Below are 72,089 nucleotides of genomic sequence, written 5' to 3'. Positions count from 1 at the left end.
TGAAAGTTCTACGGACCAAGGAAGTACCTTTGGTAAAGGTACAATGGGAAAATCGGAGAGGATCCGAATGGACTTTGGAGTCGGAGGCAAAGATATGGGAGCATTATCTAGATTGGTTCACCGCAACAGATTTCGAGGACAAAGTCTAATTCAAGTGGGGGTTAATTGTAACACCCCGACTCCCAGGTATAAATTTTACAGCTTTATATTCAGTTTTATAGGCCTACTCGACGAGTTCGATGCCCCAACTTGTCGTGTAGAAACGGATATGGCCGCGTGACTTAAGGGATCTACTCGAAGAGTTGGCGGACCCAACTCGACGAGTTGGAGCTGGAATATGAAACCCTAATTTTTAGGGTGTGCACCCTATTTAAAGGATCCTAAGTCCTTTCCTCCAGCCCCTTACCACCTTTTGACGGCCAGAAGAAACCCTAATTAGTCTAAACCCTATTCCTGAGTGTGTAAGAGGCTAAAGTGTGTTTTTGGTGCATTTGTTGAAGAAGCTTGGAGTTTTAGAAGCTTGGAACGAGAAGAATTCGGTAGATCGAATATGTACATTGTCTTGGCTTGCATTTAAAGGTAAAAAGCCTTTACCTTGGCCTTCCATTTGTTAGATGTCTTCTTAAGTGAGAATATGGGAATTTTGGTGCAAATATGGAGTCACTTTCGGATTTGAGCTTGTCATAAGGGCATAGTTTCAGATCTGGACTCCTCTAGGCCCTTATGGACATAAAGCCTCAAGCTGTATGAAGCTTTGGCCCTCCTTCATTTCCAAAACCTTCTTCTAATGCTAGTTATGAGTGTTTTAGCTTCATGGAGCCTTGCATGCACATAAAGATAGCAACTTTACGTGATAACAACACCCTAGGAGCCTAGATCTATAGTTTGGAGCATTGGTTTCACGTAAAAGCATCTGAATGAGAAATGGACTGAAGGAACTCGACGAGTTGCATGGTAAACTCAACGAGTAGGATGAAGATTGGCCATTTTTGGTTTTTTGCATGGACTCGGCGAGTCAGTAGAATGACTCTATGAGTTAGTTAGGGTTTTTCCCGACATTTGGACACCACATGGACTCGGCGCGTTGTCTGGCAACTCGACGAGTCAACTAGGGTTTTCACGATTTCTCGAGTTCTGAAAGAACTCGACGAGTCAGTGGGCTACACTCGACGAGTTCGGTCAACATGAACTGTTGACCGTGACCATTGACTTTGACTTTGACCAAGGGTTGACCAGTTTGACTTTTGGGGGTATTTTAGTAGCTACTTGTGAGGTGAGTTGTCCTCACTATACTAACAGGGTTTGACGCACCAATGTTGGCCCTTCTTTTGGATTGTTATCCTAGTTATTGCATGATGATATACTTAGTTACATGTTAGGTCGGTATCCTGGTATATAGGATGATGCTATGTTAGTGACCGGTTAGGTCGGTATCCTGGTTATAGGATGATGTTATTTTAGTGATCTGTTAGATCTGTATGACTATTTGTACATGCTAGCTAGCATATGATATTTAGGTGCACATGATTGTTTGTTTGGGGGTGGGTTGAGGTGGACCTGCTTTGTGATGTAGGCCAACATACCCAGGGCGGTCCGGATAGCCTGCATGCCGGTAGGGCATATCAGTTAGGACGAAGGCCCTGAGAACGGTACAGAAAGGCTGAAGGCCCGGGTGGGCGGACCAGACATACTGAAGGTTCTGAGAGTGGGCCAGATAGACTGCAGGCCCGATGAGGGCAATCCAATCATTCTATAGACTCTATATGCATGTTGTTTATTTGCTATGATATGATTATGATTGTATGGAGTTGGTATTTTGGCGGAACTCACTAAGCTTCGGGCTTACAGTTTTTGATTTTGTCTCAGGTACTTTTCTGATTGCGGCAAGGCGAAGGCGTGATCGTGCACCTCCTTACGTTTTTATGAATTGATTCTGGGATACTCAGACATGAAACCATTTTGAAAACAAATTTTTAATAATTATTGGTTTTTGAATGATTTAAAAAGTTTTAAATTGGCATGATTTTATAGGTGTTACAGGATGAGAGAGTTATGCATTTTATACGGGCTTTAACAGTCTAAGTCTGTGTGAAAAACATAAATCAAAATTAGCCGACGGAGTCTAAATGAAAGTTGTAGATCTCGTTGAGGGCTTTCCGTGGATATAAAGTGATGGGTTTTAAGCATTCTAACACTCCTATGGTGTACATGCAACCCTAGAAACCTTGGATCTATGTTTTCTCTAAGATACATGCAAATAATAACTTTCCAAGGTTTACATCCTAACTAGCATGTTATGGGGTACATTAATCATAAAACACTAGTAGAATTACATACCTTTTAGTAGTGGTTGATTGCTTAGAGTTTGAGAGCCTAGCACCAATAATGTGGATGCCTCAAATGGAAGTCACAAATCACCACAAACTTTGGAAACCTTTAGAGAAAGTATGAACACTTGTAGAAATCGGCCACCTTTGCTCACACACACACTCACACTAGTGCCATTTCATGTGCCAAGGACCCCTTTATATTGTGTGGTGGATTAGGGTTACATCCATGAAAACCCTAATACCCATGACCTTTCATTTCCATGAGATCCATGGGTTAAAGCTCCATGGACTATCCATGGACTTTCCATGCAAGCCTAGCCCATTCTAAATAAGCAATAGCCCACACTATATATATACAAGAGTCCATATTTAATTAGTCACCTTTTTGATCACCAAAGTAATTCTAAATTAATTCTAGATCAATACTAATTAAATAATATGATATCATATTAATATATTAGAACTTATAATATATTAATAAATCATAACTTATACTATTCTCAAAAGATTATCCATAAATAGTTCGGGTGAAGTGCAACCCAAATGGACCATGCCGGGTCGGGTCAAGTACATCTCATATAGAGTTATGGACTTAGACACCTTATCCAACATAAAGAACATAAAAATGGAGCTCGTATGAAGAAGATACATAATTTTGAAAATCTGAAAAACGGTATGTGCGTGCGTCAGGAGCATGACACCCCCGACAACACCACGCAACCCTACCTACTTTTCTCCACGTGTCAGGCGAGCATTTCACCATGTCACTATGTTCTGACCAAGAGCGCGACACGCCTCGATATTTCCCGACACACCTACCCCTAATTCATCATATAAGTATCAATCAGTCGCTCCTACTATTTCCCCACCCTTATATCCGATTCTCAAGAGTTCTACCCTATTTTAGCCTCGTTTTCCCTCATTTCTACCCAGTGGCGAAGCCTTGCAGCACCCCTGAGTACTCAGCTCGTTGTAATCTTCAAGTAGGAGTTCCCGAGTCAAGAATCTGTCCACTTAGATCCTGATTCTTATCAAAAGCACTTAGTAAGTAAGCTTCACTTACTCTACTTCTGTGTAATTGATGATTATAGTGATAAGTCGTTACTAGGAACTCATTATTAAGATTTATCAATGATTCCAAGTCATTATACTTATTGATCTACTTACGGGAGAGGTGCCTAGATTGTCACGTAGGCTTGCTTGTTGCATTTCAGAAAGGCTATACACCGAAATGGTCCTGCCTCCTGACTATCCTGCCTGGCTGATCCTTACTTGATAGATCTAGAAGTAGACTTTGGGATTGTTGAGGAATCTAAACCTATAGGATAATAGTTCCATGAGACATGAAATTAGACTAAGACTTAGCGTTATATACATCTAGGTATTTTGGAAAAGGTGTAAGGCGAAGCTCTGCCCGTTTCACCAATGACCAATTGCCACACCGAGCTGAGATCTTATGTTACGACACCCTTACCTAATGGGGAGTCCTTGGTAATCTACGGAGATAAGACCAACAAAAGCCGTAGAATCATCTCTTTCATGAAGGCACAAAAATACCTTCACAAGAAATATTACGGTTTCTTGGCCCACATCATAGAAAAGAGGGGCAAGAAGAAGGAAATCAAGGACATACCCCAAGTATGTGATTTTCCCGATGTATTTCTAGAGGACTTCCCCGGACTACTGTCAATTTGTGAAGTTGAATTTCAGATTGACCTAGTCCTAGGGGCTGCTCCAATGGAAAAATCTCCTTACGAATTAGTCCTTTTGGAAATGCAAGATTTGTCCAGTCAACTTCAAGAGCTTTTGGATAAAGGCTTTATAAGACCAAGTTTCTCAACCTGGGGAGCCCCGATGCTATTTGTCAAGAAGAATGATGGAACCTTCAGAATGTGCCTCGATTATCGAGAACTGAATAAGTTGACACTCAAGAACAAATATCCATTCGTTAGGATTGACGATCTCTTCGATCAACTATATGGATCCAACTTCTACTCAAAGATTGATTTAAGGTCAAGGTACCATCAACTTCGAGTGCAAGAAGAGGGCATCCTAAAGACGCCATTTAGAACTCGATATGGCCACTACGAGTTCCTAGTTATGCCTTTTGGCCTAACTAATTCCCCAACAATCTTCATGGATCTAATGAAATGTGCTTGTAAACCCTACCTGGACAAATTCGTGATTGTATTTATCGATAATATGTTAAGATGCTCATGAACAGAGGAAGAACAAGGTCAACTGTTGGGTCTAAAATTATGGTTTTTACTTCGCTTTTCTAGGAAAATGTATTTTTATGTCTAGGACCGTAAACAACTTGGTGTTTACGGGCGTATATGAGTTTACGGCTGTGTTTACGGCCGTGAATAGGTTTACGGCCGTAAACCCATTCACGACCAATGTCTACTATATATAGGGTGAGGAGTGCAAGAGTGGGAGGGTGAGGCTAGAGAGAAGGAGAGCACATTGTAGAGAGAGAAACTAGAGAGAAGAATATTGTGTGTGAGAGAATCTTGTGTAAGGAGCATCATTCATATCCTCAATACATTCAAGATTCAAGTTATTCTTCTTCTCCTTCTCTTCTATTGATCTGGCAACATCCGTTTGATTGGGATTCCGCACCATCAAACGGATCTGATTGATACACAAGCAGTTTTGGGACTTACAATTGGTATCAGAGCTTGGATTGTATCAATTAATTTTGTCAGATATGGAGCTTATTTGATCTTATTTTTGAAGGATTTGTACGTTTTTGGATAGATCTTGGCAAAATAAGGGGGGTTTGTTCTTCGCATTTTTCATAAAAACGAGTTCAGGATCGAGTTTTGGAGCAAAAAGTGTGAAAACGTCATTTTTCTTCGCATCTGAAGCAGGGTTTACGGACGGACTTTACGGCCGGAGTATACGGTCGGAGTTTACGGTCACCGGAGTTTACGGCCGGAGTTTGGTGTCGGCGGTTTACGGCTCGGTGGACGGCTTGGTGGTATACGGCTCGGTAGACGGCTCGGTGGACGTCTAGGGAATTCGGCTCAGCAGCATCAAGCTCTTACCTGCACGCGCATCTGAAAAAAAGGAGGAAATGCATTGGGGGTGCCGGGGATCGAACTCGGGTCTCCTGCATCTTTAACTCAACGCCTTACCAATTGATCTACCTTTCCACACGCTACTTTCCTTTCGATTTTAATTCATAAAGCGTCCCTGTTGGTTCCAACTTTCACATTTTTAACACTTTTAACCCCAAAAACAATTTCTTTTAATTTTAAATTCCATTTTCAACCCAAAAATTTTAGCTTTTAACTTTTGACTTTTAATTTTGACTTTTTACTTAAAAATTTGACTTTGACATTTAAAGTTTGACCTTTGACTTTAAACTTTGACTTTCTCGTTTAACCTTCAAATTTTCAAATTTAGCTTTTCGGTTTGACTTTTAAGTTTGACTTTTTAAGTTTGATTTTTTAAATTTGACTTTTAAGGTTGACTTTTGAGTTTTTAGTCAAACGGCATATTTTTAAAACAATGAGTTCTTCAAACACCAAAGTCAATGAAATTTCTTGTTCTCAAACATGCATTGATAATGTCAAAATTTTACTTGAGCATATAGAATTATTGCGTAGAGAAAACGATGACCTAAAATATGAAGGGTATCAACTTAGGAAAGGACAGAAACCCCTGAAGGCTGAATTCGAAGCAAATACCAAAGACTTTAGAAAACTTCAGCAAGAGTATAGCAATAAGAGTGCGAATTATAGATATGCGACTGAACAACTTGCTGAGGTAACTGCTGAGCTTGACACATTGAAAAACAAATTTGAAAATGCAGATTTTACTTTTAGAAAAAATGATGTGTCAAGTGAAGTAGTTGCATCCATGATAGAACATAATTTGCAATTCAAAGAGAATCAGCAAAAGGGTTTAGGATATGACAAAGTGCATCCTCCTTATAATCATAATTATCAGTTTAAGCCTTTGACAAAAGAGGAAATGGACAAAGAGGCACATCTCAAATATGGCAAACCAGCTGGATTTGTGTCAGGAGGTAGTATTAATGTTGAAAATACTAATGTTTCTACTTCCCATGTAGATCAATCTTTAAGTTAATCAAAGCAAGAAGTTGAAGAGAGTGTGTCTGATAATAAAACTGTGTTAAAGTCTGATGACTTAAATGTTTTCGAGATATTTCATGATATCTTTGAGAATTCTGTCGTGGTTGTGCCAGAAAGTGTTGAGCTGAACGATTATAATGCTTCTACTTCTTGTGCAGATAAAGTAGTAGAGGATGAGGACAAGGAGAACAGAACTATATCTAGTTCTGCAAATTCTGATGATTATCAAACAAATGACTCCTTGAACTCTGAATCTGTTGCTTCTAACTTAGTTACTTCTGATCAACCTGTTGTTGAGAAATACAGGCCACCAATTCTAGTGAAACAGAGTGCCTGTTGCAAGTGTGCTTGTGGGAACAATAAGAAACGAGGCAAGGACAGGCCACCAGGGGCAGGAAGAAACAACTTCCCAGTGAAGAAAAAGACATGTTTTCACTGTGGAACACCTGGACACATTGCCAGAAATTGTCCTAATCGCGCATACGTTCCCTACTACGCACAAGGCTGGCAGAACGCGCCAAGATGGAGATCTTTCAAAAGAAACCCTTTGAGGCCACGTTCAGACAATGGTGACTGGAACGCGCAGAAGGCCAAGAATCAAAATCCCAAAGTCAAGAAGGGTATGCCGGCCAAGAATCCAAATCCAAGAGATGCTCAAATGAAGCCAAGACCGGTTAGGTAAAAGCCATCTAGGCAGCCAGTTTCAAGTTCAAAAGCAAGCGATAAGGCACCCATAGGATCGAAAAAGAAATGGGTTAAACCCAACTACAGATGGGTACCAAAGGTTTAAACTCCCAAATCATCTAATGCTTTTAATATTTCTACATCTTCTGTTTGTGATAAGCAGGACATGTCATGGGAGAGAGTACCGTGCAAAGATGACAAAGGTCGATCCAGTTTCAAAATGGACTGGGTTCCAAAGACCAACTAATCCCGATCTATGTCGGAGCAACTATGGAGGCATATCATCAGACTTCGGTTTGTTGGTAGTGGCTGTTCCAGGCACATGATAGGAGGCATCTCTCAACTGTACAACACTCAGAACATTGTTTGAGAGTATGTGTCCTTTGCGGCAAAGGAAGAAAGGAAGGGATCACTCATGGGGTCAATGCTTAATGACATGAAGAATTTACGGATCTGTTCGGAGATTATGTTGTTCTCAGACCTTCTGGATGCAAATTCAATCGGTGACTTACGGTTTGATTTTTCTTCTCGATACTCATGAGTTTATCTTACACTGCTTCATTTCAAAGACATTTAGCTTTAATTTCCTTATATGTCTTTCTTTAGTAGGTTGTTTTGGGAAGTGATATGAAGTATACTGCTAAAGGGCAGTTTATGACGCGTGTAATGCACTAAAGCCGAATTGTCTAGACTCTGTATTCAATGTGGTGGTAGGCAAAAAGGATTCAAAAGGACTAGACTCGGTTTGAAAAATTGAAAGGACTTGACTAATATGAACTTAGATAGTTTCATTTGGACTGACCATACGACGCTCGGGTAGATTGAGCAGTGAGATAAACACGGGAACCCACGAGATAAACTAAATTAATACGCATCTAGAACTGTGGCTTAACTCTTCCTTGATGTACGGACTTATGTCCTTACTTCTGGTTCTAATAGGGCGACCGAGGGGTTCTGATAAAGTAGGTCTGTAGGAAATTATTCTTGCTTTCTGTCTGTCAGTCATATATTGCTTCCTCTGCGTGATTGGAAGAGATCCGACCTGGAATGCAACATATGCAACTCTATTTCTACGCACCTCCTTATCTATGAAATTATTTCTATCTGTTAGTCATATGATATCTTGTGACAACCCGAAACTTTTTCCGTTATCCTTACCCAGTTTCCGTTAATAAAAACTTGGGTTTTTATTTAATTCCGTCAAATTTCTTAGTTTGGGAAGGACTTTACGTTTTAAATAAATCTATTCGGATTTATTTCCGTTCACGTTAGTATTATTTTTGGTCTAACGGAATATTCTAAGCTCAGTTCAATCGAGTTTTGGATTCGAAAACGAGGTTTTCAAAGTCAAAGCGTAGCATTCGAGCCAAACACCCCTTCGAGAGGAGTTTACGGCCGCAAACTCGAGTTTACGGCCGTAAACCCCCCACCCCACCCCTTGGTCGTAAACTCACCCCTATATAAGGGATGAGTGGCCTTCATTTCACACTTTACACATCTCATGAGCTTTCTCTCTCTACTCTCTCTCTCTCTCTACAATTTTCTAAATTGCTCAAGGAACCTCAAGAATGTAAGTGATTCTTCACTTTGATTGTGTTTCTATCTCACTTCTAGTGGTAAATCCATGTTCCTATCTCATGAATCTCATCTTTTTCTAGATTTTCTCTCTCACCAAGAATACCAAGAACTCACACTAGTTCTTGGTGGCTAAAAACCTCATTCCAAGCTTCCTAACAGTAAGTAACTACCATCTGTACTTGATATCTACTAGAAACCATCGATTTTCGCCTAAAAATCGACCTGAAACGCATGAACACAGACTGTTTACGGCCGTACACCCTTCAATGGCCGTAAACTCCATATTTTGGTCGATTATTGACCTTTAAACTCTTCCTTGAACTGGGCATCAGGCTTAGGACACTTCCTAGAGGCTAGAAAGGAACTTAAAACACTGAAAATCGCACCTTTCGCCAAGTGTTTACGGCCGTAAACTCATTGCCGAAAACCCATAGGCCGTAAACCCATGGGCCGTAAACCCATTGACCGCAAACACTTGGGCCGTAAAGCCATGGACCGTACACTCCTGATTACGGCCGCAAACTCCCCTCTTCAATCACATGTGATTCTAACACTTAGTTTTAAGTGTTTCCTAGTGCCTAAGGTGGTTCTTTCCATAACAACTAGTGTTATGCCCTCACCTAATGCATATATGTACTTTTACATGCTAAATAGGATCCGTTTGTGCCCGAGGCTTTATTTGACACTCAGCAATTCCTAGCAACTTACACTCGAATCCCACGTCAAACAGTGAGTTCATACCCCTATGCTTTTCCGTGTTTTTCATGTTTTCAGGGGGGGAATACAACCAAAAGTACAAGGAAACTTGTGCTCAAAGTATATTATTTTGTATAAAATAATTGTATGTTCAGTATGCTTTTAACATAAAAAACAGTTTTACCAAACGATTAAGAAATCAACACGTAGAAACAGTTTTCAAAACTAAAGCAATGAACTTGTGAATCTTATCATAAAATGTGATATTTTATAAAGGATTCATACACATCATAAACATAATTTTCGGTATTATTACATGCAAATTGTTAGTCTAAAGTTGGAGACACGTCCTTGGTAACACTCCCACCGAATTCGAGAGTGTACGACTAGCACTTGTAACCAGAATCTCTTGTAGGGAGAGCGTGACTGTTGTGTATAGATCTATACGGGACAGACTATCCCGCACCTCGCTGCTAGCTACAGTGGGACCGTCAGGTCTACGGGTGACAAAGTCATAAAACGATACTGGCCCCGTTACGTGCCATATCAAGTCTAAGTACGGTTATGACGCTCGCAACCTAGATAACATAATTTACTTTTGTAATAATGAAACAAGTGAGCTAACCTTAAAGTAATAACCGATTCGATTAGTAGAGGGTATTGTTAATACCCTTAGGATTTAGTTCACCACTTATTTATTAGTTTTATTTATGAATTAAGGCTAATACACCTCACAGAGAGCAAACAGGGTTTTTCAAGGAAACTACATCTAACGATACAAGTATGGTAGATACTTGTACACCTCAGACAAGAACAGATAACCAACTCTCAACTTTTAAGGAAAATATAGGATTTTCCTGGGATAACTCAACCTTACATAAACAGGCTGTTTAACAAATAACTAATGGATAATCAAACATATTTCATAAGAAAATATAGGATTTTCTTGGGAAACACTTTTCAAAGGATCAAAGAAACATTTCTTTCACCAGAACTAAATACTTATGAACTCACCAGCTTTATGCTGATATTTTAAAACTGCTTATATTCTCAGGGCAACCTTAGACAGGTACTCTTACCAACTTTTGGAGAAGACGGAGCATCTTGGAGTCTCGTCTTTATCTTTTACTTTTGTTATATGCTGTTATGTACAAACTATGTTTTCAAACAGATGCAAATAATCATATTATAATGTAATGGTTGTGTTTACTTTGATTGCTATGATACGATTGTTGTGATACTACGCATGACGTCACCCGCCCCCGGACGTTTCCGCCGTCCGTTCCGACGGTTCGGGGGTGTGACAGATTGGTATTAGAGCTATTGTTTATAGTGAACTAAGTATACCGAACCTTACATGGTATACAACTATAAAAACTAAGGGGCCGAAGTGCTCTGAACTAAAAGTATACTTTTAAAATACAAGTATTTTTGCAAAAAGTGTACAAGTATACCTACATACCAGAAGCAATATCATGAGTAGAACAAAACAAAAGTATTTGGATGTTGAACACTGCGGTCAAACCTAGGCAGTTATGTAATCATGTCTAGGGTCAATATAGCCTGATCAACTATATTTATTCGAGACATGACCAACATGTGCTTGGGAGAGACTGTGGTGTTGCAGCAGGCCTAAAACTTACCTAGTATCCATACAACAAGGTATTAAAAGAACAAAACATACAACTTAAAATATTGTAGGAGTATTTTAGCCAGAGCCGAATACATTGTAGAAATTCATTCCTAGTGTTGCTACCTATTCGTTTCTTAGCGATAACTTACTTGCATTAGTAACCTTTCTTTGCTTATCGCTTGGTAGAACACTTTATTATCAGGATGTGATATATTTTGTTTCATATATCTTGAGGACTTACCATCCTCTTCTTCCTGGTTGTTTCTAGAACAAGATGCCTCCCCGAAGAAGACCCATCAGAAGAAATGACGACACTCCACCACCACCACCCCTTCAGTTCGATCCCATTATGTTCCAGGCAGCTGTTACTACTGTTGTGGCTGACGCGATGTCATAGATTAATCCTGGCAGATCTGGCGGGCAGGGAGGTGGTACTCATCCCCAAAATCATGAAGGTGGTCAGGGACACCAGAAGGAGTGCTCTTATAAGGACTTCATGAACGCGAAACCCACATCTTTCGACGGCAAAGGAGGGGTTATTGCCCTAACCCAATGGTTCGAGAAGATCGAGTCCATTTTCGAAATCTGTTCCTGTTCTGAAGCCAACAAAGTAAAATCCGCCGCTTGCACTTTCGCCAACAGAGCACTGACCTGGTGGAATGGTCGAGTCAAATCCCTAACCCTGCCAGTGGCGAATGCTATCGGTTGGGAGAGCTTAAAAGAGCTCGTGCTTGCTGAATAGTGCCTACGGGGAGAGATGCAGAAACTGGAGCACGAGCTATGGAACTTGAAGATGAAAAGTTCCAACATTGCTGCCTAAACTTCTAGGTTTGAAGACCTAGCACTTCTTTGCCCGGGAATGGTCACCCCGGAAAGCAAAAAGATTGAGAGATACATATGGAGACTGACACAACCTACCAAAGGAAATGTCTTGGCTGCTAGGCCAAACACCTTTGACAGCGCTAAGTGTCTGGCGCAGACTCTCATAGATCATAGATTTGATCTTGATAATGTGACAGCCGCTCCTGAGCCAGCAAAGGTGAGTGGTGAGAAAAGAAAATTCTGGAAGCAGCGAAAGGGCCAGCCTTCGCAGGAGCCCTCAAAGAAACAGCAAACGGTGGCGGTCCACGCTGCTACTACTCCTGCCGCTACCCCTGCCATTTAAGCACCTACCAGTAGATATGCTGGTACCCTTCCTCGGGGCGAAAAGTGTAAATATCATCATAATCTCGGCCCATACCGAGAAATGTCATGCACCAGCTGTGGCAAAAAGGGGCACACAGCTCGAGTTTGCAAGGCACCAGTCCAACCAACCAATCAGGCATCTAGAGCAGGCGTCGGTCAAGCCTGTTATGGTTGTGGAGAAGTCGGGCACTACAAGAGAAACTTCCCCAAGGCAACAACAGCTGGTAGCACGGGGAGAGTGCTAGCGATGGGCCAAGAAGAGGCAGCTGCAGATCCCACCGTTGTTTCGGGTACGTTCCTCCTCGACAACTCTTATGCATGCATTCTTTTCGATACTGGTGCAGAGAGAAGTTTTATTAGCCATGCATTCAAACATCTCCTCAAACATAAACCTCAACCACTAACCGAAACATTTACCGTCGAGATGGCTAACGGTGAGAAAGAGAGCACTAATGATATATATGTAGGCTGTACCCTTACCTTAAACGATCATTCTTTTCCCATCGACCTTATGCCAGTTTCCATAAAAAGCTTCGATGTCATCATCGGCATGGATTGGTTAAGCCCCAATCATGCTGATATCCTTTGTTATGAAAAAGCTATCCGTCTCAATCTTTCCTCTGATGAAACTCTCATGATTTGCGGCGATAAACTCAGTTCAAACCTCCGTATCGTTTCGTGCATCAAAGCCCAGAAACTTCTGCGAAAGGAGTGTCATGCATTCCTAGCCCATGTCATTAACGAGAAGCAGGAAGTTAAAGACCTCGAGAGCATCCCCGAAGTCTGCAACTTTCCCGATGTTTTTCCCGAAGACCTCCCGGAAATCCCTCCCGAGCGCCAAGTCGAGTTTCGCATCGACTTAGTCCCCGGAGCTACCCCCGTAGCTAAATCCCCATACCGATTAGCACCGGCAGAAATGCAGGAGTTATCCAGTCATCTCAATGAACTGCTCAACAAAGGATTCATCAGACCAAGTTCCACACCCTGGGGAGCCCCGATCTTATTTGTGAAAAAGAAGGATGGATCCTTTCGGATGTGCATTGATTATCGAGAACTGAACAAGCTCACTGTCAAAAACTGATACCCTCTTCCTCGAATCGATGACCTCTTCGATCAACTTCAGGGAGCCAGTTACTTCTCCAAAATAGACCTAAGATCAGGGTACCATCATCTACGAGTCCATGAGACTGATGTTCCTAAGACAACATTTCGGACTCGGTATGGTCACTACGAATTTGTAGTGATGCCCTTCGGTCTAACCAACGCACCGGCGGTATTCATGGACCTGATGAATCAGGTGTGCCGTTCTTTGCTGGACAAGTTCGCAATCATGTTCATCGAAGATATACTTGTCTATTCCAGAAGTGAGGAAGATCATCGACAGCACTTGAGATCGGTGCTGGAAACCCTAAGGACGGAGAAGCTGTACGCGAAATTCTCCAAGTGCGAATTCTGGAGTTGAAAAGTAACCTTCCTGGGTCACGTAGTAAGCGAGGAAGGCATACATGTGGACCCCTCCAAAATCAAAGCGATAGAGAACTGGTCAGCACCGAAGACGCCCACAGAAATCCATCAATTATTGGGTCTCGCTGGCTATTATCGCAGATTTATTCAGAATTTTTCCAGAATTGCCAAACCCTTAACCACTCTGACTCAGAAAAACGTACCCTTTTTTTGGAGTGAAAATCAAGACACTGCGTTCCAAACGTTGAAGCAGGCCCTGTGCAGCGCGCCTATCTTGTCTCTGCCCGAAGGGACGGAGGACTTCGTTATCTACTGTGATGCATCCATTCAGGGCCTAGGCTGTGTGCTCATGCAACGGGGAAAAGTCATTGCTTATGCCTCAAGACAGTTGAAAGCACACGAAATCAACTACACAACGCACGACCTGGAATTGGGAGCAGTGGTCTTTGCATTTAAGATATGGAGACATTATCTTTACGGAACCAAGTGCACTATCTTCACTGACCATAAAAGTCTACAACATATTTTCGACCAAAAGGAGTTGAACATGAGACAACGGCGATGGGTTGAGCTACTCAGCGATTACGAGTGTGAAATCCGCTACCATCCCGGCAAGGCCAATGTGGTGGCAGATGCCCTCACCCGGAAGGAGTACTCAGGTCGTAGAGTGAAGGCACTGACCATGACTATCCATTCCCATTTATCCGCCCAAATCAAGGAGGCTCAGCTGGAAGCCTTAAAACCAGAGAACATGCTGGGTGAAGCCTTGATAGGAATGGAAAAGAACCTAGAGATCAAGGGAGACGGAGTCTATTATTTCATGGACCGGATCTGGACCCCAAAGTTCGGTGGTTACAGAGAGGTTGTAATGAACGAAGCTCACAAGACTAGATACTCCGTTCATCCAGGTTCGGACAAGATGTACCTCGATCTCAAGAAACTGTATTGGTGGCCGAACATGAAAGCAGAGATCGCTACCATCGTGGGCAAGTGCCTGACTTGCGCCAAGGTGAAGGTCGAATATCAGAAGCCCTCAGGTCTACTCCACCAGCCGGAGATACCTGAGTGGAAGTGGGAGAGAATTACTATGGATTTTATCACCAAATTACCCAAGTCTCCGAGTGGGCACGATGCCATTTGGGTAATTGTCGACCAACTGACTAAATCCGCCGACTTCCTGCCGATCAAGGAAAACTTCAAAATGGAGAGACTCACGCGAATCTACATCCGAGAGATAGTTCGACTACATGGTGTGCCTGTGTCCATTATCTCCGATCGAGATAGCAGGTTCACTTCGAGGTTCTGGCAGTCACTATAGAAGGCTCTTGGAACTAAGCTGGATATGAGCACAACGTACCATCCTCAGACAGATGGGCAAAGTGTGAGAACCATCCAAACCTTGGAAGACATGTTGAGAGCATGTTTCATTGACTTCGGTGAGTCATGGGACACCCATTTTCCCTTTGTCGAGTTTTCCTACAACAACAGTTACCACAGCAGCATCAAGGTTGTGCCTTTCGAAGCCCTCTATGGTCGCAAGTGCAGATCCCCTCTGTGTTGGGCTGAGGTGGGCGACACGTAGCTAGCCAAGGGGCAAGTCCCTGACAGCACTCTTACTGGCCCAAAAATCATCCGCGAAACCACCGAAAAGATCGTACAAATCCGGGAACGACTCAAAGCCTCACGAGATAGACAAAAGAGCTATGCCGATAAACGACGAAAACCCTTGGAGTTCCCGGTTGGAGACTGTGTCCTACTAAAAGTCTCACCCTGGAAAGGCATGATACGCTTTGGTAAGCGTGGAAAGCTAAATCCAAGATACATAGGACCCTTCGAGATCCTCGCTAGGATCGGTCCCGTAGCCTACAAACTTCATTTACCGCAAGAACTTAGCAACATTCATCCTGTATTCCACGTTTCGAATCTTAAGGAATGCGTATCCGACGAAACCCTTACGATTCCTCTCGACGAGATTGAGATAAACGAGAACCTGAACCTTGTGGAAGAACCAGTCGAAATCATGGATAGAGAGATCAAACGAACGAAACAAAGTCGCATCCATAGTGAAGGTTCGCTGGAATGCCAAGCGGGGACCTGGATTCACTTGGGAGCGTGAAGATCAGATGAAACAGAAGTATCCGCATCTCTTTTCTAATCCATGATTTGTATTCTATGTTCGAATTTCGGGACGAAATTCCATCTAACGGGGGGATGATGTGACAACCCGAAACTTTTTCCGTTATCCTTACCTAGTTTCCGTTAATAAAACTTGGGTTTTTATTTAATTCCGTCAAATTTCTTAGTTTGGGAAGGACTTTACGTTTTAAATAAATCAATTCGGATTTATTTCCGTTCACGTTAGTATTATTTTTGGTCTAACGGAATATTCTAAGCTCAGTTCAATCGAGTTTTGGATTCGAAAACGAGGTTTTCAAAGTCAAAGCGTAGCATTCGAGCCAAACACCCCTTCGAGAGGAGTTTACGGCAGCAAACTCGAGTTTACGGCCGTAAACCCTCACCCCATCCCTTGGCCGTAAACTCACCCCTATATAAGGGATGAGTGGCCTTCATTTCACACTTTAAACATCTCAGGAGCTTTCTCTCTCTACTCTCTCTCTCTCTCTCTACAATTTTCGAAATTGCTCAAGGACCCTCAAGAATGTAACTGATTCTTCACTTTGATTGTGTTTCTATCTCACTTCTAGTGGTAAATCCATGTTCCTATCTCATGAATCTCATCTTTTTCTAGATTTTCTCTCTCACCAAGAACACCAAGAACTCACACTAGTTCTTGGTGGCTAAAAACCTCATTCCAAGCTTCTTAACAGTAAGTAACTACCATCTGTACTTGATATCTACTAGAAACCATCGATTTTCGCCTAAAAATCGATCTGAAACGCATGAACACAGAGGGTTTACGGCCGTACACCCTTCAATGACCGTAAACTCCATATTTTGGTCGATTATTGACCTTTAAACTCTTCCTTGAACTGGGCACCAGGCTTAGGACACTTCCCAGAGGCTAGAAAGGACCTTGAAACACCGAAAATCGCACCTTTCGCCAAGTGTTTACGGCCGTAAACTCGTGGGCCGTAAACCCATGGACCGCAAACACTTGCGCCGTAAACCCATGGACCGTACACTCCTGATTACGGCCGCAAACTCCCCTCTTCAATCACATGTGATTCTAACACTTAGTTTTAAGTGTTTCCTAGTGCCTAAGGTGGTTCTTTCCATAACAACTAGTGTTATGCCCTCACCTAATGCATATATGTACTTTTACATGCTAAATAGGATCCGTTTGTGCCCGAGGCTTTATTTGACACTCAGCAATTCCTAGCAACTTACACTCGAATCCCACGTCAAACAGTGAGTTCATACCCCTATGCTTTTCCGTGTTTTTCATGTTTTCAGGGGGGGAATACAACCAAAAGTACAAGGAAACTTGTGCTCAAAGCATATTATTTTGTATAAAATAATTGTATGTTCAGTATGCTTTTAACATAAAAAACAGTTTTACCAAACGATTAAGAAATCAACACGTAGAAACAGTTTTCAAAACTAAAGCAATGAACTTGTGAATCTTATCATAAAATGTGATATTTTATAAAGGATTCATACACATCATAAACATAATTTTCGGTATTATTACATGCAAATTGTTAGTCTAAAGTTGGAGACACGTCCTTGGTAACACTCCCACCGAATTCGAGAGTGTAGGACTAGCACTTGTAACCAGAATCTCTTGTAGGGAGAGCGTGACTGTTGTGTATAGATCTATACAGGACTGACTATCCCGCACCTCGCTGCTAGCTACAGTGGGACCGTCAGGTCTACGGGTGACAAAGTCGTAAAAAGATATTGGCCCCGTTACATGTCATATCAAGTCTAAGTACGGTTATGACACTCGCAACCTAGATAACATAATTTACTTTTGTAATAATGAAACAAGTGAGCTAACCTCAAAGTAATAACCGATTCAATTAGTAGAGGGTATTGTTAATACCCTTAGGATTTAGTTCACCACTTATTTATTAGTTTTATTTATGAATTAAGGCTAATACACCTCACAGAGAGCAAACAGGGTTTTTCAAGGAAACTACATCTAATGATACAAGTATGGTAGATACTTGTACACCTTAGACAAGAACAGACAACCAACTGTCAACTTTTAAGGAAAATATAGGATTTTCCTGGGATAACTCAACCTTACATAAACAGGCTGTTTAACAAATAACTAATGGATAATCAAACATATTTCATAAGAAAATATAGGATTTTCTTGGGAAACACTTTTCAAAGGATCAAAGAAACATTTCTTTCACCAGAACTAAATACTTATGAACTCACCAGCTTTATGCTGATATTTTAAAACTGCTTGTATTCTCAGGGCAACCTTAGACAGGTACTTTTGCCAACTTTTGGAGAAGACGGAGCATCTTGGAGTCTCGTCTTTATCTTTTACTTTTGTTATATGCTGTTATGTACAAACTATGTTTTCAAACATATATAAGTAATCATATTATAATGTAATGGTTGTGTTTACTTTGATTGCTATTATACGATTGTTGTGATACTACGCATGACGTCACCCGCCCCCGGACGTTTCCGCCGTCCGTTCCGACGGTTCGGGGGTGTGACATGTCTCCTCTGCGTGATTGAAATGATCCGACCTGGAACACATCATATGCAATATTCTACCTCTCATTCCATCTATCCTAGTTAGCCATATGTTGTCCCTCTGCGTGATTGAAAGAGATCCGACCTGGGACACAACATATGCACCTATTTCTAAATCTGACTTCCTCCTTAATAATTGTTTACTCACCTAAAGTAAGGAGTTCTTTGGAAGTTCTTGATAACTAAGGTATATCGGGAAGTGGAGAACATGTTCTAGTGCAACTAAAATTGAACATTTTATAGGTTATTTGTAGATCTCGCTGCTTAATTTAAGTGGACAACAATATCCTTGGTCGTCGTCAGCTAAATGTCCATTTAGTAATATATATCACAATGACTTGTCACTTATAATCTGTCCCATTTGTGTTTAAGTGGATCACAATACCGGTGATTGACCAGATCTAGACATCCAGGCGTGTGCTGATAAACGATATTGGATTGCTTGGCAACTTTGATCCCAAATGTTTTTGTTTTTGTTATATTTGTTCATAGTTTTTCTCTATGCACAAATTTAGGGGGAGAATTAAAAAAATTAAAAAAATCAAATAAAAATCAGAAAATTAAAAAATAAAAAAAAGTGTTATTTTTGTTTTAATTTTTGTTCAGAAAATAAAAAATCCAAAAATATTTTTGTCTCTGTTTTATTTTTCAGAAAATATAAAAAAAAATCCAAAAATATTTTTGTTTCTGTTTTATTTTTTCAGAATATATAAAAAAAATCCAAAATATTGTGTGCTAAGTTTTCTTTTAGTTTTGTTTTGTCTTAAAATTGAATTCAGATGGAGATGAAACTCATGGAGTCTGTGTCGAAAATTTCTGAGTCATGGCTTCGTCCGTGATCATCGAAGAATTCTCATTCGAAGGAACAAGAAATGAAGATTATTCTTTCAACATTTAACCACCCCAGAAGCAAGGTGAAGCTGTTTTTGAAGATTATGTGACAGATTTCATTGAAGCCTCCTCAATCAATTTGCTGCTATCTGTGAACCTGCTGAAGTGATCCAGAATATTAGATTTTTCTGTTGTTCTCTCTGAAGATTCTCAAGCTGAAAGCGCTATCTTTCAAGAATCAGTACATCAAGCCTCCTCACCCGACGAGCGTTCAACGTCAAATTTTGAAGAAAAGCGCAACTGCTCGAGATGAAGTCATTTATTGAAGATTCATATGTTCATCTTGAAGTTGTGAATAAATTTGAAGATTAATGTTGAAGCCAAGCTCCCGATGAAGATTAACAAGAAAAGCCAGCTACTTTTTAGGGGGAGTTTGTTACGTCAATTAGAAAAGAAAGCTATAAACCAAGGGGGAGATTGTTGGGTCTAAAATTATGGTTTATACTTTGCTTTTTTAGGAAAATGTATTTTTATGTCTAGGACCGTAAATAGCTTGGTGTTTACGGCCGTATATGAGTTTACGGCTATGTTTACGGCCGTGAACAGGTTTACGGTCGTAAACCCATTCACCGCCCATGTCTACTATATATAGGGTGAGGAGTGCAAGTGTGGGAGGGTGAGGCTAGAGAGAAGGAGAGCATATTGTAGAGAGAGAAACTAGAGAGAAGAATATTGTGTGTGAGAGAATCTTGTGTAAGGAGCATCATTCATATCTTCAATACATTCAAGATTCAAGTTATTCTTCTTCTCCTTCTCTTCTATTGATCTGGCATCATCCATTTGATTGAGATTCTGCACCATCAAACGGATCTGATTGATACACAAGCAGTTTTGGGACTTACATCAACACCCCCGAGTCATTTTGGAGTTGTTAAGGAAGGAGAAATTGCACGCAAAATTCTCGAAGTGTGAATTTTGGATAAGGGAAGTACACTTTCTAGGACATGTGGTCAGTGACAATGGTATTCATGTAGATCATTCCAAGATCAAGACCATAAAGAATTGGGAAGCACCCACGAAACCAACAGAATTACGTCAATTTCTGGGATTGGCAAGCTATTATAGGAGATTTATAGAAAATTTCTCAAAGATAGAAAAAACCCTCACAACACTTACATAGAAAGATATGAATTTCGAATGGAACGAACAACAAGAATCGGCATTTCAAAAGTTGAAACACATGATATGTAGTGCGCCAATCCTTTCACTTCCAGAAAGAATCGAATACTTTTTTGTCTATTGCGAAGCATCACATCAAGGCATGGGATGCGTACTTATGCAAAGAGATAAAGTGATCGCTTATGCCTCGTGCCAAGTCAAGACTCACGAAAGCAATTACACCACCCATGATTTGGAATTGGGAGCTGTAATTTTCGCCTTAAAGATCTCGCGACACTACTTTTATGGCAAGGAGTGTGTCATATACGCGAACTACAAAAGTCTTCATCACATCTTCTACCAAAAATAACTCAACATCAGACAACAAAGATGGATTGAGCTGTTGAACAACTACGAGCGTGAGATTCCATACCACCTAGTCAAAGCTAACGTAGTAGCCTATGCCCTAAGTAAAAAGGAACAAGTCAAACCTCGCAGAGTGAAATCACTCACTCTAAGAATTCAACCAAACCTTATTGCCCAAATCCGAGAAGCTCAAGTAGAGGCACTTAAGGAAGAAAACAAGGTAGAAGAATGATTTAAGGTATGGAGAAACAATTCGAGTCCAACGTATGGAGAAAAAAGATGGAACGTTGTGTTTCATGGGCCGGATTTGGGTACCAAAGTTCGGTGACATCAGGGGCCTAGTACTGGAAAAAGCTCACATGATAAGATACACAATTCACTTAGGATCTGATAAGATGTATCTTGACTTAAAGAAAACGTATTTGTGACCAAAAATGAAGGCAAAAATTGCCACCTATGTGAGAAAATGCTTGACATATGCTAAGGTCAAGGCAGAATACCAAAAACCATCAGGTTTATTGCAACAACCTGAAATACCCGAGTAGAAATGGGAGCAAGTTGCCATAGACTTCATCACAAAACTACCCAAGATGCCTAGCGGTTACGACACGATTTGGGTAGTAATCAATCGTCTGATTAAGTTCGCCAATTTCCTACCCATTAAGGAAACGGACAAAATGGAGAAGTTAGCTAGGACTTATGTCAAGGAGATAGTATGGCTACACATCGTACTCACATCTATAATATCATACAAAGACAACCGATTTACATCCCGGTTTTGGCAAACAATGCAACGGGCATTAGGAACCCGACTCGATCTGAGTATCGCCTATCATCCGCAGATAGATGGCCAAAGCGAAAAGACCATACAAACCTTGGAAGATATGCTCACCTCATGTGTGACACCCTTTGGAGATACATAGGATACTCACCTACCGTTGGTTAAGTTCTATAACAATGGTTATCACACTAGTATAAATGCTGCACCATTTGAAGCACTTTATGGTAGAATGTGTCGTTCACCATTGTGCTGGGCAGAAGTCGGTGATACCTAACTAGCAAACAAAACGTAGGAAACACTTTGCTAACCGGACCAGAGATTATTCACGAAACAAATGACTCATGATCGTAAAAAGAAATACGCCAACTTTCGACGAAAACCACTTGAATTTCAAGTTGGGGATAGAGTCATGCTAAGAGTATCTCCTTGGAAAGGAGTTATAAAATTTGGAATGAGGGGAAAACTCATCCCGAGATACATAGGGCCTTTCGAGATCCTTGTCAAAATAGGCCCAATAGCCTATCGACTCGCTCTACCCCAAGAGCTCAACAATGTGCACAATTTCTTCCATGTTTCAAACCTTAAGAAATGTCTCTCTAAAGAAATGCTAGTTGTACCTTTCGACGAAATCCAGATCAACACAAAACTCAATTTCGTCGAGGAACCAGTCGGGATCATGGATCGCGAAGTCAAGAGGCATATGCAAAGCCGTATTCCCATAGTCAAGGTAGGATGGAACTCTATGTGAGGACAAAAATATACATAGGAACACGAAGATCAAATGATGAGCAAGTATCCCCATTTATTCGAAAATCGCCCCAACTACACGTTAAATTTAGGGACAAAATTTATTTTAACATGGGGGGGATGTGATAACCTAGAGAATATGTCACCAACCGCCGTTAATATTAACGATAGGAAGAAAAAATGTAATAAGGACAAGCTTGTGACCACAAGGTATATTTTTATATATTCGAATTTTATGTCCTTAGTTATGTCAACCATTAGACTCAAAAAATAAGTGCGCAAAAAGCCGCGTCACTTTGAGAGTGTGCAAAAAGTTGCGTCACTTTGAGAGTAGGTTAGCATATTTAGACTCGTTAAGCCACCGCGATTCCAGAAATATAAATTTTGTAAGAATCCGACACAGTATGGGTGAGATATGACATTTATAGTAAATAAATATATATCGTACTTAAACAGTTACAACGACGAAAAATACAAAGAGATTAAATGACTTTTGGAAAAAGTCACTAACTAGGCAATCGTAGTACTACTTAAAGTAGGAATTATGAGGCAAGGAATGCCTAAAACGGAAGTCATACGAGAAAGTTATGATTTTTATAAAATCATAACGGTAATAAAAACTCATCGAAAACGAATGTCAAAACTAGACAAACCGACCAAAAGGAAAGTTGTAGATAATGACGAGACCTACACGAATATATAAGAGTCATCGATAATGAAGTTCGTATGTGAGAGTTACGAAATTTCAAAGTTAAATTTTTACCGTCATGGGCGCTCGCGCGCGGTGCGTCGCGCGCACCGGACAATCGATATGTGTGGATACATAATGACATGGCACTCGAAGATGCCGACACGTGGCAGTAATCTATGGTTCACACACATTTACGTGGTGCACACTCCAAAACTTACTATAAATAGAAAGATTCGGCATATCATTTCCTCACCTCTCTCATATGTTCTCTATCTGCCACGATTCGCGTGCCACTGTCCTAAGCACCTCTCGAAGTGCTAACTTGTGGTTTCTACATTATAGCAACGTTTTCATAACTCATAGGTGAGTTCATGGCCCCATTTTCCAAACCTTTTCAGGGGGGGGGGGGGGGAATACATGTTTAAAATGCAACTTTACATAGTTATTACTAATTGTAATTAGATAATTATGCTCATAACATTAGGATGATATTATGTCTGATAGATACTCTGCCCAAACTAGCTAATATTATACCTACTTGTTATACTGAACCACAATGATAGATATGATCACACCTTGTTGTCATGTTGTCCAGTTTCCAGGAAACGCTGAAAGTCGTTATTATAATCATCCTTTAGATACGCTTAGTACTAGGGCTGAGCATGGGTCGGGTTGGGTTGGTTTTGACCTAAAAACGAACCCAAAACAGATAGCCTAAGTTTCAAAAACTTAAACCCCAACCCAAACCTATGGGTTCGGTTTTCGGTTTTTACTGGTTCGGTTTCGGGTTCATCGGTTTTAAACCCAAACCCAAAACATTTAAATTACAAACTAGACCATAACCCATCTAAAAAAAGTTAAACCTTGTCAAACATGGCTTTCTCAATGAACCAAACAGATTTGTGGTGTCGGCTTAGTAGGCTTGTGTGATCTTCTATTTATAAGAGGAAGGGATTCACATTTTTATTTCCAATGGGCGATGTGGGATCAACTCCCATACTCCACCAAATGAAAACATAAGAGCCGTTTTACATAGGGCTGAGATTGGCAAGAGTTTCATCTCACAGTGAATGTCGGATGAGAAGGATTATATATATATATATATATATATATATATATATATATATATATATAATGTATTGAAAAATATATATTTTTATGAATTTGGTTCGGTTTTGGTTTTTATTGGTTGCTATATTTCCTAAAACCGAAACCGAACCCATAATTTCAGTTTTTAAAAATTTCAAACCCAAACCGTCGGTTTTTGTCGGTTTTTCAATTTTTTGGTTTCGGTTTATTCGGTTTTTGGGTTTCGGGATCGGTTCTTCTCACCCCTACTTAGTACCTGGTGCTACGCTGCCCAAATACTCAGACAGAACACATGCACACATCCACACACTATATATATATATATATATATATATATATATATATATATATATATATATATATATATATATGAAATAAGTAAGCCCGTATAAATATAACGCGAATAACAACATGATCGAGCAGGGGAGGCCTCCACAACAAGAGTTAGATGAGACACCATTCATCAACACACTGATAAAATTTCAGTTAGCTCCCGGCCTATAGTCATTAAATCTTAAGTGAGCCGGAGAGATATGTATAGATTTATATGGGATTGACACTCCCACCTGTGGTTGCTAGCTACAACCTAAAGGCAAGTCGAAGCATTCATAACTTTCTAAACACATTTGCGACGTCCGATGAAACATCGTGGTTTTCAGGATCAACAATCATAGCTCGATTATAAGAATTCGTCGTAAATTTTGTTAAACTAAAAGTAACTATCTTAGACTACTACTAGGAACCAACTTAAGAAAGTAGTGATAATACACATAAACTTGAGGAAGCAACTTTAGGATGAACAAGATAAACTAAAATACCCATACAACACTAAAATCATAAGCTTGTGGACTCATCAACATTATGTTGACCTCTTAAACCACATGTATTCTCAGGAGAATGACCCGTCTGAAGGAGGAGATAACCCCGATGATGCAGCCCGGAGTCTATGTGCTTTACTTTTGTACTTTGCTTTCGTGACCTACTTGTACCTCGAACAATTGTGTAATATATTTTATTTAATGAATAAATAGCAGCATTGTTTAATATACCTGGTGTATTACTTAATGTATATCTTTGGCCTGAATCCCAATATTGTAACGTCGAACAGCCTGGCGCTTCCGCCGTCGGCCAGGAGTGTGACAATCTAGGCTCGGCTAATTGAAGTACCCGGTATCAAAGTTCTGCCAGCACAAATCCCAATTTTCGCTAGAAACTCTCTGTAAGTTAAGCGACACTTACTAGGCTTTTAAGTGTAACTTATATTTATATTCATAGTCGTTATAATGGAAGTGTAAATAAGATCAATCAGTAATTTTGTTCATAATGTTGATTGATCTACTTACGGGAGATGTGTCTAGAATGGTCACGTTGGATTGATTGATGGATTTCAGAAAAACTATATGTCGAGATGGTCTTGCCTCCCAATTGTCCTCCCTGGCTGATCCTTATTTGATAGAAGTACCAGTGTTCATTGGGATTAGTGATAGGTCTAGCCTATATTACCAGATTTCTTTAAGGACTAATAAACTATACTATTATAGTTTAATACTTGTTAGGCACATACTCGCCAATTGAATTGCCCGGATAGCTGTTAACCATCTGAGAAACTGTCAATGTGAGTTCTTCTCAATATACTGTATACTTCGGTATGTATATTTTGTATGTTAGGATATAGTTTCCATGTAGTATGCAATTAGGCAATTAGACTACGATATTTAGTTGCCTGTTGTGTGGACTGTTGCTATATGTACGATGTTATATATGTTGAGTTGAGGGTGGACCAGCGTTGTGTTGAAGGCCAATAGACTCGGGCAAACTAGCTTTTTGCTAATGGCCAAAGGAAAGGGACCAGCTACATGCTGAAGGCTATATAGGGCGGACTAGCTATATGTTGAACGCAAAGGTGCGGACTAGCTATAAGTTGAAGGCCAATATGTGTATGCATATTATATATGTTGTGGTATGTGATATCTTGAGGGAATTCATTAAGCCTCAACTTACAGTTGTTGAATAATTAATTTCCGGGTTATTCTTCAGATCGAAAAAAGGCTCCCGCATGAATTTACTTGCATCGAAGACAATAAATAATATTTTAAGACTTCTGCTTGACCTCTCTTTTCAAAAAAATGTATGACAATGATTTTTGTAATGGGTTATAAGACTTCTATTTTAATAAATAAAACAATTTTTTTCCTTGAAATTCGGGACGTTACAAACAACCAACAACTTACATCCAATCCTCCCATTTTAAATACTTACAACCTTTTCCTTTGCATCGAATTTAATGAAAAGACAAAGAATAGACTGCCTCTACAAGGATAAGGATGCTTTTGGCCATACCATTGATACAAAGCCTATTTCCGTAAGACAAAAGACTCTAAAGGAAGGCCCCTGATAACCACCTCAAATTTGCTAACTTCAAAACTAGACCATCTATGCATGGCTGAGCCTAGAATAAGATCTTCAATAGAGTTTATGTTGTAAAAGTTTGGGAGATTTGACCACCACATTACTAGCTTTTCCAACAATTCTCTAGCTAAAGAACACAAAACACACAAATATCCCTCCTTTTCCTCGGTGGTGTTGCACATCGAGCAACATAAATTATGGATTGTCACAACTATTCTTGCAAGGTTCACCTTAGGAGGCGGGCTACCTAATCTAAGCCTCCAAATGAACAAGTTAATTTTACTGAGGACAACCTTGCACCAAATCGTTGCTAGAGGGACAGAAGGTAAGAACATGTCGTCAAAAACCTTTTGCAAGGAACTAACCAAGAAAACACCCTCGTTATCCAACTTCCATATCCAATTACCTTGGTTTAGATTCCCAAAGGCGTCTTCATGCTGTAACAGGGAGTTTAAGTCCAAATCATGACTTAAAAGGTCAATACCACTATCACAAATCTCCCCCCCCCCCATGTAGTTGATTTACTCTGAGTAGACCTAGGAACGACGAGACTTGACCCGACCCGGCATGGTCCATTTGGGTTGCATGGCATCATGCATTTGGATAGACTATAATGAGAGAAATAACACTTAAGGTTGGTTAATATATTATAAGTTCTAATATATTAATAAGGTTATTTAATTAGGATTGATCAAGAATTAATTTGGAATTAATTAAGTGATCAAAAGGAGACTAATTAAATATATGGGTTGATTGTGTAAATAATTCATTCTTATATATGTGGGCTTGTGATCCAAGATTCCTTATGTTGGACTAAGTCCATGGGGTGACCCATGGATACTCCATGGAGGTTAAAATCCATGGAGCATAAGGAATGGGTAAAGTTATGAGTTACATGGTGTAACCCTAATAGCCACCATATAAAAGAATCCCATGGCTCGAGAAATCGTGCACTAATGTGTGAGTGTGAGGGCTAGACGATTTCAAGGAGTGTTCAAGTTTCTCTCAAGTTATTCCAAGTGTATTTGGTGTTGCGTGAACCATTTGAGGTGTCACACTTGGGGCACTAGGCACTCAAGCTTCATGAAGACATTCTACATCAAAGAGGTATGTATTCTATCTTGTTATATTTATTATTTTGTATGCTAGATTAGGATAATACCTTGGATGTTCATAATTGTATGTATAATAGAGAAAACATAGATCCAAGGTATTTAGGGTTGCATGTACACTTAGTAGTGTTAGAATGCTCATAACCCAACAGTGGTATCAGAGCCTAGGCTTGTTTTCTTGTTATACTTGCAAAAGTAGCTGAAAAAATCGAGTTGGATGCATATATTCGATTGTTTTGGCTGGAATTGGACTAGGAACATTACCCTAAGATGTTTTTGGACTTGTAAACTTGTTTTTGATGTGGTAATGTTCATGCTAATCCAATTTCTAAGATAATTGTCATAATTTCAAGATTTGTATTAGTTTGTATGTTCATGCTAATTTCTTGAAGATTGATGATTTGAATTATCTTGTTCTTATGAGGTTCTTAGATTAATAGAAAAGTTGTGTGAAATAGTTGTTTTCAATCCATTTTAATCTAAGAGTTGATTCCAAAGTGTGTTTTTGTAACTTGTCCTCAAGTTATATGAAAAGTCACATTTAAGAATCATAAAACTCATAAAAGTTGGCAAAGGTTACAAAATGAAGAGTCTAGTTCTAATTAAATGGTTTTATGACTCCATAACTTGTCCTCAAGTTATGGAGGTTCAAGAGTCTCTTCATTAAATTAAAAAAAAAGTGTAACCTTAATTAGTTCCATAAGTTACAATAAAAAAAGTTATTTTTTTATTAATTAGTTTAAAGTCTTCCATAACTTGTCCTCAAGTTATGGAACTTGAAGAGTTTTTTTTTTTTTTTTTTTTTTTTTTTTTTTAGTTAAAACTACTTTAAACTCATAAGTTATGGAATTAATTAGTTTTGAATAGTTTCAAAACTTGCCTCAAGTTTTGGAATTTGAAAAGTTTTCACTTATGAATACTTTAATTCCAAGTTAGCCCTTAGAATTTTAAAAGTTAAAATTCAACCCTTATACTTTATAATATTATAAGTTAATAATATTTATATATATGTATAAGAGTAAAGTCAGTCTTACCGTTAGTAGGCCTCATTCACGAAGCCGGTCTATAAGGGGGGTATAAGGTTACTGCCTATAAAATGGCAGTTTAATGGGTGTCCACTCTCACTCACCGCTTCCTTGACCGTTGGAGCGTCGTTAGCGGAACAGGTAGGACAAAGACTATAATTCTCCCTTCATTATAAGTATAATGATAAATACTAAGTAACTAAACACTTATAAATTCCCAATCTTAGTTACTTAGGAAAATGTGAATAAGGTGCTAATCCATGAAATTACACTTTGCACTTTGTTTAAGCTGTTAGTGGAGCGTGTGTGGTTAACCGGCACACTAACCTGGACTTAACAAGGTAGGCAAAGGGTAACTTAATGTTTATCATAGTATCGTTGGAGCGTGTGTGGTTAACCGGCACATCGATTGAGGGGTAAATATTAAGGGTACCAAGTATATTTGCATGGTTACTTCACACCTTGTTTTGTGATCCTCGGCATCTTAGTCACAAAACCTGAAGGGCACACTCGAGATTGAAACATGTCATTGAAAAGTTCAATGAATCTCAAAAGAATCTAGGAGTTTCAAAACCAATTAAAACCTAATAATACATTTCGTTTATCTTAGTGGAAATTGGTGAATCGTCATTCATCTACCTTCAAATATTTTATAGCTTGGATTACGACATCCCTCTTCCAAGTTATAAAACAGTTTGTTGGGTCCTAGGCTTAATATATCATATTGGGTGTTATATTAAGGACTTAAATCAACTTTACGTGAATTTCTCCCATTGTTGATGTCTGGTTTAGACAACAATGATCTTCCCAAACCAAGCTTTCCTAATGAATATGACTTCCCGAGTTTGGCTCATGGAAGTCATACTTCTCTTCCTCCACCTCCTCCAATTATTCTCCCTAACCCACAAGTTCAAGGTCACTTAAGCCCTATTGGCAAGGCAAGGTCTAGGTGTGATCACATCTTGGAGATGTAGTCACATATTGACAAGCCGGGAGAGTTGGGTGTCAAAGTCTTGAGAAAGTTGGTGGCTCAACTACTTTCTAAGTCACATAGTGAGTTCTTTTGGGAATCCTATGAAACAGACTAAGACAAGACCCTTAATGATCTTATCTATTTGCTAAGATCAACTTCCTAAAACGCTATGGACATTGACAATGATGACATTGGATATCCAGTAAAGCTCTCTCTTCCCAATGGAAAGGGATCGGCCATAGTCAACTCCGTTGGCCCAATGGTAAAGAGAGAGGCGAAGTCTGAGATAGTCCCATTATCAAGGGTCCATAGGTAACTATTGCCAAAGGAAGGGGCATTGGTTACGAAGCTGCCAAATTTACCTAAGGATGTTAAAGTCAATAAGTTTGGCTCTACTTCAGGTAAAGTCCATTGTCTAACTCTATTAAGTACATGCTGATTCTGATCGCGAAGATGGATTTCAATCGCATGGTTCGGTGACCAGAATTTTGGGCTATTACTTAAGAGTTATGATATTTATATTGCTTAGGAATAGATAACAACAAGGTTTTCATATGGATTGTAAGGATAAGTTTTTCCGCAAAGTTTTAAAATAAAAGAAAAAGGTTTTGATTTTATTTATTTTAAGTATCCTTACAATGGCATTTGTGAAAAGTTGTTGCTTATAAGATTCCATTGACAGCAATATTGGAAAATGGATTTGATTCTTTCATTTGTGGTAGTGTCTAAATTTACCAAATCAGGAAAGTTCCTCATCACCCAAGTTTCAATTGGACCGAAACTTGGAATCATGCAAGTTGAATAGTATGATGAATGAGAACTTTCAAGCATTGGAAAATCAAGACTAATTACTTGTTCACATGGATGTGTGAGTCAAGTGAAGGACTAAAGGGATCGAGTACACATTCTTGTGCACTGGTCATGTCCACCACAAAGCTCGTTAAGACTATTTGATTTACTAAAGTTTAGTAAATATGGTTATACTTACAAGTTTAAGTATAATTCTGAAACATTGGAAAAGTCTCAATGTATGGCAGAACGAATGGGAAGAATCAAATTAGCCAGAACGATAAAAGTTTCTCAAATCTGAAAAGATGGGAGAGTACTTTAGTATCATGTTTGTGATCATCTTAATGATTTAGAAATCATATCACAATTAGTCCTCTAAAGGTCATCTTAGTGCATTCTTATGACTAAGAAGAGGAGTCATGAATTGTTGAAATGGTTAGATCAGGAAGATGAGTCATACTTCGTTCCAAAACAATTCTTAGAGTCATACTCCAAGATTGTAACTTGAGTGACATATCTTAAAGAAAGGTTTAAAACACTTGTCAAATGTAAGAGTAAAAGTGTCCTACTCTTGTACATTTGAAATTGGTAAGTTGTGATGTTTTGGATAAAACAAAGACCAACTAAGGCCAATTGTGTGAAGTGTTTGTCTTGATAAAGAATCCGCACTATCTCTTGAATATTTGGCAAGATAGTCTTATATGTCAAGAGGATAGTGGGAGTCTTAAAGATCCTAAAAATAATTTCAAGAACTAATCAAGAATAAAACCTGAGGTTCTTCACTAGCACACGACTTGAGGTTTATAACCTATCGTGTTGACATATTCTGAGACCTTAATCATCTTTAGTCAAGAATATATATATGAATTTCATGTTGGATTGGTTCAACTTAAGGAAATTCTATATATTGCGTTCTCAAAATTCGATTATGATTACGGCATCCCTCTTCATAGTCAAATTTTGAAAACATGGCAAATAAAAATATTGTAGCAAAAGACTGGTCTAGAATCATGTCTTTATGTGAGACATCATGAATCGTGTACCATTTGCTTTGGGTACAGGATCGATTGCATGTGCTATAATATTTGTCATTTCTAAATTTTTCCAAATGGCCAGAGGCATTAAGAAGGGAAAAGGTCTAGAATTGGATATGACTAAAATGATTAAGCAATTGTCGAGAACAATCTGAGGTTTACCAAAGATTGGTTGCTCAGGGACAGTTGGAAGTATAGTGCTAATTTTGGAAGGACCATATTGACATATTATGAAAAGAGGCATCTCTTGTTCAGAAGTGATAGTCAAAATGAGAATATGGAGTTGTCTCCATAGGTGGAAGTTATCTGTGTAAGATTAGAAAACTTAATGCAAGAAGCATGTCCAAAGCAATGTACTTTGAATATGAGACTTAGTTTCCATGGAGTTGATCTCCATTGGAATACCTTATAATGACTGTTGACAAGTCTTTGTGACTTTGTACATATTCATTACAGGAGGGTCAGTGCATATAAGTTTAAAATCTAAACAGATTTCGATAAATGATAGGAATTTGAAATTCTCACATTTTTCGATAAGGATTTGGGAGTGTGAAATTAGAATCATTGAAATTATGTTCAATTGGTTTATTTCACAAAGTAAGGATCATAGACAAACATAGAGTGCATACTTGGTGTATGGCAAAGCTATTGTTTAGAAAAACATAGTGTACATGCTTGGAGCATGGGACAACTAGTGTTTTTAATTCAGGTATAAAGTTGATAAAACTGAAACAATGAAATAATGAGTAATCAGTATGGTGATAAATAAAAGTGGTCTATTTATATTCATAGGGTTTGATACCATATTTGATTCATTTATTCTTGTGTTTCACTTTGCATGTTTTGACTTCTAGAATAACTAAGTCGCTCTTCCTGAATGATTAAGTTATTCAAACCATCCACAGTCGGTCATATGTTGGAAGTAGATATGAATCAAGACTGTCATGGGTTGGTTTGTAGAGGTCCAAGTTGGTGGACAAAGTGGTGCTACAACACTCATGAGTGCTCATAAGTTCTGAGTATTGGATTCAACCTGCGCTCATTTGAATCACTTCATGGATTTTATCACGAGTGATCATGAGACAATAATATCTTATATTCTTCAAACCTAGAGATATGAGTTGTTACTATGAGTTGGTTATACATTTATTGCACGAAAACGCATTAACTCGATGTTATAAAACGTACCTTTGTGTATGATTCAACAAGTAGTAGAACAAGCCATATGAGTCGAAGTTTATCCATTCCTTTTACCTTCGGGATAAAAGCGATATTTGTGGGCCCCTCGATGATTTAAAGATGATACATGTGAGTGCTTGGCCAAGCCAGGACTGATTTGATTTGTTCAATCAGTCAGTCATCATGAATCGGAAATCGGGAAACAACAAATGGACAGAGAGAATAATTGATAATCCATGTCTCAGTCCATATGATATCTAGAATGAAGGAATATATGATCCCTTATCTAATGGACAAGTCATTGATAAAGGTCAGAGTTCATCGACAAGGTCAGAGTTCGACAGAAGCTTTTGAGAGCTACGATTGCTGATCGGTTCCTGAAGTCATACGCAATAATAGTTTTAGACTTATCCAAGTGGGAGACTGTTGGATTAATGTCTAAGTCCATAACTATAACTGGTAAGACTTGACCCGACCCGGCATGGTCCATTTGGGTTGCATGGCATCATGCATTTGGATAGACTATAATGAGAGAAATAACACTTAAGGTTGGTTAATATATTATAAGTTCTAATATATTAATAAAGTTATTTAATTAGTATTGATCAAGAATTAATTTGGAATTAATTAAGTGATCAAAAGGAGACTAATTAAATATATGGGTTGATTGTGTAAATCATTCATTCTTATATATGTGGGCTTGTGATCCAAGACTCCTTATGTTGGACTAAGTCCATGGGGTGACCCATGGATACTCCATGGAGGTTAAAATCCATGGAGCATAAGGAATGGGTAAAGTTATGAGTTACATGGTGTAACCCTAATAGCCACCATATAAAAGAATCCCATGGCTCGAGAAATCGTGCACTAATGTGTGAGTGTGAGGGCTAGACGATTTCAATGAGTGTTCAAGTTTCTCTCAAGTTATTCCAAGTATATTTGGTGTTGTGTGAACCATTTGAGGTGTCACACTTGGGGCACTAGGCACTCAAGCTTCATGAAGACATTCTACATCAAAGAGGTATGTATTCTATCTTGTTATATTTATTATTTTGTATGCTAGATTAGGATAATACCTTGGATGTTCATAATTATATGTATAATAGAGAAAACATAGATCCAAGGTATTTATGGTTGCATGTACACTTAGGAGTGTTAGAATGCTCATAACCCAACACTTTCAACCCCCAACCGACATCCCAAGGTATTTAAGGGGAAGAGACCCACCTTCACAAACATCGACTCGGCCATATTCTCTAACTCTTGGAGAGTTGACCCCAACTCCATTTCAACAATCCTTACTAAGTTTATGTTCTACCTAAGAATAAGAATGACTTAGTTACGACTTACGATTAATTACCAAACATAATTCTACTTTATTTCTATGGGCTACATTCAATACTGCTGCAACGAATACCGCTTTACACAAAATTAGGCTTCCATTTTTCTATTTTATGGATCTAATGCATACACAAACATCAACATACACATACAAAAGAATAAGGGTGCTACTATATGAACCCTTTATTCACATAAATTATCAAATCATGAGGTACACACTCACTCACTCACACAAGGACATACCAAGCAATTAGAAGGATGCGTACAAAATTAGCCAAGAATAAATGCAGCACTGCAGATGAAAAGATACCTATCAATTGTCTTCGGAAACATTTAATTGTAGCCATCCAATTTTGACCATTTACTTGAGGTGTGTGGATATAAATCGATGCATAACTTTATGAATTATGTTGTGCAATACACTTGGGATAGAAAAACGTTGGATATAGATAGAGGCAGAGTTTGTTGAAACCCTACCTGGATAAAGTGAGGAGCATAAGATGCAATCGTGTGTCAATGAATATCTCTTTTTCTAAGCTCCACGTTAAAAACGAAAAAGTATGAGGAACAGTACTTTTGTTGTTGTCTACATGGCTGTGAATAGACACGCATTCAACTTATGCGGACAGATGTAAAGGACTTCAGATAATGACCAAGGAAAGCAACATAATACTTGGGAACACTTTATTAATTATTATTGATATTGATGCTATAACTATGAACTATTGCCCTCGAGATGACAAGATCTGTACATGATGTAGGCGATGGTGTAGCGAGTTCCGGCCGCCTAAGAATCTGGGAACAGTCAAGAAACAGAAATTGTATTACCATCCCCGGAGTTGTGGCGATTCCGATGGGAACCATATTTTTATTTTCAGCAACAGAAAACATAAAGTAAAGAAGGAGTTATAAAGTAGAGAAGAGAATGGGAGCTATAAAGTGAGTAGGAGCCACGAAGTGTCAATATCTAACCCTTTGTCCTATATGAGGGTTATCCCATCAATTATGTATATTTAACATCATACAACGTGTACTTTTTTCATATAGCCCAACCTAATATTACACTTTTTAGCACAGCCGTAAAATGGTGATAGTGACGTAGAAAATGGGCAAACATTAAACACGTGTCATTGTTATTATGGAAGGAGCTGTGGGCCAGGTTCACGACTATAGCCGGTGTAAACTGTAAAGCTCGGTATGATCCACTTTGTAATTTGATTTAGATTTTTGATTTTGAGTGAATCTGCTAAAAAAGACATCATTATGTATAAAAGTTGCATTGTATCATTAGAAGTAACTTTCAAAAATATATTATTAATTTTTTTTGAACATCCTGTAGACTTACGATGAGATCGATCAAATGTTATATTCGATCACGAACTTGAATAAATTATGATTGCAAAAAGCCATGATTTTGAGAAACCCTTTTTGAGTGTAATATGGAGTGTTCCCAATTACAAGTCTACCCATGCATTTTAGGTTGATGTGCACTAATTTTAAGGTAAAAATCGTCACATCACTGTTCCCATTAACAAAGTACAGATTACGATATCTCAACTTCTGTTAACTAAAGTGGTCTGTAAACGAATAGCTCGAACACTCCATTTCGTATATAAATACTGAAATCATCTCATTGTTTACCTCCACAAAATATACCATTAGTTTGTTTCTAATCAACAGAAAATAAAATATCTACCCACAATGATAGGGTGGGAAGACATTTATAATGTGCTAACTGCTATGCTTCCTCTCTATGTAGCACTAACTTTAGGCTACGGTTCGGTGAAGTGGTGGAACATGTTCAACCCCAGCGATTGTGATACAATAAATCGGCTTAATTGCTACTTCATCATGCCACTCTTCACATTCGAGTTCACCACTCGCATCAATCCCTACCAATTCAATCATCTCTTCATAGCTGCTGATGTTATCTCCAAAGCCATCATCCTTGTAACAATATCATTATGGGCTAATTGTAGTAGTAAAGGAAGTTATCAATGGTCAGTGACAAGCTTCTCTTTATCTAGCTTGAATAATACTCTTGTTGTAGGGGTTCCACTTATGCGAGCAATGTATGGGAGCTTGGGAGAGAATATGGTCATCCAGTCTTCAATTTTGCAATCTATGATATGGAGTATGTTTCAGTTGTTCATGCTAGAGATCCAACTTGCGAAAAAACAGATGGATTTAGCAGTTGCACTGGACAAATCAGCCATGGACCTTGAGAACGAAAGTGAAGGGGACAAAAGTAGAAGACCTAATTCTGTGTTGATTTTGATGAGGACTGTTGGGCTAAAGCTTTCTAAGAACCCTAACTCTTATGCTTGTATTCTGGGACTTTTTTGGGCACTTGTATCATATAGGTATGCTATCATTGATGATAAACGTACAATTTATGAGTGGTACAATCAAGTTTTATAAATCAAGTTTTATAAAGTTGCTTATATCATTAATTATAAAAAAACAAGGTGATTCATACACAACAGATTTTTTGTCATACACAACAATAATATTTATTTATTTGTTTATTTTTGCATATTCTATAACCTTTTTAAATCATAAACTGTTATGTAAGACAAAAACTATTATTTACAAATTAACCAACTATAAAAAAATATGTTAGTAATATATGCACTACCATTATTTAGGTCTTCTTCCTTCGGTTTACTCTGATTTACTCTGACGTTCGTTTATTTATTATATTTCTGAGCAATTAGAAAACATATAGAACTCGTTCTCATCTTCTGTTTAAACATATCAATTCAGGTGGAACGTTCAAATGCCGAACATCTTAGAAGGATCGATACAGATTATGTCAAAAGCTGGTTCTGGAGTTGCCATGTTTTGCATGGGTGAGAATTTTTGTCCCTCATTTGTCGAAGTAAAAGATATATTCCAAGATACTTAATTTTTTGTTACTTTTGGTGATATCATGAACAAACACTAAAAGATAATAAATATAAAAATCACGTATTGCTCCAAAGCAAGTAATTTCTTTTTCTAAAGCAATTCTCCCACGTACCCATTGTTTTAATGAATGTTGTGCTATGGGTTACCGGCGAATTACTTCTCAAGATTCATTGATAAAAGGTATCATTTATTGTACAAATGGTGTATAATAGATAATTTATTGAGTTTTCATCTCTCTAATAAACTTTATTGCTAGTCAATTATTTTTTTGAGTTTTAAAGGTTTTTTTTGTGTTTCTATAGCAGATTAATGTTTAGCAATCTCGTACAAGAAAGTAAAAGGTTGGTTATGATGTGTAAGAAGATAAAAGAAATCATAGAAATATCAACAAAAAATCGATAAAATATATACATGGTTGTCTATGTATAGTTTTTTTATTTATTTATTTATTTTTTTTTTTTTGCTATTGAAACTGTTTATTCGTGACTCTTTAGAGTGGTAACCAAAGGTACCCTTACCGTACCGCGTTACCCCGTACCACGTTATCCCCATTCCGTGAAAATGGGTGGCTGCATTCTCAACCCGCTCCGGCCCATGCTCAATCTCTACTGTTTGTCTGTTTTCCTTTTATGATCTTAAAGTTAGAAGAATCTCCTTATTTCATAGATGGATTATAGTTCAAGTAGTAACTATACTTGTTTCACGTTTATAATAATCTGAATTCTTTTTCTTCCATCACGTTGAAACAAAATTAAAAGTGGTCCATGTGTACTAACTTCAATTCCATGCATACAGGACTATTCATGGCATTGCAAGAGAAGGTGATTGATTGTGGTGTGAGGCTAACTGTGTTTGGGATGGTGATGAGGTTTGTGGTTGCACCAGTAACATTTGCTGTTGGTTCTCTTGCTGTTGGTTTAAGAGGGGACGCACTTCATGTTGCAATCATTCAAGTAAGTACACCAGTTTGTCTTCATATTACAAAACTGGTCATCTTAATCTTTCAAGAAATTCACAAAAGGCTTCCATCTTCACTTAGTTTAAACCCAAAACTAAAATTAAAAATTTACATAAAGGAAATGACAAATTTGTTAGGGTTAAGAACGACACACAGAGTCACATATGCTAAGAAAATAATAAAAAGAAATAACGAGTTTACGGTTGATGATTGGGTTAATCACGCTACTTTCACAACTAAATGATAGAGGTTCCTATTAGTTTCAAAATGTTATATTCGTAGTAAGGTTTAAAAGTATAATCCGATCTAAAACACACTCACTCTCTGCTAAAAAAAACATTTCAAGTATACTTTGGATGTGTTTGACACGTCACACCTAAATAAGCTAGTTTATTTTTCGAGTTTTTTTGAGTTATCATATTTAGCAAAACAAAAAGTAGTTTATAAGCTAGCTTTTTAGAAAGCTACTTGAACTAACTTTTTACGAGCTTTTTTAAAAAATTTCAAATATACCCATTAATTAATTATAAAAACACATTTTTTTAAATGTCTTTTTATATCATTTTATATCTTTCAGCTTTTTTTTAACTAGTTTACCAAACATAATTTTTTATCAGCTAGCTTTTCAGCTATCAACTAATTTTTTATTTATCAACTAGGTTTTCAGCTATCAACTAACTTTTCAACTAGTACGCCAAACATAGCCTTTAAAACTACGAAAGATGAACAACAACAAATATATTTTGCAAGCATATTTCTTAATAATTTTTTAACGAGTTGCTCTAAACTAACATACATGTATGTATCTATCGGTTTATAGGCTGCTCTACCACAGGCCATTTCGTCTTTTGTATATGCAAAGGAATATGGACTACATGCAAATGTGCTTAGTACCGCGTAAGTTTGTTTACTTACTATTCTTTTGCTATTTCATGCCAACTTGAGTGCCATAACGTTTATATTTTTACAAATGTATTATGTTTTTAAAAAACGACTACAATGTACAATAATCTCAAATGCAAATGGTTCAATGTGTTTCTTCGAGGATTATGCTTTTCTTTTCTTTTGAGTAAGGTTATTGATTTTTTTCTTTTTCCAGGGTTATCTTTGGCACAATTATATCCATACCGGTTCTGGTTTCATATTATGCTGTTTTGGACCTCCTACATGGATGATTTTTAGTGTTCATATTTTCATGTGTATTTAGGTACAATGTAACATATATATTTTTGGATCAATAATTATCAAGTTAACTAATACATGTATTTGAATGATATTACAAAACATCTCGATTCATTGTTATTAGTTGTCTCTAGAATTTAGTGGTTAAGGTGCAAAATATCGGGATCACACCTAAATATTGCTATTGTTCGCTTTAATAACATGTTTCTGGTCATGGGTAAAGAGGAGTGTCTGTTTACCTTTTTTCTTATCATACTAACTAAAAGTAGTTGTTAATACACACGTGGTCATAGTCTTTGCTCATGTCCTTGAACTGGATACTTTTTTTTTCTTTTATGGTTGATACACATAGAGTACTTAGGTAAGCAATTAATGACTATTTTGAAGAATTAAAAAGAAAATAATATAGTGACCACCGTAATTAAGCTGATTATTATTATCTAATATCATTGCTTGAATAGAATACAATGTACAACACAATATAAATACATGATACAATGAGATTGGCTTGCTACACTAGGCTATAAATGGTCTATACAAAATGGGCTAAGTACAAAAATACACTAACATCCCCACCTCCAGTTTTATCGGGAGGTGTATCACAGACGTTCAAACTGGATTTAAAACCAAATAATAAACTTGTTGGGAGCCTAAATATGTCCGAGAACGGCTTTATCACGAACAAAATATATGTCAATTTGGATGTGTTTGGATCTCTGATGCTGAACCAGATTGTTTTATATATAAACATTACTACGTTATCACAGTAAACGATGGTGACTTCTGGAGTGGGACAACACAACTCAAGTAACATGTTGGGAAACCATGATGTTTACGCAACAACATTGGCAACACCCCGATATCATTACTAGAAAACTGCCTTTCAATGACACACATTGTGTGTCATTAAAGCCCTTGACATAAAAGAAGACGACACGCATTTGCGTGACATAAGCTTACAATACGTATCACATGTCATTAAAGCCCATGTTATAAAGAAAGACGACACACTTTTTTGCGTGTCATAATTTTAAGTTTTGTAAAATATATATTTTTAATGGATTTACTAAATTTCAATTTAGATAACATATTTAAAGTCTCATAATACAAAATAAAATACCATACACAAGAAAAATAATTCATTGTACAAAATATAATATGTAAAATACAAATAATCATTCCAATGTTAAATAAATGTAATAAATTAACTTTTTCATCGTATCATTATCAATTCCCATAACAAACTTGGAATGCTCATTTCCTAAGACTTCATTCCTTCCACAACTATAGTCGACATCACTTGTCAGGTATGCAAGGTCTTAGGACATGTTGGTGAGATCAACTACCTGTCATATAATTTATAATAGAAATTTAATAAAGAAGGTAGCATGAGGAAGGGCGAAGATAAACACCAAAGCACCAAGATGATCCAAAAATATAGCAATAAACTAGGAGTATGAATGCAAACACTAGATGATAATGTACTTTGTTATGAATTCTAGCAATAAGTGAACCCTAAAACAACAACGTAGCCCTAAGATAATCCAAAAACAACACTGTACAATAGGGAAGGGGGCAGAACTTCCATATGTTAATATACATCAAGTGACCCCATGAAAACCTAAACTTTTCAGTATTCACCACCACAACTTCCAACAGCAATAAAACATATTCAAATAACTTTATGAAAACATGAGATGCTTAGAGAATACAGTAACAACAACCTTTATTCTTTAAAACAACAATAAATTATATAGTTAAGGAAATAACAATGTACTTCAACTTCTTTGTTTGTTACAACACCCTACTTTCATTACATCTACTTTTCGGAACTTAACTCGAACTAAAATGGAAGTACAATTCTTTTAGAGGGTTTAATGCATAAAATAGTAATATACTTCTACTTATTTGTGATATATAACATCCTACTTTCAATACAATGTTTTTGGCATTTAATCCTAATTTAAATAGAACATTGCTTTTCTAGACAGTTAAATGCAAGAAAAAGCAATGTAAGATTAAGTGGTCCAAGGGTGAACTAAATAATTACACAAAATGACTCTTTCACATCAACGGAGTTACCTTCTTGACTGAAAGCCAGTAAAAGAACAAGGGTGATCATACATGGACATTTATTGTAATATATAGTATAATGAGATAACTCACCTGATTGAGGTGGAAGATCCTCGGGAAGCTAGCTATTAGGCTAATGCTTCAGCTTACCCCTTTTAAACAACCTAAGTATAAATATTACCTTGCATCAATATTGGTTTGTATTTAAACTATTTCCTAGATTCCTCAACAATCCCAATAAATACATCGAGATCCATCAAATAGGTAACAACCAAGTAAGATCATATCAGAGGTATGGTCTGTTTGGTATACAAAGTACACTGTTTGGAAAACCCACTTTAAACACCTCACTAAATCTAACCTAGGTATCATTCTAGTAAGTAGATCAACCAGTATTATGACTAGAATCATTGATAAATCGTATTTATACATTAATAATAATGACTATGAATATAAATATTAGTTACACTTAAAAGCGTAGTATATATAACTTAACTTACATAAATTTCTAGCGAACACCGGAAAATCACGGGCAGAATCTCAACCCGAAAGCTATTTTTCGTCGGTCTCCTAGATACCTTAAAACCTCGCTAAAGTACTGCAACAAACTAGGAAAACCGGACTTAATAGGGAAAGAGCTTAGAGTGAAAGGTATGTGAAGGTTTGAGCAAATGAAGCAGAATTCAACAACTATTTATAAACTAAATATGGGGGCATGTTGTGCCTTGATGATGAAGTCCCTCTCTTTAGCTGCTACATGTTCGATTCTCGTTGGACCACATCCTCCGTTCGATCATTGTCTTCGACATTGCTACGTGTCTTAACCGAACGGGGCCCGATGTCGAGCAGGGACAGATGACAGGCGGGGCCCATAATGTGTTTATATGTATGGAATGTGGTATTTTGGGGACTCACTAAGCTTTGTGCTTACGGTTTTCAGTTTATGTTTCAGGTACTTCCAGTTCCAAAGGGAAGAGCTCGAGATTATTGCAGAGCACACACCACCTCGTTCAACATTTTCTTGATTTACTTTGATGTGATATGTTGATTGATACATTTGTTTTATCTAGATTTATATGATGATGTTTTTAGGATACTGGTTTTATTAATTTAAAAATGAAATTTTTGGGCAGTATTTTTGGGACGTTACATCCCCGTTAACCTCCATTGAAATTTTGCCATTAAAACATCTATTTTCGTTTTTGCAGTTTTCATGAATGCTCAACCTAAAATAATAGATTTTATATCTAATATGTCCAAATTACCCATGTCGAGAATATAAAAATCAGTGGGAACGATCAAATTATTCATTTGAACAAGAACATCCTTTAGTACACCTTTTGGGTGTACCGTCGAGTGGTCAACTAATTGGATAATAGTCCTGGTCTTTTTTAAAGTTCTCAATTTTAATTTTTCAAAAATAGAAAATGGAAGGACATTGACTGAAGCTCTTAGGTCAAGCATGGATTTTGGAAAATTAAGGTCACCCAATTTACAAGGAATCGAGAAAACTCCCGAATCCTTGCACTTTAGAGGTAAACCCTTTTGCAAAATAGCTGAAATGTTTCCACCAGCTTTTATTGTTTCGTTAGTTTTAAATCTTTTCTTTGAAACACATAATTCCTTTAAAAATTTGGCATAACGAGGGATGTGTTTGATAACATCTAAAATTGGAAGATTTACCTCAACCTTACGAAAAATTTCCATAGTGTCTTCATCCTCTCGCTCTCACTTCGTACTTCTCGGTTCAGATCCATGTACTTTTATAATATTTTAATGTTTTGATTTTTCATAGATTAGTTTTATAAAATCAACAAATAGATTTATTGACATTGTAAATCTGAACTGTATATAATATAATCTTCAGAATTCACAATGTGAATCTGACTTACTATTATTTACACTGTGAATCTGAACTGAAATTTCGTTTCTTTTAACATCAATATGAATCTATGTTTAAATTGTACCAAAAAATATGAATTTTGATATATTTGTTAATTTTTTTCGATAAAAAATAGACCTTAACTTTTCAAACAACAAAGAAAATGAAGTGAGTTTTTTTTTGAAAAAAAAAATCATTTTTTGTATATCAATATGGATCTCTATGGAAAGATGACGAAAAATTATGAACAATGGTATATTCGATTTTTTTCGCTAAAAAACATGGCCCAAAAAAAGTAAACTAAAAAAAAGGAAGTGAGTTTTGTTATAATCCATTGCATTTGCGTCCATTGTAAAAGTCTACAGACTACAAAAAATAAGGTCATTACCGACGACATGGAGCTTTAGCGGCGACTCAAGCTTGAGCCGCAGCTAATAAGTCGCCGGTAATGCTTGTTAACACGCTGTCGCAAGCATATTAAACACATAAAATTTGACCGTTTGTTGCATTAATAATAAAACACAGGGAATCAGGGTTGTATCCTCAGGGACACAACCTACCGACAATACCTTTTTGCATCGGGCACATCTAGTCAATAACTAGAAAAATATAAAAAGGGGTTCTGATTATAGTGAAAATAAACTAAATAAAACTCAGTAATAAAAACGATTTCAGTTTTTGTTGCGACTTTCCTAATCATGTAATCAACCCAGATCTGATTATCCAGAATGCGTTGTATCTAAGCTGGTACTAAGAAAAATAACAAGCTCTATTATAATCTCTTTTACCTAGTTAAGTTAACCAAAAAATGCTCTTCAGTTAACCCTAACTTTTTACTGTCTAATTAAATAAGCTCTTAATTAAGATCAAATAAGTTGCATTAAGTTCTATGTAAAATTCCCAGCAATACTAAATATTTCTCACGGGCTCGGAAGTGTAAAGGTATGAAATTTCAGTTTATATCAGAGTTAAATCCTAAATTGGAACAAATCTGATAGTTTTTACTTATTACCAATTGACAAGAACAATTACGGATTCTATTAACTGATTAACTGGAATGATGAAAGCCTAGCAAGGTTATCAGACTAACAATAATTAAAAATCAAACATTCATTAAGCTTAAAAATGAAACAACTAGATAGAAGCACACAATGAAAACCAAATTGATAACTGATGACATGAAAAGTACTTGCCTTTTTCAGTCCATACATGGCTAAGATCTGATCTAGAACAATAAAAAGAAACATTAAACTATTAAATCTTACTAAACGTTGGAGATGATCTACAACCTTTAGATCTTCAGAAAGTGACGAAAAGTGCAGAAAATTGCCTTCAAAAAGGTTTTTTATCGTCTGGAATCGACTTAGAGGGTATCTGGTATTTATATAGCAGTTTGGGTAGCAAATAAGGGTTCTGGCAGTAAGCACAGCCCGTGCTTGGGGGATACGGTCCGTTCCAGGTCATCACAACTTTAAAATCCAAATAAATCAGAAAAAATCAAAATTTGGGGAAATATGGCACGTGCTTGGGAAGCACAGCCTGTGCTTGGGCTTCGCAGAAGAAAATACCAAAAATAATGGAATATGGAGGTAGGCACGACCCGTGCTTTAGGGCCGAAAATTTAAAATGCCTAAAAAAATCCAAAATCCTCTAGTTATGTTTCGTAAGTGAAGAATGGCCCGTTTTTGGTGAGAAATAACACATATTTGGTTTTTTTTAGCGTTTTGGATCCAAATACGCTCCGCATATGCTCCAAAGACTTTCAAACTACCACTCCACTTCAAATCACCTAAAATAGACACCAAAACATGAGCAGTACTGGAATTCTTATGAAATACATGAGTTGAACATTATTTAAACTAATGCACATGAAAAACCATAAAAATTGATGCAAAATGCTAATAAAAATATCCCTAAAAGATGTATAAAATGGCATTTATCAATGCTCTACAATCCGAATCCGTGGTTACCCTTTCTGGTAAATCCCAACTTTTAGATCAACGTTCTGATCCAATGGCGGGGGCTCTTGTCGTACAAACTCAATAACATAAACATTTTGTCGCCGCTAAAGGGTAATATTGTTGCCGCTAAAGGTCGTGAAAAAAGTAGAGGGATAAGTTCCCTCCTTTGGTGTAGTCGCTAATACTAACTTGTCGCTGGTAAAAACCTCTCATCGCCGCTATTGAGTGTCGTCGGTAAAGGTCGACGAAATAAGACCAATCACGTCTCCCTTTCTTTCTTCCTGCTTCCTTCATGTTCCTTCTGATTCGCATCTTCTTTGTTGAGCTTCAACCGGCGATCGTTCCCTACTACACCATTATCCCTTCCTCCGCCTTCAACCACCGACCAGCCACCACAACCAGTGTTTTCCACCTAATTTCGGCAACGGTTCGGATACTACCGACGATTTTAAAGCTTCATTAGCGATGGTGAGCATCCCTTTCATTATTTCTATATTTCTTTCTCTTATAACTTCAAATTCTAGCTTATATTCGACATTAATTTCTGATAAATGATGATTTTCAGTTTTTTACTGTGTCACCGGCGACTGAAGCATGATTTTCTGGTCACCATTGTTGATTTTCGGCCACCATAGGTATCTTTCTTCTTTAATTTCAAGATTATCTGCAAAAAATTGTGTATTTGTGCATATTATGTGCAATTATCCAGATTTGTGTATTTTTGGTATTTTTATGTATGAAATGTAGATTGTATGTATGTATGAAATGTGTATTTGTATGTATGTATAAAATGTGTATTTGTATGTATATAAGAAATATGGAATCTATGTATATGTGTGTATAATGTGTATTGTATGTATGAAATATGGATTGTATGTAATGTGTATCTTGCAAAGCTATAGTGGAAAAAGAACAAATAAAATAGGATGCTATTATTGATAATGGTATTTAAAGTATATGTGTATTTGTATGTAATGTGGATTGTACGTGTGTATAATGTGTATTTGTATGAATGAAAACATGACATTATGTATGTATATTTGAATTTGTATGTAATTTGTATGTAATATGGATTGTATGTATTTTCTATAAGAAAAAAAACAATGTGCGTTGTAAAAAAAAGTATAATACTATTATTGTAGGACACTATTATTGAAAAAAAAAACAAATAAAGTAGGATGCTATTTTTTGTAAAAAAAAACAATATGGATTGTAAAATAAAAAAAACAAATACACTATGTAATGTGTATTTGTAATAGAAATTGTATCTGTATATCTTATAATTTTTCAAGAAATGGCGTCGATGTGACTCTTGTTTTTGTACACAATGGCTGCTGTTATGGGTCGTGGACGTAGGGGTGATGGAGCCGAGGACCCACCTTTCCCCTTTCCTAGGCGGTAGAGGTGATGGTCATCATGAGTACGATGGTAAATCTTATTATGAATTTTTATTTACTATTTTTATTCAGTTATTATAAAATATTGTTTCATTTTTAGTTATATTTGTAGCTGTGCCACACAGGAGAGTCCGAGGAAAAGCGAAAAACATTATGCTCGAAAGAGCGCTCTTAAATAATAAGGGCAAACCGATTAACATGGACTATGATAGAGATATGACATATGATCCCGTAGGAGAGCCGAAGGACATGTTTGCACGCGAAGTTGGGAAAATAATGTGACGGATGGTCCTTTTTGATAAAAGGACTTGCAAAAAAGCTTCCCCCACGATAAAGGATACAATAAAATAACATTTAGGGGTAATTTATTTATATAAGAATATTTTACATGGTTAATTATGAATGTTTTTTACTTGACTAACTTTTTTTTTGCAAACAATGTTTGATTTGGATCGGATGTCCTGGGATCCAGACGCTGCTATACTATTAGAGAATTTTGAAGCGGCTTTGTTAAAAGGTTAGCGAGAGAGTAAAGGTGATGCAAAAGACTATTTTTTGAAAGTCGGAGGGTATTAGGATATCCCGAGAGCATTAGCCACCCCACATGATATGGAGGATGATAATTGGAGGAAAACATTTGAGTATTTCCAAACAGATGAACACATAAAAATGTAATGTACGATATATATGTAATTATTTATTTAAAATATAATCTAATTTTTAATGCTAAACAGAACCTGAAGAGAGCGGAAATGTTCTGCAAGACTCATACCAATAAGAATGGTGTATTTGTTAATGTTGAGGCGAAACAACAATACGTAAGTATTTAATTATAATTATATCATATAATTAAGTTTTTATTTATACTTAATTGTTAATCACTTTTTGAAAACAAAGAATCGGTTAATGGAAGAGCTCTTAGAACAAACGCAAATGCCAGAAGGTTAAACAGAGTTAACACCCGCTGAAGAAAGAGCTACTTTTAAGAGAGTATTAGGTAAACGGTGTGGCCATATCAAAGGTATCGGCCGAAAACCTTTTATTATCCCGTCGATTGCACAACCACCACCACAGTCATCACAACCATCACATGTAAACAAAATTATTTAATTTCAATACATTCATGTTGATTTGGTAATTTTGGTTTGTGGTGATATTTGCTAAAAGCTTTGATAATTGGTTTTTTGTCCAATGTACAAGAAATAGCAATGTACTTTGGTTTTTTGTCTTAGTTCAAAAATAGCAATGTACTTTGGCATCAATAAATGCATGTTGATTTGGTAATTGTGTTTTTGTCTCAGGTGCAAGAAATAGCAATGTGCCTTTGATATGTCTTGTATTTACATGCAAGAAATAGCAATGTACTTCGGTATTTCGTTTATTTAAGGTTCTTTAGCACACAAAAGTAAATTACTTAATTTCAAAGTCTCATATACCTATATAATGATCAAATAATGCATGTTGATTTGGTAATTGTGTTTGTAATTTTGTTTATATTTTATATGCAAGAAATATCAATGTACTTTGGTTTTTTTATCCCTAGTATAGAAATAGCAATGTACTTTGGCATCAATAAACGAATGTTGATTTGGTAATTGCGTTTTGGTCCTAAGTGCAAGAAATAACAATGTATTTTTGGTATTTCTTTTATTAAAGTGCAAGAAATATCAATGTACTTTGGTAGTTTTTGTTTATGTTAGTTAATTTAACTTATAAGTTTATATATATTTTGTTATTTATTATGGAGTTGGAAAATCTTCGGGCACTGCTCAACAACCCGACGTGTAGGGAGGAACTTCATGCGTTTTTCCAATCAAGGAAAGATCAAGGAGGAAACGAATGGAACGGAAATGATCGTTTGTCGGATAATTTATTTGTGTTTTGTATGTTAGACTTGTCGTGACACTTTGGTACTTGTTGAAATTATAAAACTTTGGTTGTTTATTTTGGTATGAAATAAAATATAACACTATTTGGTACCTAATCGAATGTTCTTATGTATTTTTTTTTCTTTTAATGTCGTTATGTATCGCCTGTTTTGCACCAAAAATCGTTGATTTAATAAAAATAAAAAAATGGAAAATATTATTACCGGCAACAAAAGTAATTACTGACGCCAAAAGCATTAGCAACGATAAAGAGTATTAAAGTTGACATTTTGGGCAATAGCTATAGAGCAGTATTGTTCACTTTTTACCGACGACTTGTTGCCGCTATTGCCTTTACCAGCCACTTTGCTAGCCCTTACGCCGATTTTTGTTGCCGCTAATTCCCTTTTTTCTTGTAGTGACAACTCTTTTTTTGCCGTTGATCGCTTTAAATTCCGACGCTTTGTATTGGTTCCTTGGTTCTTTTATTAACAATGGTTCTCTATTGAACTTTTCCATATATATATATATATATATATATATATATATATATATATATATATATATATATAGTGTCGGGTTCATTTGAGACCACTATATTTTGTAAGACATGGGGACGCAATCCTATCCACTCATTTTGGAAATAAAAAAATATTTTTAAAATGCAAATAGTTGAAATTTTTAGAATTTCTTTTTTAAATATTATGTTCATCATTTATATTTTCCAAAAAAATAATAATAATAAAACTTAACGTTTGTTTTGAAATATTTTAATAGAATATTCTATTATAAAAATTAAAAAAAAACTTGTTAGAATATTCACATATTCTATTAGAATATTAGACTACAAATATTCAAACAATTCTAATAGAATATTAGAATATTCTATAAATTTTAACAATTTTATTTAATATTAGAATATTTTAACATATCTAACAACTCTAGTAGAATACTAGAATATTCTTACATTATAAAAATTAAATTTAAATATTTACAGTGTAATAATCTATTAGAATATTTCACGTATATTTTCGGATTTTTCCATTTATTTTGCATGTTAGATTTATTATTTTTTTATTTTTTAATCTTCAAGATGAGTGGCTAGGACCGCGTCCCTATGTCTGACAAAATTAACATGGTCTCATATATATATATATATATATATATATATATATATATATATATATATATATATATATATATATATATATATATATATATCGTTAGGTTCATATGAGATCATCATATTTTGTGAGACATGGGGACGCAATCCTAACTATTCACTTTGGAGATAAAAAAATATTTTCAAAAATCCAAAATAAATGAAAATTTTTGAAATTTTTTTACTTATAATTTTCGTCATTTATATTACCTAAAAAAACTAAAATAAAAAAATACCATTTTTTTCAAAATATACTTTAAATATTCTACTAGAATATTATACTATAAATATTCAAATAGAATTTTTATAATGCTAAAATATTTTAACAGAGTATTAAACTATAAATATTCAAAAAATTCTAATAGAGTATTACAAAAATATTCTAACAAATCTAATCATTATAGTAGAATATTAGAATATTATAACATATCTATCAATTTTAGTAGAATATTAGAATATTATAACGTTTTAGAATTCGATTTGATTATTTACAATGTAATAACCTATTAGAATATTTCACGTATATTTCGAAAAAAAACATTTATTTTTTATATTTTATTTATTTTATTTTTTTTATTTTTTTTATTTTTGATAAACTAAATAACAAAAATAATATTTAAAACAAGAATTTTCGGATTTTTCCTTTTAATTTTCCTTTTATTTTGGATTTTACAATTTTCCTTTTATTTTTTTGATCTCCAAGATGAGTGGCTGGGATCGCACCCTCATGTGTCACAAAATTAGCATTTTTCGAAATATGACTGAAATATTCTAAGAGAATATTACACTGTAAATAATCAAATCGAAGTTTTAGAATGTTAGAATATTATAATATTATACTAAAAATGGTAGATATGTTAAATTATTCTAATATTCTACTTGAATTTTTAGATTTGTTAGAATATTCTAATAATCTATTATATTTTTTTGAATATTTATAGTTTAATATTCTAATAGAATATATTCTAAAATTCTAAAAATTCGATTTGAATATTTAGAGTATAATATTCTATTAGAATATTCCATGTATATTTTGAAAAACACGGTAATTTTTTTTATTATTTTTTATTTTTATTATTTTTATTTTTTTTTGGGTAAAATAAATGATGAAAATAATATTAATTGTTATTTGAAAATTTTCATTTATTTTGCATTTTAAAAATATTTTTTTATCTCTATAGTGAATGGGTAGGATTGCGTCTCCATGTCTCACAAAATATGATGGTCTCACATGAATCTAACCATATATATATATATATATATATATATATATATATATATATATATAGGGCTAGGTTATAATGTGGATGGTAAGTATTGTGTGGATGTAGGAATAAATATTGACCAAGAGTTTAAAATACATATTCTAATAGAATACATAATTTGATTGAATAGAAATTCTGACAGAATACATATTCTGATTGAATGAACATTTTAAAGAATAACAAAATTTTGAACCATGAGTTGAAGAATAACAAGATTCTTAAAGAATAATTATCTATTATTAACATTATTGTAGAATCTAAGGTCCAAAATTAACAAAAAAAATAATTTTTACTGTCACATTCTATAAAAATACAATGTTATTTTTTGAATTTTTGCCACATTCTATTAGAATACATGCTTTATAATGAGTCATTCTTTAAAAAATCTCCATTCTATAAGAATACAATGTCATTCATGAAAGAATCTTCATTCTCATTCTTGTTTCATGTTGTTATATTCCATCCACCATTGTTGTTCTAAACAACTTTGCTATATTCTGAGTGGTCCTGAAACAAAACACATACAAATATAAGAAATCATTTCATAAAATATGACTCCAAGAATACATTCATTTCAGAATACATTTGCCATAATAGATTACATTTTACCATAACACATTTCTCTTAGACATTTCATCAAACACTTTTAGGACACTGCCTAAATCTTCACATTTTCTATAAATCTGACAGAAAGAATCCAATTCAGAAGCATCAAAATCAAAATCAAAAGAAGATGCTCCAACATCATTATAAAAATCAAATATTAAAAGTTGAAACCATAACACTTAGTAAGTCACAGAGAAAGAAAGAAGAAAAAATTGTTTGTTATGTAATGGAATTGATGCCACATATTAGAGTGACAATGACAAGTTCATTTTTTGTTACCTGCTATGTAGTTAATTCAATGAGCCATAAACCAATATCACTGCTAAGCCAGATCAGAGGTTTCTGCACATAGTCCATCTTCAATATCTGATTTTAAAATAAGTGATTTATCAGTGTTAAAATATATGTAAAGAAGATGTTATATTCAATTAAACAAATAATCGATAAAATATATGAGATGAACTGATTAGATGAAGATTAGAAGATGTTATAAAGACCTGACTTGACTCAGGTGACAAAGGGAGTTCAACAAACAAATCCCAAATCTGTGTGTTGTTGATGAACAGATGAAGGGGTAGAAAGGGTCGATGACGGACGCTATACTGAGGATCGACGACGGACTCAAGGGCTTATAGCGAACGGCGACAACGTGAACGTGAAGCGATCATGAAGATGGACTGCATGGGGAAACCTCTGATCTGATGGTTGGTACAACTCTCCGGAAAGCAAACTTAGCAACCACTATTGCTCACCGGTTCTTCCTTGGTGTTACCAACACACCAGTAAAGATGATAATGGCGGTGATTGTATACCCTAAATATGATGGTTGAAGGCGATGATGACTCAACGTCGTCTGATGGGGCCGAAGGTCGATGGAAGCGGGAGGGATACAAGTTTGTGGGTGTCGATTGAAGAGGCAATAGTGTAACGCTCGATATTTTTCCAAGGTATTATTTATTTTTCGGGTTAATTATTTGTATTGATTTGGGCTTGGATCCATTGGATCCTTATTAATTAGGTTTAAGGGTGTCGTACGCGGGGCGTACCAACCAATGTACGCGCAACGTACTAATATGAGATGGTCGCGAATGCCATGCACGTACGTGCAGCATACGCGTGCAGTCCCCAAAACCCTAAATCTTAGGGTTGAGCCCTATATAAAGAACATTATGTCTTAAAGAACAACCTCCCTCTCACTCTTAAGCAGCTCCCACAAAACCCTAATTCATATATTGTGTGTTCTTGTGTTGGCAGGCCTTGTGAGAGCATTCTTGGTGCTTTGATCCATTCTCCAAAGAAGTGAAGGTTGAAGCAAGGTGGTGGTTCAAAGGAGAAGTTGTAGATCTGGGATTGTTGCTTCATTTCAGACCTTTTCAAGGTATAAAGTCTTGAACTTGTCTTATGAATGCTTAGATCTCTTGAGTTGACTTTTTGGACCTTTTTGGTCCAAAGAATGAAGCTTTATTGTCTAAAGTCGTTTCCTAAGCTTAGGGTTGTGTGACATCCCCAAATTCATGGTCATTTTAAAATTTTTATTTATGCTTATTTGAAAATCAGAGTATTCATTTTAAAGAAGAATATTGCGGAATTTGTTCCCAGAAAAACATGATAAATATATTATCGAAGCATTTCCGAAGAAATGTATTTTGTTTATGTTAAAACTTTGGGATGTCATCGTCAATACAGAAACATAAGCATAAACAGACCTTACTTTCATTTACACTAGTGATCTACATCTCTTTTAATCTCTCAGTGCAATATAGCTTCGTATCGACACTTGTGATACAAATAAACTGAGTGGGTCAGGTTTGGAAACCTGGTGAGTACATAGGGTTTTCCACCCACAATAATATAATTATTATGTTTAATATTCAAACAATTAACTCAATTACTCATCCCCATTCTCTTCATTTAATCGTCCCTAAAGATTTACCCTAAGGGTCATCTTCTATATCGCATTTACCTCTCATCTCCTTACATCGCATTTCCTTATATGTGTGTTCCTAAGGACTTTTCCTAAGGATCATCGCCTACATCGCTTAGACAGTATTGGTTTGGGGATTACTCCCTCAATACGTGTCCAGTGAGAATTAGGGCATCATCGCATGAATACGTAGTTACAACATTGCATGAACTCGTAATTCATAATAGGGGTTAAAGTATCATCGCATGAATATGTAATTACAACATCGCCGGAACTCGTAATTCATAATAGGGGTTAGAGTATCATCGCATGAATACGTAGTTACAAAATCGCCTGAACTCGTAATTCATAATAGGGGTTAGAGTATCATAGCATGAATAAATAGTTACAACATCGCCTGAACTCGTAATTCATCACCTACAGGTTATGAGCCTGCTGGTGTTTCCACACGACTGTTTAGAATAGTCTGTGGTCGCCATCTATACTCTGGTAGATGACTACATCACCACATCACCGGTCAAGGTTGTGCTATCTCCTCTCATCTCACATCACCTATTTATCATCACCTAATTATCATCACATTACTATCATCACCTATCTCTCATCACCTAATTATCATCACCTTTCTATTATCGCCTATCTCTCTTTACCTAATTATCATCACCTATCTTTCATCACATTATTTCATCCTACACCAACTATTTCATCTACCCATGTTTTACCCCAACATATTTGTAGATATAAAATACATATACAATTTAAATCATTTAAAACATGTATAAAAATTCATCCAACATAGATATCAGGTAAATAGATAATATGCACACATAGTACGTAATTTATGTAAAATAATTCATATCTATGTGTAAGATGAAAGTAACTATGCACTCACTTGTAGAGTGCTTTGATAGAATCTAACTAGAAGCGGTCAGCGGTTCGTGATGATCGAGCTCAGGACGCGGAATGCCTTCAGCAAACGAGAGAGATAGAGAGAAGAGATTTAGGTGTAAAGAAGATTAGGGTCGAACTTGCTATTTATAGGCTGATTTTGGCTCTCTCACGTCGTGGGCCTCACATGCTCACGTCGTGAGCTTCCATGAGTCATTCCGTAGCCTTCCCAGGTGTTTTCTAGCCTCGATTAGTGTCTGTTTGACTCCTCACGTTGTAAGAAATCATGCTCACGTCGTGAGCCTTAAACGTAGACTTGCCATCTGCATTCTAGCCTTGAAAAGTGGCGTTATGACTCCCCACGTCGTGAGAAATCATGCTCACGTCATGATTCCAGTCAGATTAGGGTTTCTGACACGTGTCATGCTCTCAGACATCTGTATCTTCGGAAGGTCATAACTTTTGCATACGTGCTCCGTTTTTTATGTTCTTTATATCCATGCATAGGTGGAGACGTACTCTACAACTTTCTTTTAGATCACTAAGGCTAAAAAGTACTTTATCGTAAACTCAATTTTTACGATTCTCGGTGTGGTGCCGATTTTGTGGCGAAACTTCGACAGGTCATAACTGTTGGATTAGATGTCTAAGCCCATAACTATTATTGGTATGTACTTTACCCGAGAGTAGCATGGTCTATTTGGGTTGCATATCATCAGGACAATTTGTTAGGATGAATTCTTGACAGAAGGTTATATATGATTTATTAATATATTATAAGTTCTAATATATTATTATGAAATCATATGATTTAATTAGTATTGATCAAGAATTAGTTTGGAATTAATTTAGTGATCAAAAGAGACTAATTAAATCGATGGGGACTAATTGTGTAAATTAATTATATTTATATGTTGGGCTATTGATCCATGTTGGACTAAGTTTATGTATGGATGCATAAAGAGTTGGGTCACATGAACCATGGATCATAAATCCATGGGTATGGGTTAGGGTTAACCCATGACCTTCGGAATCACACATATAAATATGTTACTCCATAGCCAAAATCACCACTTATGTTCTTGGAGTTCATATGGACGGTTTAGAGGTATGAAGATTCTCTCTCAAAATGTCATCATTTGTCCATGGTGTGTTGTGATTCCATTTGACGCTCCACACTATTGGTGCTAAGTTCTTAAAGGCCAAATAAATCAATGATAGCAAGCTACATAAAGAGGTAAACTCCTAACTAGTATTTTATGTTGTTTATATCATTTTTATGCTAGTTGTAGGCTTAATGCTTTGGAAACAACCATGCATGTATAATTAGAGAAAACATAGATCCAAAGCTTTTAGGGTTGTATGTGAACCATAGGATGTTGTAGTATACTAAAACCTATCAGTGGTATCAGAGCCTAGGGTTCTTTTCTATTATACTTGATGCTTATTGTTTTTAAAGCAAGAATAAATCGTTTTTTTTATCTGACTGATCACCACGAGGTGGTAGAAATTACCAAGAGGTGGTGACTGTTCAGCGAAAAAAAATTCGAGTTTTTTGGCCATTTTGGATTAGGATTATTACCACAAAATGTTTTTGTTCATAAAATTTGATTTTGTTGCTATGGTAATGATAATCCTCATCCAAATAAAAGATAATTGTCAAAGTTTCAAGACTTGTATTAGGTTATATGATTAGGCTAATTTCTTAAAATTTGTTTGATATGAATTATCTTAATTTATGAGTTTGTTTTTTTATCAATAGAAAGTTGTATGATGATAGTTATTGTTTAAATTTTGATCTAAAATGTTCTTGATATGAGTTTTGTAACTTGTCCTCATGTTACATGAAAAGTCTCATTCAAAAATTTTAAAACTCATAAAGTTCCATAGGTTATGAAAATGAAGAGTCTTATTTTCTTAAATGATTTAATGTCTTCCCTAACTTGTCCTCAAGTTATGGAACTTGAAGAGTTTTTTCATTAAACCACTTTAAACTCATAAGTTATGGATTTGAAAAGTTTTGACAAGCTTCAAAACTTGCCCTCAAGTTTTGTAATTTTTAAAGTCTCTCTCATGATTACTTTAATTCCAAACCCTAGAATTTTAAAATTCAAACCTTATGGACTTTATTAAATAAATTAAAGTGTCTAATTATAAGAAAGTTAATAACTCCATAATGACATGGTTTAAGTTTAATTAAATTAAGAGTATAGTTTAATTAATAGATTAAACCACCAAGTATTTTAAATGTGTAAAATACACCCTTATACTATTATAATATTAAAAGTTAATACTTATATATATGTATAAGACAAGTCAGTCTTACCGTTAGTAGGCCTCCTTCACGAAGCTGGTCTATAAGGGGGGTATAAGGTTACTGCCTATAAAATGGCAGTTTAATGGGTGTCCACTCTCACCCACAGCTTCCTTGACTGGTGGAGGGTCGTTAACCGAACGGGTTTGACAGGACATTTAAATTCTCATTAAAAGTATAATGAAATACTAAGTAACTAAACACTTATAAATTCCCAATCTTAGTTACTTAGGAAAATGTGAATATGGTGCTAACCCATGAAATTGCACTTTGCACCTTGTTAAGTCGTTAGTGGAGCGTGTGTGGTTAACCGGCACACTAATCTGGGACTGACAATGTGTGGCAAAGGGTAGCTTGATGTTAATCATAGATCAATGGAGCGTGTGTGGTTAACCGGCACATTGATTAGGTGGTTGTAACATTGAGTGTACCAAGCTAATTTGCATGGTTATTCACACCTTGTTTGTGATCCTCGGCATCCCAGTCACAGACTTGAAGGGCACAATCGAGATTTAAACATGCCATTTGTTGGGTCTGGTGTTGCATCTTTGGGCTCAGTTATAAGTCCAATTTGTTAACCCGGTTTGGGCCTGTCCAACCGTGGATAAACATTAGGGTTAGAATATAAATATTGCATGCATGTATAGCTTTTAGCAAGATCGTTCTCATTAATTACTTGCATCGTAACCCTAGCACACCTCTACAGTCGAAGTTCTTCATCGAGCTCTTATGAGGTGTGATTTATTAATCATTCGACACCATTGATCTATTCTCGTGTTCTTTGCTTGATTGAATATTGTTTTTCTATTTGGAATCTATCGATCTATAACTCTTTTATTCCAACAATCGGTATCAGAGCAGGAGACTGTGTAATACATACGCATCTCTTCTGTTTGAAGAATTCTTTAGGGTTTCCGCTTTTATCAATATAAAGACGTTGTCTTCCTCCTGTCGACGGTATCTCTAGTGTTTGATAAAACCCTAAGTTCAACGTTACAAGTCTGATTCTAACAGAACACATTCATCATGTCTCACGATGACTCTCAAAGCAATCCAATCAACATATCCAACAACAAAGGATCAACTACCAGGATTCCCATTCTCTACACTCAAGATTATGAAGTATGGGTGCATCACTTCGAAGATTATGTAGTTGGATCTGAAGACAATGGCTACTTGATCTGGGAAGCAATAACATTGGGTCCTTCTGTTCACTCTGGAACAAATCGAACAGTCAAGACTTAAAAAGAGTATAACCAACTCCTGGCGGACCAAGATAACATGCCTCAAGACGAAAAAGACAAGGTGTTATGTAACGTCAAAGCCATGAGGATGATCCGATTCGCATTACAATCCGATACCTTTCGTCTGGTGAGATCATGCACTACAGCTAAAGAAATATGGGATAGGTTGAAAGAATTATATTCAACATATGAAGATCTAGAGCACTCGATCCAAACCCTTTTGCTCTCTGAGTTTGGTGCTTTTGAACAGAAACCTGAAGAGAAGCTTGTTAAGACATTCGAGCGATTCAATCATCTGCTCAGTAAGATAATGAAGCATGGCATTGAAAGGAAGGTGATTGAACAAAAGGTTACCTTCATGAATGGATTAAGGCCCGAATGGATGGCGGTAGTTTCCACTGTGAAGGCTCACGAGCAATTTAAATCATATTCACTGGAGAAACTGATGGGTATTCTAAAATCTCATGAAAGCGTGGTGACGAAGGAAGCAAAAGTAGTTTCGGGTGTGGGTTCTCTGGCCCTCGTTTCCAAAAGCAAGAATGTAGCAAACAAGGAAGAGGAATCTGATTTGTCTGAGTGTGATCTATCCAACAAAGAATATGCTATGATGGTCACAAACCCAAAGAAGTTTGCTCGCAGAAAATTCCCACTCAATAAGAACCGAAACTGGCAGGGAAGCTATAGTTCTGAAAAGGTGAAGGAAGAACCGAAGAACAACACCCAAAAGGACGATTAGAAGAAGGAGAGTAAACTTGTGGGAGACTCTGGGTACGATTGCAACTACTGTCATGGCAAGAAGCACTTTGCCAAGGATTGTATGCTAAGAAAGATGGCTGAGAAGAAGGAGGGTGAAGATGACGAGACTTACTACATGAGAAAGCAGGAGGAGATAAAGAAGAAGAAAACTGCTAACGTTTCCATGAATGCTTTGATTGTGCAGGAAAACTTTGTTGATGATGAGTTCGGTGGAGTGGAAGTTTGGTCTACAGATTCTGAGGATTAAGAGGTACGCAGACCCTCGCATGGAAGAGCATATGTAGCGAGAGAAGGAGTTGTTGATTCGGCTGGGAGATGCTTAATGGTTACAACCGAAAGTAAGCATGAGGAAGTGAAGGCCATGGAAGACAGATGTTTCGCAGCCAAACCCATGAGTGAAAAGATCAGCGACTGCAATCAGTTGATCAAGAAGGTACAAACTATCCTGGAATCTCATAGAGTACCAATAACAAACTATGAAAAGGACTTAAATGATTTAAAATCCAAGTTTTCCAATTTAAGTGGTGGTCTTATGCAAACTCGCTTAGCCAATTCTAACCTAACTGACCAACTCATCAGGGAGTCTTCCAAGAGTGAGGAGAGAAGAATATGGATTCAGCAGAAGGAGTTAGAGTTGAGTAGGGCTAGGGATGAACTTATTTATTTGCAAAGAGACAATTTGAAAATTTTGAAACAACGAAATGTTTTCTGTTTGATTGCTAAACGTCTATATACTAATATCACTCAGTTACATTTAGATTGTGAGATAGGAAAACAGATTCATAAAATTATTTTGCCTTTCCTTGAATTTAAGGAGGACGAAATCATTGCTGAATGTGAATCTATAATGTCCTCGGATGAAATATCTGTCACCTACAAATATGGACTGGACAAAATTGAATCTTTCATTGAGTCTAAAGAACATAAATGCATGCTTAAAAATTTGCTGGACGAAAATGATAAATTAAAAATAAAGACCGAGACTATACAGAAATTTGACTCATCCAACGCCAAATTGAGTTCAGAAAATAAAATCAATTTAGAAACCACTTCTGAATTTGATGAGGAGAGTGGGATGAGTGAAATCTCTGTAGAAGACGTTGTCGATTGTTCAGAATTCATTAAAAGCGAACCCGAACCAACAAAACCCCTCATATCTGAAAATTCGGTAGAATACGCTCGGGTGTCAAAGGACAAATCAAAGAAGCTCAAAGAAAAAGTTGTTGTCTATCAGAAGGTTCAAACGAATCCAAACCAAGTGTATGTTGTGACTGGTGTAACTAAGAAGCAAACGGCGGAGTTAACATCAATGGTTGACAAAGATAATGCTGAAGGATGTGATAACTTCTTCTGGTCAGCTCCCATCGATAATGCAGACGAAACAGTTGGTCTGTCAGAGCAAACCTCATGGAGAGTTAAGGGATGATACATACCCGAACCCCTCAACAAGCCCTCAAGCTTCACTAAACCCAGCACAAGTGGTACAAAATACATACATGAGGAACCACTGAGAGCTACCAGTGATTCATCAACTACAACCAGTGCTCATGAGAAGAAAGCGAAGCCTAAGGCCAACATTCACTTGACTCAAGAGCAAATTGCTGAACAGAAACGACAGAGGAACAAAAGATACATGAAAAATCTCAATGAGAGAAAGCAGTTTTGGCACTCACAAAACCCCTCTTATGTTCGCTCTGAAAAAGCTTCTACTCTAAAAAAGGAAGCACAAGCCAAGTCACATTCCAGCAATCAACATCAATCGTACCGTCAGGCGAACCGAACGACCCGTTTCGGCCCTAGTACTTGTGGTCACGAGAACCAAAAGACAAGTTTTGGTCCCAACTCCTACTACTCCAAAAACCGAAGGTCCAGTTTCAGTCCCAACACAAGATATCAGAACCGAAAGTCAAGTTTCGGTCACAAATCCTATCCTCCTCACTCTCATCCTAAACCCAACTACGTGAAGGATGTCAAAGGAAAAGGAAAGTTGTACTCAGATACTGAAAACCAAAACACCAAAAAGTTAGCTACCCCTAGATCTTCCAAGAAAACCTATACTGTGAAACCTACTAACAATAACACACACCATTTAAAACAAGATAAAAATAAAATAAAAGTTTACACCATAAAATGAAAAGATGAAACCACATTAATAAAAAGAACATATATGGATGATCTTTCCGTTACAATTCCCTACTCTATAAAAGACTCACAAGGACCCAAGAGACTTTGGGTTCCTAAATCTACTTAATTTTGCAGGTTCTCAGCGACGAGCAGTTTGACAAAGAATGGTATATTGACAGTGGCTGCTCTCGTCACATGACTGGAAGAAGGGAAGAACTTAGGGTGTTTCGGTCCCTTAAGGATGGTGGATGTGTGAAATACGGAAACAACTCTTACGACACGATCAAAGGATATGGCATGATAACCAACAGAGAGTTCTCTATACGAAGGGTAGCCTACGAGGAAGGATTGCAGCATAACCTCATCAGCGTTTCTCAACTAGTGGCAGGAACAGGTTTGAAAGTCTCGTTTGACGATGAGGGCTCTGAAATAATTGAAAAACAAACGAAGAAAATTCTGCTAAAATCCTAGCGAAAAGGGGAGATGTTTCCTCTAAATCTCAACCCGATAAAAGGAAAGCCTGCAATATATTTGTTGTCAAAGGCGAACTCAGATGAAAGCTGGTTGTGGCACCGAAGACTATCGCACCTGAACTTCAATGATATCAATAAACTGGTGCTTGGTGATCACGTGCGTGGACTTCCTGTTCTCAAATTTGAGAAGGAACATCTGTGTGCAGCATGCGAAATGGGCAAGCAAAGCCGAAAAAGTCATCCTGCTCGCATCAATACAAAGATCATCGAACCCCTCGAACTACTGCACATCGACTTATGTGGTCCTTCAGTTGTTGAGAGCTTCGGTGGTAGTAAATTTATACTGGTAATTGTAGATGATTTTTCTCGCTTCACATGAGTTTTCTTTCTTAAACAGAAATCAGAGGCGACACCCAAGCTGAAGATTTTTATCAAACAAGTGGAAGTCCAGCTGCGAAAGGTGGTACGAAATATAAGAAGTGACAATGGTCTTGAGTTCAAGAATAAAGATTTCGAAGATTTTCTGGCTGAAAAAGGAGTAACTCACAACACAGCAGAATGGGATCGTTGAAAGGCGAAACCGTTCTTTATGTGAAGCGGCCCGAACTATGCTGAGCTTCGCCTCTCTTCCACTATACTTTTGGGCTGATACGATTGCTACCGCATGCTATAGTCAGAACCGATCCTTCCTGAAGAAGAGATTCGCCATCACTCCGTATGAAATCTTGAATGGTAGAAAGCCAAGTGTGAAGTTTTTCCACGTGTTCGGTTCAAGATGCTTCATTTTCAACTCCAAAGAGAACCGAAACAAGTTTGACGTTAAGGCAGACGAAGGAATATTTCTCGGTTATTCGCTTACTTCAAAATCATATAGGGTTCTAAATAAACGCTCGAAGAAGATTGAAGAAACCTATTATGTAACTTTTGACGAGAATTATATGAAGAAAATGCGAACAACAGAAAGTCCAACGGAGGAAATCTTTCCAAAATCAGGTCACGTCTCGGTTCCTATTTCCAATCTGTTTGAAGAGTACATGCATCTCTTTGATGAACTAGAAAAGGCGATCCACTCAGAAGCGAAAGCAGCAGATAACAAAATCGATAACTTGAAGAATATCATCAATCAAGCTGCTAAAGACATGGAAAGCGAACCTCACCAACCAACCGAGAAGCAGTCTCAAAGCGAACCTACTGTAGCACGTAATCATCCAGCTACTGATGACCCTCCAAGAGAAAGCTCAATAATCCAGGGGGAGGGTTCGTCTACTCCAAAAACACACGACATGCCTTTCCAGGGGGAGAATCCTTCAAAGGCCCCAACCCATGAAGATCCATCTGAGGGGGAGAGCACTGAATCTGACATAGGTTTCGGTTCGCCATTTGAGGGGGAGAATGAGAATGAAAATGCAAATGACGAAGACGATATGTCAGAAATGGAAAAAGAAGTTAATGCTGAGCTGGATCCTGCCTATGATCCCAATTACCCTCCTCTTATAAAATGGACAAAGGATCATCCTAAAACACAAATAATTGGTGAATCATCTGAGGGCGTTCTCACACGCTCACAAATGAAAGCGAAGCAAACTGCTTTATTCTCTCAAGTAGAATTCTGCATGTTTAATTCGTTTGTCTCTAAAGTAGAACCGAAGACGATAAATGATGCTCTTGATCACTCTGATTGGGTGCAAGCTATGCAAGACGAACTCCATGAGTTTGAACGTAATCGTGTTTGGAGACTGATTCCCACACCAAAGGATGCATCTGTAGTCGGCTTAAAGTGGGTATTTAGAAATAAATTGGATAAAGAGGGAAATGTTATTCGCAACAAAGCGAGACTGGTGGTGAAAGGATATTGCCAAGAAGAAGGGATAGACTATGAAGAGACCTTCGCTCTAGTAGCAAGGTTGGAATCTGTAAGAATCTTTTTGGCATATGTTGCATACAAAAACTTCGAAGTTTTCCAAATGGATGTTAAGTGCGCTTTCTTAAATGGAGAACTAGAAGAAACGATATATGTTGAGCAACCACCCGGATTTGTGAATGAGAAGTATCCTGATCACTGCTACATTCTGGATAAAGAAGTCTATGGATTGAAGCAAGCCCCGAGAGCCTGGTATGAAACTCTTACTCGTTTTCTCAAAATGTCAAAATTCAAGCAAGGTTCGGTTGACCCAACCTTCTTTCGCAAGAATCCTAGCTTAACACCTGAATTTAGCTTAACACCATCTTCGGATCCACGAATCCTAGCTTAACACCTGAATTTAGGAAGTTGATGGAGACTAAATTTGAAATGAGTGCAATGGGTTCAATTAACTTTTTCCTTGGTTTGAATATAAGACAGGGACCAGAGGCCATCTTCATTAATCAGGAAGCATACACGAAGACTCTATTAATGAAGTTCAGCATGACGGGTGATTCCAAAGTAAGGGTTCCAATGGCATTTGGCACGAAGCTGACTCCATATCTAGAGAAACCGGCTGTTAATATGACTATTTATCGTCAAATGATAGGGTCTTTAATGTATCTAACGGCTAGTAGGCCAGACATAATGTTTTCTGTCTGTTATTGTGCCAGGTTTCAAGCTAATCTAAGAGAACCTCATTTGATTGCAGTGAAAAATATCTTCCGGTATTTAAAGCGAACCTCGTCTCTCGGTCTTTGGTATCCTGCAAAATCTGGCTTCTTTATTCAAGCTTTCTCAGACGCTGATCTTGGTGGATGTGTATTGGACCGAAAGAGCACAACAGGTGGATGCCAGTTCCTAGATGGCAAACTTGTCAGCTGGCAGTCAAAGAAACAGACGTGCGTATCTCTCTCCACAGCCGAAGCTGAGTATATCGCTGCAGCATCCTGCACATCACAGGTCATATGGATACAAAGCCAACGTAGAGATTATGTCCTGAGCATGAAGAGAATCCCTCTATACTGTGACTCTAAAAGTGCAATACGAATATGTCACAATCCAGTGCAACACTCCAAGACAAAGCATATCGCACTGAGATATCACTTCATCAAGGACCACGTTGAAGAAGGAAATGTTGAAATTCACTTCGTTCGGTCCTCAGATCAACTGGCTGACATCTTCACCAAGGCCTTACCAGAAGCAAGCTTTAATAAGATACTCCAAGGCTTGGGAATGATGGAAGCTGAGTTAGCACCGAAACCTTCTTCTAATCACTAAAAATGAATAAGCGAAATAGAGCGCATGCTCGGTCTATTTCGGCTCCTGAATTTTCGGGAACCGAAATGAACCGAACGCTCGGTCTATTTCGGTTCTTAAATTTTTGGGAACCGAAATGAACCGAACGCTCGGTCTATTTCGGCTCTTAAATTTTTGGGAACCGAAATGAACCGAACGCTCGGTCTATTTCGCCTCTTAAATTTTTGGGAACCGAAATGAACCGAACACTCGGTCTATTTCGGCTCTTAAATTTTTGGGAACCGAAATGAACCGATCGCTCGGTCTATTTCGCTTCATCTTTTCTAAGGAATGGTTTCGGTTGTATAATGTTGTAAAGCTTTCTTATTCTTTCGAGTGTTTACATTCAGTTTCTTTTCTGTTTTTATTCTTTTTTAGAAAATCCAAAAATCCAAAAATATTTTCTTTTCTGTTTTTATTATTTAAAAAAAAAAGCATAAATTCAAAATTATTTCTATGTTTTTTTTTTTGTTTTTATCTAATGTTTCTATTCTACACATCAATTGTCTAATATCAAGTTCACAGATGCGAAACACGATGATGTTGGGGCTGGTATAATATTCTTCTCTTTGTACTAGTTAAGTGTCCCTAGAAGCATGCTGATGTATGTAGACCGAAGCCTCCATGACTCTGAGTGAAGCCTTAATGATTCGATAAACACTAATCGTTTCTTCCAAATCAGGCTGCTTAAATCACTCAAGTCACGAGCTACCTAACCCTTCTCATAGTGAGTTAAGAGTTTTCTGCTTTGTCCTTCTAATATAGCAGAGGTACTTTCGGTTCCTTAACCACCTCACATTTCTCCATTTCAGTTTCGCTTCATAAAAGTAACCCTTGAGACTCTCAGCAATTACCACTGAGGTTTATGGTTACACAATCTCTGTGTTGATGATCTTAGTTTCGTTTACCACGTGCTAAGTGAAACCCAAAATCAAACACCTTGAATGCATTGACGGTGGAAGCTCTAATGTTCAAGCTATTACTTGTTACCTCACGAAATCTCTTTTTCTTTTTGCGTGATCTTTATGAAACTGTCTAACACCAGGACGTTTCTTCCAATAAGATCCAGTTAATTTTTTTGATATTTCTTACTATTTTCCAGTTACTTATTATATTTTCAAACCTACGTGTTCAACAAACCACATCGGTTTCACAAGTACTTCACCCGACTTTCGGTCTTATTTCAAGTATCAAGGATCAGTTGAAGGTAAGCTACCCTATAAAGCCTATAATTGAAAGATGCATTTCAATGTTTCTTTACAAACATTTGATCGTATTTCACGGGAAACCACACAGACACTTCTCAGTCTCTCTAGACTTTGAAGGAAGAGATTCGTGCCTGGGATCATCAGTTTCATGTCTCCATAGACATCACTAAATCCCACAAATATTTTGCTTTATTTCTTTATAATTGGCACACTCTTGCACGAAAGTCTTTATGATTTTCCAAATTCTTGTTCGTGGTTCTAATAGCAATTTTCAGATTTGTGCTTTCGGTTCTACCAGATATGGTGATCTCCTTAATTATGGAGAACTGACAGTTGATTTCCACAACGCGAATGGATGTGTCTCGTTTATGGTAAAGCTGATTTATTTTTATAATAAAAATCAAATGAGGGTGAGTCAGCATGAAGTTGAAACAGTTCGAAATTTGAATAGGAGATAAGGTCGATAAAGCGCGTGAATTTGAAACGGTTTCTATACCCACGCCTGCTGACGCATTTATAGGGATACCAAGTTGTCATATCGCGCTTTTTCAGGCGATGTTTCAGATATTCAGTCATTATCACAACCGGATTTTTCTCTCTCCTAGAGATGGTATAAAAGATTTTCTCGAACCTCTTGGACTCCTTTACCAACTCTTCTCGCTCTCTCACAAACTCATCAGCGATTATACACTGTTCATCTTCTTCCTCACCGCAACAATGGCAGAATCATCCTCTGTCCAAGATCAAACTGTGTCATCATTGTTGCTCACGATCAAACCTAATCAGAACCTCATCATTCAACTGGATCCTTTTCTCTATGATCCCTACATGCTCCATGTTGTCGAGTGCCTCAAGTATTCTCCATTGGTGATTGCACTCACACAGGTCGAATCCGTTCCGATGTCTCTTCTATCCCAGGTGTATTTTACTGCTGCATATGACAAGCGCAAGGAACGAATCTTCTTCGATATCTTCAATCAAAAGACATCCGTTTCCAAGGCAATATTTTGTTCGTTGCTAGGGCTTGCAGCTGATGCCTCTGTCATCTCACCGGACTTAATCACTACGACCCAGTTATTTCAAATGCTCTACGATATGGGTTACACAAACATTCTAACGAAAGTAACGAAGTTCAAGAAGTCTTGCTTGCCACCTCAGTGGAATGGTCGGCTTATCCTTCTCTACAAGGGTTTAGCAGAACGTGTGGCAGGGTCGGATGGGGCAAGCAAAGGGTTCCTGACCATTCTCTATGGTCTCTATAATGGGATCAATCTAGATTATGGAACACTTCTTTGGGCCCAACTGGTGCAGAGTCTCAAATACTCAACGAAACATTCAGAGATCTCCTGCGGCCGTTTCTGGACTTTGATCACTAACAGAGCTATTCAGTCTTTTCAGATTCATGTAATGGAAGGTGCTCTGCGGTCTTCAATTGCGACCTGTCACACAGTCAAAATTATTGTGACTGATCCAACGAAGTTCGTATTTATCGGTTCAATTCCAGAAACGATGTACCGATGTGTCTCCCATGAAAGTAAAATAATGGCTGATTACAGGAAGTTGACCCCTTCCGATCCACGCCAACTCACTCCCGAGATGCAGGGTTCACTGGATGTTGCGGACAAGCCAACAAAACGAGGGAAGAAGGCTGATCCCAAAGGGGACAAAGAGGGTCAATCCTCCAAGGTTTCAACTCCTAAGAAACGCAAGGCAGAGCAAGCTGTGCCTACTGCTTCAAAGAAACGAAAGGTCAAAAAGTAAGCTCGACGACCGAAGTCTCCTTCCCCCTCTACAAGTGATCCTGAGTATGTTCCTTCTTATGGCCAGCCAGATCCTCAGACCACTGATGACGAAGCTACTGAAACCGATAGTCTATCTAGAGGTAATTCACCTCCTCCCTCACCCACTAACGATAGCAACCGAACCTCGCCTCCACGTTCTGTTCCAGTTTCGGTTCATATTACTATCGCTCCTTGTCCTCCACCTATCACATCTACAACCATTTCATCCACCCCCATTCCAACCCCTCTGTTCTCTACGGCTACAACTACCACAACCACTACTACACCCGAACCTATAGTTCATGTCAACGTATCTGATATGGGGACATCCACTGTCGGTTCTACTCCACATGTTACTCCACCTGTTACCTCAAATCCTTTAACCCCACCTACATCACCTGAACCTGTTCTTGGCGGTGAGGACATGGAATTCGATTCCACATATTTCAGTCCTTATCGTGTACAAAGCGATGAAGATGATGACGCTCCGATTACCAAAAAGCATCTCAAGGCTGTCACAAAAAAGCTTGATCAATTGCTTTCGTCGTCTTCTACTGGTGCATATTCAGAGGTTGCTCTCAAAGCTCTGTTCTCCTTAGTTGTCAAAGATCATGAGGCCTCCATCTCCAATGCTGCCAAAGCCATTGAAGCCTCCACCTCCACATGCCAGAAAGCTTATCTTGCTGTTGAAGCTTCTACCAAAGATTGCAAGGAAGCGACCGCAAAAGTCGAAAAACTAGTTTCAGAGGCACAGATTTTTCTCGATTCCCTCCAAGCCACTGCACAGAAGAATGCTGAAACAGTGAACGCTTCGGTTGATCATCTTACGCGTTCACTGGCAGCCGAAAAGACACATCTCGAGGAAGCTCGCAAAGCTATTGAGGTTTCTAACCAAGAGCTTCATACTTCGATCGGTGATCGGTTGACTCAACTTGAATTCGAGCTTGCAGTTGAGAATAAAATTATGGATGAACTGGACAAGCGAACCTCACAGCTTAAGATTCAGAATCTCAAGCTTAAGAATGCCACCAAAGAAGTTGAAGATTTAAAATCTGAGAGGGAGGTGATTAAAAGCTCAGTTGGAGATGTGCATTCCATTCTGTTACATCTATTGGAAGCTCACGACTCCATTCTGACCATCTCCATCCGACGTCATTTGGCTGAAAAGCTAAGACCTGCATTGGATGTGTTGAGTCGCATTGAAGGTGTTCCGGTGACTGGTGTCCATCCGAAACAAGGGGAGATAAGGAAACTCAGGGCAAAGGTCAATCTCAACCCCCTCTAAAACTGAACATCACTACTAAGCCGAAGGTTAATGAAGCTTCGGGCAGTATGAGGGACAGAAGAAAGAAGAAGATTGGAGAAGATGATGATGATGAAGATATGGAAGAAAATACTGAAAGGAATGCTTCGAAAAAGGAAAGTTTGAAAGTCAAGCCCACTGAACAAGAAGTTCAGGATAGACTTCAAAAAGAGAAGGAACTTCTTGAAAAGGAGTTAAAAGTGAACGAGCTTCTAGAGCAGAAGAAGTCCATGTTTCCTGAATGGACTATGGAATCGCTTCTCAGGGACGTCATTGATGCACCGAGCACTCATTGGCTTGAACCCGTTTTTTCGTTCGACCTTGAGAACTCGAAGGACTTACAGTTTGACATGCCAATCACCCGAAAGGAATTCATCTTCCATTGTTTTGAGTCGACGACGGGCATTCCTTCTCCAGATCCGAAGGTAGATCGAGAATTGCTCGAGTATTATCTCGAGTTTGCTCAGCCACAATACCTGACCTGGAGCACTCAGAAAATCACAACGGTCAAAGTGTTGAAGCCCACTTCGGCAGGGAAATTCATCAACATTAAATTCAAAGTGACTCGAGGCTCTGATAGCTCGGTCCATATGATTTCCTTGGCTGAGCTACCGAACTTGAACCCTCATGACTGGATACTCCTTAATAATATTTTGCTGACCAATCCACAGGAGTATCAGCCTATTATCGATCACATCAAGCGAATGCTTGTATGTTATATTCATGAAGTCGCGAAGATGGATCAGGAGATCGCTGCTGCTATTCATAAGCGAACCAATGTGAAGGTGATTGGAAAAGCAGGCGATGTAAATGCGATGGTTAAGGGGAAGATCGATCCAAAATTTCACACTGTTATGTTCACAAGGGGCGAAGGTCAAAAATGCCTGTTCGCTCTGATTGACAAACACCTATTTTCCACCGCTTGCTTGGAGCATATTTTCGAGATCATACATAGGTGTAATCAGAACAGTGAAGCTGATAAGAAGTTGTTCACTGATATGCTTCGGTGGTATATTCAGTTTCGACAAACGCTTCTTGCGATCATCCCTCGGCTGTTTAAGGTTGTAACGAAGATCAAGGTCACTCAACCGAAGTAGTCTCTCACCTCAATTGACGTAAAGGGGGATATTGTTGGGTCTGGTGTTGCGTCTTTGGGCTCGGTTATAAGTCCATTTAGTTAACCCGGTTTGGGCCTGTCCAACCGTGGATAAACATTAGGGTTAGAATATAAATATTGCATGTATGTATAGCTTTTAGCAAGATCGTTCTCATTAATTACTTGCATTGTAACCCTAGCACACCTCTACAGTCGAAGTTCTTCATCGAGCTCTTCTAAGGTGTGAGTTATTAATCATTCGACACCATTGATCTATTCTCGTGTTCTTTGCTTGATTGAATATTGTTTTTCTGTTTGGAATCTATCGATCTATAACTCTTTTATTCCAACACCATTGAATTGTTCAATGAATCTTAAAGGATCTAGGAATTTCAATTCATTTAAAACCTAATGTTAAATTTCGTTTTTCATGGTGGAAATTGGTAAATCGTCATTTACCTACCTTCAAATATTTTGTAGCTTGGATTACGACATCCCTCTTCCAAGTTATAAAATATTGTGTTGGGTCCTAGCCTTAATATTTCATATTGGGTGTTATATTAAGGACTTAAATCAACTAAACTTGAATTTCTCCCTCATAGATGTCTAGTTATGACAACTATGGTCTTCCTTATCCTTTTGGATAAAGCTATTCTAATGAAGACGATATCATAAACGGCAATCAAGGTGAAAGATTAATCCTTTTGTTGTGCATTAATGGACTGGAAATAATACTTCACCTCCTCCACCTCCTCCAATTGTTCTCCCTAACCCACAAGTTCTTGAATAGTTCAAGGTCAGTCATTCCCTATTGGAAAGAAGTGTCTATATGTACTCACATCTTGGAGATGAAGTCTCATATTGACAAGTTGGGAGAGTTGGGTGTCGAAGTCTCAAGGAAGTTGACCGTTGACTGGGTTCTTCAATCGCTTTTTGAGTCATATAGTGAGTTCATTAAGGACTACTATGTGACAGACCACGACATGACCCTTAATGATCTTACCTATTTGCTTGTTGCTACTGAATCAGCAATGATTTGGAGCACTGGTAAGGCAAATTTGATTGGAATATCTACTTCCCAAACTTCCATGGACATTGACAATGGTAACATGAGAAATCTAGAAAAGATTTATCTTCCCAATGGAAAGGTATCGGCCATGGTCAAGTCATCTGACCCAATGGTAAAGAGCAAGGCTAAGTCTGAGATAATCTCGTGTACCATTCCTAAAGAGTCCATATGCTTCTATTGCCAAAAGGAAGGGGCATTGGTTGCGAAGCTGCCCTATTTACCTGAAAGTTCACTAGCATGGTAAAAGTCAATAAATTTGAGTATGCTTCAGGTAAAGCCCACTATCTAACTCTATTAAGTTCCTATTTTGAGATTATTATAATATGATGTGACTAGGTCGCATTTTGATGTTTTGTAGAATCGAAAAAGGAGAGAAAGCTTAGAAGAAGAGTATGATGAATCTGATCGCGGAGATGGATTTTGATCGCATGATTCGAAGATCAAAATTTTGAGTTGTTGCTTAAGAGTTATGATAGATTGCTTAGGAATAGATAACAACATAGTTTTCATATGTATTTGCTTTGTAAGGATAAGTTTTTCCGCAATTTTAAAATAAAAGGAAAATTTTTGATTTTATTTATTTTAAGTATCCTTACAATGGGATTTGTGAAAATTGTTATTTATATGATTCCATTGATAGCAATATTGGAAAATGGATTTGATTATTTCGTTTGTGGTAGTGTCATAATTTACCAAATAAGGAAAGATTTTCATTACCCAAGTTTCAGTTGGATAGAAACTTGGAATCATGCAACTTGTATTGTATGATGAATGAGAATTCTCATCATTGGGAAATTAAGACTAATTCCTTGTTCACATGTATATGTGAGTCAAGTGAAGGACTAGGAGATCGGGTACACTTGGTTGTGTGCTGATCAGGTCCACCACAAATAACGATAAGGCAATTCGTCATGATTTACTAAAGTTTGGTAAATATGGTTGTGCTTACAAGTTTAAGTATAATTCTGAAACATTGGAAAAGTTTCAATGCATAACAGGACGAATGAGAAGAATCAATTGGACAGAAAGTTAAAAGTTTCTCCAATCTAAAAAGATGGGAGAGTACTTCAGTATCATGTTTTATGATCATCTTAATGATTATGAAAAACCATATCACAATTGATCATCTAAGGACATCTTAGTGCATTTGTATGGCTAAGAAAAGGAATCGTGAATTGTTGAAATGGTTAAATCAAAAGATGAATCATACTTCGTTCCAAAATTGAGCCTTAGAGTAATACGCCAAGATCGAGCCTTGAGTAACATAATGTTAAGAAGGTTTAAAACACTTATCAAATGTAGAGTAAAATTTTTTCTACTCTTGTACATTTGAAATTGGTGAGTTGTGATGTTTTGGATAAAACAAAGACCAACTAAGGCCAATTGTGTGAAGTGTTTGTCTTGATAAGAATCCTCACTAACTCTTGAATATTTGCTTTGTCAAGGAATGGTTCTTGACAATAGAATCTTATATGTCAAGAGGTCAGTGGGAGTCTTAAAGATCTTGAAAAGTTTCAAGAACTAATCAAGGGTATTGTTTATTACTAGCACACGACTTGAGGTTTATA

The 72,089-nt window shown here is 37.2% G+C and overlaps 1 protein-coding gene across 1 annotated transcript; it reads left to right on the top strand.

Moving 5' to 3' along the window:
- The first annotated feature begins 35,501 nt into the window (after positions 1–35,501).
- Positions 35,502–39,046, top strand: LOC145133716 (auxin efflux carrier component 5-like). Its single transcript, XM_079068673.1, has 5 exons — positions 35,502–36,241; positions 36,645–36,730; positions 37,584–37,741; positions 38,567–38,643; positions 38,846–39,046. The coding sequence occupies exons 1-5, from the start codon at positions 35,580–35,582 to the stop codon at positions 38,919–38,921; spliced, it is 1,059 nt and encodes a 352-aa protein (XP_078924799.1). The 5' UTR covers positions 35,502–35,579; the 3' UTR covers positions 38,922–39,046.
- The last annotated feature ends 33,043 nt before the right edge of the window (positions 39,047–72,089 follow it).

This window comes from Lactuca virosa, chromosome 8, assembly GCF_052849685.1.
Source record: "Lactuca virosa cultivar CGN04683 chromosome 8, Lactuca_virosa_CGN04683_v6, whole genome shotgun sequence".
Lineage (NCBI taxonomy): Eukaryota > Viridiplantae > Streptophyta > Magnoliopsida > Asterales > Asteraceae > Lactuca > Lactuca virosa.
This window is presented reverse-complemented; position numbering and strand designations above follow the sequence as displayed.

Coding starts and splice junctions, on each gene's coding strand:
- LOC145133716 (XM_079068673.1), top strand. CDS start 35,580: ATGATAGGGTGGGAAGACATTTATAATGTGCTAACTGCTATGCTTCCT. Junction 36,731..37,583: donor AGTTGCCATGTTTTGCATGG/GTGAGAATTTTT, acceptor CCATGCATACAG/GACTATTCATGGCATTGCAA. Junction 38,644..38,845: donor GCAAATGTGCTTAGTACCGC/GTAAGTTTGTTT, acceptor TTCTTTTTCCAG/GGTTATCTTTGGCACAATTA.